This window comes from Schistocerca nitens, chromosome 4, assembly GCF_023898315.1.
Source record: "Schistocerca nitens isolate TAMUIC-IGC-003100 chromosome 4, iqSchNite1.1, whole genome shotgun sequence".
Classification (NCBI taxonomy): Eukaryota; Metazoa; Arthropoda; class Insecta; order Orthoptera; family Acrididae; genus Schistocerca; species Schistocerca nitens.
Window position 1 is genome coordinate 893,584,433 of NC_064617.1, and position 72,089 is coordinate 893,656,521.

The window sequence follows — 72,089 nt, forward strand, 5'->3', positions numbered from 1 at the left end:
TAGCGCCGTTGTCACAACAGTAAGTAACCATTAATCTAAGTCTTATCTTGTATGTTTTCAAAATTTCAGCTCTATTAGTTAATGACATTTCGAGTGCAAACTATTTTCTTTCTCGCTTTATTACGTAAATGTTTCAATTGTTTTTGCTAACGTGCTCTCAGCCCTCTGTTCCCGCGCGTGTTCGAGTAATTCTTGACATTGACTGATCGGCTGATCAATTCACATACCGAACAGAAATTTTGCCCAATTGGGCTAGCGACCGTATTTCTTTTAGCTGTAATTATTTCAGTAACTCTTATTCTGTTCCGATCCACGTGGTACTCCTTCTCGTTGGCACAGTACGTGAATGATAGCACAAACCTTTCGAAAAACCATCTCCTTGTTAACCTCCCCCTCATTTTTATTATTTATTTTATGGCCTTCATTGGACCACTAGTCAAAATTACGAAGTTCTAAACAAGTTGTTACACAGGGATACAATTTGGTTCGACAATAACTTAATATGATATTTAGGTAATATAATTATTAGAGGCTATTCTTATATGAAAGGTGTTTTGCTCTTCTGTATGCCCAATATTTCTTCATTCTTTCAGATATTTTCTTTCTTTCTTCATCTGAGACAACTCTTCCTGTACCCCTTTTATTGATTTTCATTTGTAATCTGGTTTGCGGGTCTTGCAGTATTCTGGTTTTCTCTGTCTTGTTTTTTATTTTTATTTATTTATTTATTTATTTATTTTGTGGTTTTAGGGCGCACAACGTCAACGGTCATTAGCGCCCAGACTACGTTAGGAATGCACCGCGAGTCACAAGTTTAAAACAGCAACGAAACGGAAAACACGATGAAAGACATACTAACAGGCATAGGATTAAAAAAGAAAACAGCATGATCAAATGTCCTTTGAGAGGGTTGTCAAATTGATAAAATGAAGAACGCGAGCAGCTGCTCGTGGGTCATCCGCTAAAATGGCTTCTACAGTACATGGCAGGCCAAGATCGAGACGCAGGGTGTTAAAATCCGGACACGACGTTAAAATGTGGCGGACCGTTAGCAATTGCCCACATGGGCAGAACGGCGCCGGCGCAGCCGTCAGCAGATGGCGATGGCTGAACCGGCAGTAGCCAATTCGCAACCGGGCCAAAACTACCTCCTCCCGCCGAGAAGGGCGTGAGGAGGACGTCCAAGCCACGGGAAGAGCTTTCAAGGCCCGAAGCTTGTTGTCTTTAAGTGCAGCCCAATCGGCATGCCACAGCGATACAATGAGCCGACAAATTACCCTGCTACAATCTGACGAAGGGACACAACAAGAAGCTGTCCGAGGCTGGAGGACCGCAGCCTTGGCCGCGGCATCTGCAGCTTCGTTCCCAGGGATACCGACATGGCCAGGAACCCACATAAAGCTAACCGGAGAACCGACGTCCACCAGCTGCTGAATAGAGCGTTGGTGGTGGTGGTGGTGGTGGTGGTGGTGGTGGTGGTGGTGGTTAGTGTTTAACGTCCCGTCGACAACGAGGTCATTAGAGACGGAGCGCAAGCTCGGGTTAGGGAAGGATTGGGAAGGAAATCGGCCGTGCCCTTTCAAAGGAACCATCCCGGCATTTGCCTGAAACGATTTAGGGAAATCACGGAAAACCTAAATCAGGATGGCCGGAGACGGGATTGAACCGTCGTCCTCCCGAATGCGAGTCCAGTGTGCTAACCACTGCGCCACCTCGCTCGGTAATAGAGCGTTGGATCCGGTGCACGAAAGGGTGAACCGGGTACGGATCACCGAGGCTCTGGATAGCGCTCAGGGAATCGGAGCAGATGACATATGCAGAATGTCGGTGGCGGCAGATGTAAAGGACAGCCTGGTAGAGGGCAAAGAGCTCAGCTGTGAAGACCGAACAATGGCCATGGAGCCGATATTGGAAACTTTGTGCCCCGACAATAAAAGAACACCCGACCCCGTCATTGGTCTTAGAGCCATCTGTATAAATGAAGGTCATATTAATGAACTTCGAACGAAGTTCGACAAAACGGGAGTGGTAGACTGAACCGGGGGTAACCTCCTTCGGGAGCGAGCAGGGGTCAAGGTGGACGCGAACCTGAGCCTGGAGCCAAGGTGGCGTGTGGCTCTCGCCCACTCGAAAGGTGGCAGGGAGTGAAAAATTAAGGTGTTGAAGGAGGCGACGAAAGCGAACTCCAGGGGGTAGCAGGGCGGAGACATACAACCCGTATTGACTGTCGAGAGAGTCATCAAGAAAGGAACGATAAGACGGGTGGTCGGGCATTGCCAGTAGCCGACAGGCATACCGACAAAGCAGTATATCGCGCCGGTAGGTGAGTGGCAACTCACCAGCGTCAGCATGAAGACTCTCGACGGGACTAATATAAAACGCTCCGATCGTAAGTCGTAAACCCCGATGTTGTATGGAGTTGAGGCGGCGTAAGATGGATGGCCGTGCAGAGGAGTATACGAAGCTCCCATAATCCAGCTTGGAGCGGACGATCGACCGATATAGGCGAAGTAGGATGGTTCGATCCGCTCCCCACGACATACCACTGAGAACACGGAGGACATTGAGAGAACTGGTACAACGGGTAGCCAAATAAGACATGTGGAGACCAACTAAGTTTCCTGTCAAATGTAAGACCTAAAAATTTTGTTGTCTCCACGAATGGGAGAGCAACGGGACCGAGTCGTAAGGACGGTGGGAGAAACTCTTTGTAGCGCCAGAAGTTAATACAGACCGTCTTCTCGGCAGAAAAACTGAAGCCATTGGCGACACTCCAAGAGTGAAGACGATCAAGAGAACGCTGAAGACAGCGCTCCAGGAAACACGTACGCTGCGCGCTGCAATAGATGGTGAAATCGTCGACGAAAAGGGAGCCGGATACATCAGCTGGGAGGCAATCCATTATTGGATTGATCGCTATGGCGAAGAGAGCGACGCTCAAAACTGAGCCCTGTGGCACCCCATTCTCCTGGCGAAAGGTGTCTGACAGGACAGAACCCACACGTACCCTGAACTGTCGATCCATTAAAAAGGAACGAATAAAAAGAGGGAGGCGACCGCGAAGGCCCCATGTATGCATGGTGCGGAGAATGCCCGCCCTCCAACAGGTGTCGTAAGCCTTCTCCAAATCAAAGAACACAGCCGCGGTCGGGCGCTTCCGCAAGAAGTTATTCATAATGAAGGTCGACAAGGTAACCAGATGGTCAACAGCAGACCGGCGCCTACGAAATCCACATTGTACATTGGTAAGGAGGCGTCGAGACTCTAGCAGCCAAACCAATCGAGAGTTAACCATTCGCTCCATCACTTTACAGACACAGCTGGTAAGCGAGATGGGTCGATAACTGGAAGGCAAGTGCTTGTCCTTGCCCGGCTTAGGAATCGGGACAACAATAGACTCGCGCCAGCATGCGGGAACATGTCCCTCAATCCAGATGCGGTTGTAAGTACGAAGAAGAAAACCTTTACCCGCAGGAGAAAGGTTCTTCAGCATCTGAATATGAATAGAATCAGGCCCTGGAGCGGAGTACCGTGATCGGCCAAGTGCGTTTTCGAGTTCCCGCATGGTGAATGGGGCATTATAACTTTCACGATTCGAGGAGCGGAAGTTAGGTGGCCTAGCCTCCTCTGCCTGTTTGCGGGGGAGTAAGGCAGGGTGGTAATGAGCGGAGCTCGAAACCTCTGCGAAAAAGCGGCCGAAGGCATTGGAGACAGCCTCAGGGGCCACAAGGACGTCATTCGCGACCGTCAAGCCAGAAACTGGTGAGTGGACCTTAGTGCCAGATAGCCGGCGCAGGCTACCCCAGACAACAGAAGAAGGAGTAAAACTGTTGAAGGTGCTTGTGAAAGCAGCCCAGCTGGCTTTCTTGCTTTCTTTAATAATACGACGACACTGTGCACGTAATCGTTTATAATTGATACAATTCGCCACCGTAGGGTGGCGTTGAAAGGTGCGTAAAGCACGTCGACGAGCACGTAAAGCGTCGCTACATGCTGCGGTCCACCAGGGGACCGGTACGCGACGTGGAGAAGAAGTAGGGTGAGGGATGGAATATTCAGCAGCAGTGAGAATGACTTCCGTGAGGTGTGCGACGTGACTATCGCAGCTTGGGAATGTTTGATCCTGAAAGGTCGCCCTGGAAGAGAAGAGCCCCCAGTCTGCTTTGGAGATGGTCCAACTAGACGAGCACGGAGAGGGGATATGCTGCAGGAGATGGATAACACACGGGAAGTGGTCGCTCGAATATGTATCAGAAAGTGCATACCATTCGAACCGGCGTGCAAGTTGGGGAGTACATATAGAGAGATCTAAATGGGAATAGGTGTGAGATGTGTCCGAAAGAAAAGTAGGGGCGCCAGTATTGAGGCAGACAAGATTGAGCTGGTTGAAAAGGTCTGCTAACAGGGAGCCCCTCGGGCAGGATGCTGGAGAGCCCCAAAGGGGATGGTGGGCATTGAAGTCTCCAGTTAACAAAAATGGTGCAGGTAGCTGAGCAAGAAGTAGCATCATGTCTGCCCTGGTAACGGCAGACGACGATGGAGTGTAAACGGTACAAATGGAAAATGTGAAAGTGGGGAGAGTAATGCGGATGGCAACTGCCTGCAGGCCGGTGTGCAACGTGATGGGATCGTAGTAAATATCATCCCGGACCAGCAACACAACCCCTCCATGAGCTGGGATACCTACCACAGGGGGTAGGTCAAAACGCACAGAGGTGTAGTGTGCCAAGGCAATTTGATCGCATGGGCGTAGGTTCGTTTCCTGGAGGGCTACGACGAGCGGACGGTGCAAGCGGAGCAGCAACTTCAAGTCCTCTCGGTTGGAGCGAATGCTGCGAATATTCCTGTGAATAAGTGCCATCGTAAGAAAAAAAAAAAAGGAAGATGAAAGAAGGGGTCACCTCGAAGGCCGCTGAGGGCCTGGCTTCGAGCGAGCACTGCCGCCGCTATCAGTAGGCGGACAGTCAGCGTCAATTGGGTCTATAGGTTCATCGGCCATCTTGGGAAGATGGCCGGGAGGGGAAGCTTCCTCCGCCGGTTTTTTTTTTTTTTTTTTTTTTTGTGGTTTTCGGGCGCACAACTTCAATGGTCATTAGCGCCCTGACTACTCCAAGAATGCACCGCGAGGCACAAGTTGACAACAACAACTAAAAGGGAAAACACAATAAAAGACAGACTGACAGGCATAGGATTAAAAAACATCATCAAATGTCCTTAGCGAGGTTTGTCAAATTGATAAAACAAAGAACACGAGCAGCTGCTCGTGGGTCATCCGCTAAAATGGCATCTAAAGTAGTAGGCAGGTTAAGATCGAGGTGCAGTGTTTTAAGATCGGGACAGGACATTAAAATGTGACGAACTGTCAGCAAGTGCCCACATGGGCAGAACGGCGCCGGCGCAGCCGTCAGCAGATGGCGATGGCTGAACCGGCAGCGTCCAATTCTTAACCTTGCTAAAACGACCTCCTCCCGCCGAGAAGGGCGTGAGGAGGACGTCCAAGCCACGGGAAGAGGTTTTAAGGCCCGAAGCTTGTTGTCGGTAAGTGCAGCCCAATCGGCATGCCACAGCGACACAACGCGCCGACAAATGACCGTGCTAAAATCAGACGAAGGGACACAACAAGAAGCTGTCCGAGGCTGGAGGACCGCAGCCTTGGCCGCGGCATCTGCAGCTTCGATCCCAGGGATACCGACATGGCCAGGAACCCACATAAAGCTAACCGGCGTACCGACGTCCACCAGCTGCTGAAGAGAGCGTTGGATCCGGTGTACGAAAGGGTGAACCGGGTACGGAGCACTGAGGCTCTGGATGGCGCTCAGGGAATCTGAGCAGATGACATAAGCAGAATGTCGGTGGCGGCAGATGTACAGAACAGCCTGGTAGAGGGCAAAGAGCTCAGCTGTGAAGACCGAACAATGGCCATGGAGCCGGTATTGGAAACTTTGTGCCCCGACAATAAAGGAACACCCGACCCCGTCATTGGTCTTAGAGCCATCTGTATAAATGAAAGTCATGTTGTTGAACTTCGAACGAAGTTCCAAGAAACGGGAGTGGTAGACCGAACCGGGGGTGACCTCTTTTGGGAGCGAGCTGAGGTCGAGGTGAACGCGGACCTGAGCCTGGAGCCAAGGTGGCGTGCGGCTCTCGCCCACTCGAAAGGTTGCAGGGAGTGAAAAATGAAGGTGTTGAAGGAGGTGACGAAAGCGAACTCCAGGGGGTAGCAAGGCAGAGACATACAACCCGTATTGAAGGTCAAGAGAGTCGTCAAAAAAGGAACGATAAGAAGGATGGTCGGGCATTGACAGTAGCCGACAGGCATACCGACAAAGCAGTATATCGCGCCGGTAGGTGAGTGGCAATTCGCCAGCGTCAGCATATAGACTCTCTACGGGACTGGTATAAAATGCTCCGATCGCAAGTCGTAAACCCCGATGTTGTATGGAGTTGAGGCGGCGTAAGATGGATGGCCGTGCAGAGGAGTATACGAAGCTCCCATAATCCAGCTTGGAGCGGACGATCGACCGATATAGACGAAGTAGGACGGTTCGATCCGCTCCCCACGACATACCACTGAGAACACGGAGGACATTTAAAGAACGGGTACAACGGGCGGCCAAATATGACATGTGGAGACCAGCTAAGTTTCCTGTCAAAGGTAAGGCCTAAAAATTTGATTGTCTCCACGAGTGGGAGAGCAACGGGACCGAGTCGTAAGGACGGTGGGAGAAACTCTTTGTAGCGCCAGAAGTTAATACAGACCGTCTTCTCGGCAGAAAAACTGAAGCCATTGGCGACACTCCAGGAGTAAAGACGGTCAAGAGAACGCTGAAGACAGCGCTCCAAGACACGTGGACACTGCGTGCTGCAATAGATGGTGAAATCGTCCACGAAAAGGGAGCCTGATACATCAGCTGGGAGGCAATCCATTATTGGATTGATCGCGATGGCGAAGAGAGCGACGCTCAAAACTGAGCCCTGTGGCACCCCATTCTCCTGGCGAAAGGTGTCTGACAGGACAGAACCCACACGTACCCGAAACTGTCGATCCATTAAAAAGGAACGAATAAAAAGAGGGAGGCGACCGCGAAAGCCCCACGTATGCATGGTGCGGAGAATGCCCGCCCTCCAACAGGTGTCGTAAGCCTTCTCCAAATCAAAGAACACACCCGCGGTCGGGCGCTTCCGCAAGAAGTTATTCATGATGAAGGTCGACAAGGTAACCAGATGGTCGACAGCAGAGCGGCGCCTTCGAAATCCACATTGTACATTGGTAAGTAGGCGGCGAGACTCGAGCAGCCAAACCAATCGAGAGTTAACCTATCGCTCCATCACTTTACAGACACAGCTGTTAAGCTTGATGGGTCGATAACTGGAAGGCAAGTGCTTGTCCTTCCCCGGCTTAGGAATCGGGACAACAATAGACTCGCGCCAGCATGCGGGAACATGTCCCTCAATCCAGATGCGATTGTATGTACGAAGAAGAAAACCTTTACCCGCAGGAGAAAGGTTCTTCAGCATCTGAATATGAATAGAATCAGGCCCTGGAGCGGAGTACCGTGATCGGCCAAGTGCGGTTTCGAGTTCCCGCATGGTGAATGGGGCATTATAACTTTCACAATTCGAGGAGCGGAAGTCACGTGGCCTAGCCTCCTCGGCCTGTTTGCGGGGGAGGAAGGCAGGGTGGTAATGAGCGGAGCTCGAAACCTCGGCGAAAAAGCGGCCGAAGGCATTGGAGACAGCCTCAGGGGCCACAAGGACTTCATTCGCGACCTTCAAGCCAGAAATTGGGGAGTGGACCTTAGTGCCAGATAGCCGGCGCAGGCTACCCCAGACAACAGAAGGAGGAGTAGAACTGTTGAAGGTGCTGGTGAAAGCAGCCCAGGTGGCTTTCTTGCTTTCTTTAATAATACGACGACACTGAGCACGTAATCGTTTATAACTAATACAATTCGCCACTGTAGGGTGGCGTTGAAAGGTGCGTAAAGCACGTCGACGAGCACGTATAGCGTCCCTACATGCTGCGGTCCACCAGGGGACCGGTACGCGACGTGGAGAAGAGGTAGGGTGAGGGATGGAATATTCAGCAGCAGCGAGAATGACTTCCGTGAGGTGTGCGACCTGACGATCGCAGCTTGTGAAGGTTTGATCCTGAAAGGTCGCCCTGGAAGAGAAGAGCCCCCAGTCGGCCTTGGAGATGGTCCAACGAGAGGAGCACGGAGAGGGAGTATGCTGCAGGAGATGGATAATACACGGGAAGTGGTCGCTCGAATATGTATCAGCAAGGGCATACCACTCAAACCGGCGTGCAAGTTGGGGAGTACATATAGAGAGGTCTAAATGGGAATAGGTATGAGATGTGTCCGAAAGAAAAGTAGGGGCGCCAGTATTGAGGCAGACAAGATTGAGCTGGTTGAAAAGGTCTGCTAACAAGGAGCCCCTCGGGCAGGATGCTGGAGAGCCCCAAAGAGGATGGTGGGCATTGAAGTCTCCAGTTAACAAAAATGGTGCAGGTAGCTGAGCAACAAGTTGCGTCATGTCTGCCCTGGTAACGGCAGATGACGATGGAGCGTAAACGGTACAAAAGGAAAACGTAAAAGTGGGGAGAGTAATGCGGATGGCAACTGCCTGCAGGCCGGTGTGCAACGTGATGGGATCGTAGTAAATATCATCCCGGACCAGCAACATAACCCCTCCATGAGCTGGGATACCTACCACAGGGGGTAGGTCAAAACGCACAGAGGTGTAGTGTGCCAAGGCAATTTGATCGCATGGGCGTAGCTTCGTTTCCTGGAGGGCTACGACGAGCGGACGATGCGAGCGGAGCAGCAACTTCAAGTCCTCTCGGTTGGAGCGAACGCTGCGAATATTCCAGTTAATAAGTGCCATCGGAAGAAAAGGAAGATGAGAGAAGGGGTCACCTCGAAGGCCGCTGAGGGCCTGGCTTCGAGCGAGCACTGCCGCCGCTATCAGTAGGCGGACAGTCATCGTCCATTGGTTCTATAGGTTCATCGGCCATCTTGGGAAGATGGCCGGGAGGGGGAGCTTCCTCCGCCGGTGAACGGCCAGATGTTCGGCTACCAGCGGTGCGGCCAGGCGAAAGGGATGACGGCCTGGGGCGGCAACCGCTGGGTGGCGCAGGAGAAGAAATGCGCCGTGGCGGAGAAGGAGAACTGTGCTTCCTATTAGCCTTCTTGGATGGTCGTTTGGTGGAAGTACCGGACGAAGGCTGGGAGGTCGAGGTACGTAGGAAGTCTGCACGGGACGGTTCCTTCTTGAAGGCCCGTGCATCTGACTTCTGGGTCTTCGTCTTAGCAGAAGCTGACGAAGGGGCTGGTGTCTGTGGGGTGATGGGACGAAGAGGAGACGTCGACCGCGCGATCTTAGCACTGGCCGAACGGACGACCGTGGTGCTGAAGGTCAGATCGCATGTCTGGGTTGCTACCTCCCGGGTAGTCCGAGGAGAGGCGAGGACAGTGCTGTATTTCCCCCGCTGGGAGCAGCGTGGGCTTCCTACTAGCCAATAGCTTGCGAGCAGCCGAGGTGGACACTTTCTCTTTGACTCGAATTTCCTGGATACAGCGTTCTTCCTTATAGACAGGACAGTCGCGGGAGGATGCGGCATGGTCACCCTGACAGTTCACACAACGAGGAGACGGAGGTGGACAGTCACCCTCATGGGCATCCCTGCCACAAGTGACACATTTAGCCGCATTGGAACAAGACTGTCGAGTGTGATTGAAACGCTGACACTGGTAGCAGCGCGTAGGTGTCGGGACATAGGGGCGAACAGAAATAACCTCGTAGCCCGCCTTGATGCGCGATGGCAGCTTAACACTATCGAAGGTTAAGAAAAGTGTCCGGGTCGGTACAAGGTCATTGTTGACCTTTTTCATGACCCGATGGACAGCCGTCACGCCCTGCTCAGCGAGGAAAGATTGAAGCTCCTCGTCAGTCAATCCGTCGAGAGAGCTACTATAGACTACACCACGAGACGAATTCAAAGTTCGGTGGGCCTCCACCCGGACAGGGAACGTGTACAAGAGTGTGGCCCGAAGCAGTTTTTGTGCCTGAAAGGCACTCTCAGTTTCTAGTAATAAGGTACCGTTACGCAACCTGGTACAAGATTTGACAGATCCGGCTATGGCATCTACGCCCTTCTGGATAACGAAAGGGTTGACAGAGGAAAAATCCTTTCCGTCCTCAGATCGAGAAACTACGAGGAACTGTGGGGCAGGCGGTAGTATTTTTGTCACTGTTGGCTGGTCACGTTTCCGTTTGTGGGTCGAAGTCGAAAGCGATGGAGTAGAATCCATTGCGGAGGAATCCCCCATGATTGCCAGCGTCTCCGATGGCGCGCTCCTTCCTTGTGGGGACCCTCTCAGAGGGCACTCCCGCCTTAGGTGAATGTTTACACCTCAGGTCACACCTCCCGAGAAACAGACGGAGGGACCAATCGGCATGGTCAGAAGGTATCAGCTCAGGCAATCACCCCTCCCCGGGCCTGGCCTTTACCAGGGGGTACGCGCGTGCCTTACATGTCTACCCAGGGCGGGGAATTACGCGTTACCCCATCACCGGCTACGCGTGCGAACGCGTGGGTCGGCCTGCAGGCGCGCACAGGGAGGAAGGAAGAAGAGGATAAAGGAGAGAGAGAGAGAGAGAGAGAGAGAGAGAGAGAGAGGACAGACTGTCTTAAACGCCGAGGCGGAGACAGGAGAAGAAGGCAACGAGAAGAAGGCAACGAGATTTTGCAGGGGAAAGTGTAAGGAAGACAGTGAGGTGGAGAAGAGCAAAGAAAGGAACCAACAAAAGGAAGGAAGAAACGAGAAGTGAAAAAGCAAAATGACCGCAAATAGAGGTCATGGAACCGTCCGTCTCCGGACGCAGGCGCTAACTACCCCCTTGAGGGGGAGGGACTCCTTTTAGTCGCCTCTTACGACAGGCAGGAATACCTCGGGCCTATTCTAATCCCCAGACCCGCAGGGGGGTCTTGTTTTTTAGGTCATCTACTGTAATTTGAAGTTCTTTTATATCTTCCTTAATTTCTGTGATCCATTTAATGTCGCTCTTGCTATTCCACAATTTTTGTATTATTTTTTTACTAATTCTGTTTTCTGGAGTTCTCATCAGATGTCCAAAGAATGAGGTGCGTTTCTTCCTGGTTGTGCTCATGAATGGTTCTATTTTCTTATATACTGTTTCATTTTATGCTATTCCCCAATGTCCATTTATTTTATACTGTTTATTTATACATGTCCTAATTTTTCTTCTTTCTATTTTTAGTATTCTGTCCATTTCTGCTGAATTAGTTGTTTTGAAGATATAGGGTATTTCAAAAATGACCGGTATATTTGAAACGGCAAAAAAAACTAAACGAGCAGCGATAGAAATACACCGTTTGTTGCAATATGCTTGCGACAACAGTACATTTTCAGGCAGACAAACTTTCGAAATTACAGTAGTTACAATTTTCAACAACAGATGGCGCTGCGGTCTGGGAAACTATAGTACGATATTTTCCACATATCCACCATGCGTAGCAATAATATGGCGTAGTCTCTGAATGAAATTACCCGAAACCTTTGACAACGTGTCTGGCGGAATGGCTTCACATGCAGATGAGATGTACTGCTTCAGCTGTTCAATTGTTTCTGGATTCTGGCGGTACACCTGGTCTTTCAAGTGTCCCCACAGAAAGAAGTCACAGGGGTTCATGTCTGGCGAATAGGGAGGCCAATCCACGCCGCCTCCTGTATGTTTCGGATAGCCAAAAGCAATCACACGATCATCGAAATATTCATTCAGGAAATTAAAGACGTCGGCCGTGCGATGTGGCCGGGCACCATCTTGCATAAACCACGAGGTGTTCGCAGTGTCGTCTAAGGCAGTTTGTACCGCCACAAATTCACGAAGAATGTCCAGATAGCGTGATGCAGTAATCGTTTCGGATCTGAAAAATGGGCCAATGATTCCTTTGGAAGAAATGGCGGCCCAGGCCAGTACTTTTTGAGGATGCAGGGATGATGGGACTGCAACATGGGGCTTTTCGGTTCCCCATATGCGCCAGTTCTGTTTATTGACGAAGCCGTCCAGGTAAACATAAGCTTCGTCAGTAAACCAAATGCTGCCCACATGCATATCGCCGTCATCAATCCTGTGCACTATATCGTTAGCGAATGTCTCTCGTGCAGCAATGGTAGCGGCGCTGAGGGGTTGCCGCGTTTGAATTTTGTATGGATAGAGGTGTAAACTCTGGCGCATGAGACGATACGTGGACGTTGGCGTCATTTGGACCGCAGCTGCAACACGGCGAACGGAAACCCGAGGCCGCTGTTGGATCACCTGCTGCACTAGCTGCGCGTTGCCCTCTGTGGTTGCCGTACGCGGTCGCCCTACCTTACCAGCGCGTTCATCCGTCACGTTCCCAGTCCGTGAAATTTTTCAAACAGATTCTTTATTGTATCGCTTTTCGGTCCTTTTGGTTACATTAAACCTCCGTTGAAAACTTCGTCTTGTTGCAACAACACTGTGTTCTAGGCGGTGGAATTCCAACACCAGAAAAATCCTCTGTTCTAAGGAATAAACCATGTTGTCTACAGCACACTTGCACGTTGTGAACAGCACACGCTTACAGCAGAAAGACGACGTACAGAATGGCGCACCCACAGACTGCGTTGTCTTCTATATCTTTCACATCACTTGCAGCGCCATCTGTTGTTGAAAATTGTAACTACTGTAATTTCGAAAGTTTGTCCGCCTGAAAATGTACTGTTGTCCCAAGCATATTGCAAAAAAACGGTGTATTTCTATCGCTGCTCGTTTAGTTTTTATTGCCGTTTCAAATATACCGGTCATTTTTGAAACACCCTGTAGTTTCAGCTGCATACGTTATTTCTGGTTGTGTAACTGTTTTATACTGTTTTAGTTTTGCATCTATAGATAGGCTTTTTTTGTTGTATGTAGTTTTGGTAATGTAATTTGCATAGTTCAGTTTTTATTCTATTTTGCCATGGCTTCTCATTTAGATTGTATGTTATTTCGCCTAAATATTTAAATTTATCAACAATTTTGATTTCCTGTTCTATTGTAATTTTGTTTGCAAGTGGTGGATCAGTTAGCATAATCTCCGCTTTTTCAAATGATATTCTGAGGCCTACTTTCTCTGCTAATTCTTGTAGTGATTTCACTTGTTGCCTGGCTTCTTGAACGGTGTTGGCTAGGAGAGCAAGATCATTAGCGAATCCCAAGCAGTTTATGCTAATCTTATCTTTTGCACTTCCAGTTCTTATCTTTGGATTGTCCTTGTACCATTCTCTCATTATGTATTCCAGTGCACAGTTGAAAAGTAATGGTGATAGGCAGTCACCTTGTCTTAAGTCTGTTTTTATGAGGAATGGTTCCGAAATTTCTCCTCTAAACTTCACTTTTGATTTGGTGTTGGTTAGAGTGAGTTGTATTATTTTAATTGGTTTTGGATGGAGTCCTAGATTTCTTAAAATTTTTAGTACTGAAGGTCTGTGGCGACAGTCATATGCCTTCTTAAAATCTACAAATGTTATTGCCAGAGGTTTGTTCCGTTACTTGTAGTATGCCATAATCAATTTTAAACTAATTATCTGCTCTGCACAGCTTCTCCATGGTCTGAAATCTCCCTGATATTCCCCTAACTCTTGTTCTAATTGCTCCTTGATTTTTTCATATAGGATCTTGGATAGAATTTTATATGTGCAATCTAGGAGAGAGATTCCTCTGTAGTTGTCTGGGTTGCTTTTATCTCCCTTTTTGCGTAGTGGGTGGATGATAGCTGTGGTCCAATGTTCAGGAAATTTTTCTGTTACCCACATTTTTGTTAGAGCCATGTGTAAGGAGGTCTTGACTGTGTCACTTGCTTATTTCCACATTTCAACAAAAACATGCCTTACAATTTTTTTGTTGTTTAAGAATTTCTTCTACTTCTTGGAAAGTTGGAGGGTCTAGTTTGTTAGGTTTGGTTTTTATTGGGGTATTTATGTTGATTTGTAAAGGTTCTTTAGGTTCCTCGCAATTCAGAAGTCTGTTAAATGCTTTTGCCATTATTTCTGCATTTTCCTTGTTACTGTGTGTCATTCTTCCATCTTCATCTTTCAGTATTAGTGTAGGGGCATCGTATGGTGGTTGTTTCCCAAAGATTTTGTAGTAGCTCCTGGGGTTGGTTTTATGATAATTACCTTCTATAGACTTAATATCTTTATGAAATCCTCTCTTGATTCTTCTAATATTTTGAGTGAATTCTTTTCTTTCATTTTTTACGTTGATGGCATTTTCTTCAGTTTTGTGTGTTTGAAACTTTAACCATGCTTGGTGTATCTTCATGGAATTTGTCACATTCTGATGTCCACCATGCATGTTTCCTTCGTGGGTTCAAGGGAACTAGATTCTCTGCTTCTTTCCTAAGATTAGGCACTAGTTGTTCTAGATCACCTGTTAATTTGATGGTTTGTGTTATTTGTTGGTACTTATTTTTAATTAGCTGATGTGGGTCAAACCTTTTTATTTTATTAGTTTTTCAGGTCCTCTTCAACGGTGTGAATTTGATTTTAATTTTAATTGTAACCATATAATGGTCTCAGCCTGTGTCTACTCCTCTCAGTACTTTAATATTGTGGATCTCCTTATGAATATTTTTGTCTAGCTGCCACTCGCCCTTCCTGCAGTCTGGATGTTTCCATGTTTTAAGTTTACTTGGCTTCCTCTTAAAGTATGTTGATTTGGATATAAGGTTGTGTTCCCTGCAGAATTCTGCAAGTCTTTGACCGTTTTGTTTCCAAATTTATGTGGACTCCATTTTCCAATTATATCTTTATATTTCCCTTCTTTTCCCAACTGAGCATTGAAATCTCCCAATAAGATTTTTACATTCTTTTAATTTACTCTGTTCACAGTTTGTTCTGGAAGGTCCCAAAATTTATCTACCTCTTCCTTTGCTTTGTTAGACAATTTTTTTCATTTGTTGGGGCATGAGCATTTATTATTGTATAGGTTTTATTCATTGTTTTAAAGCGTAGAGTCGCAATTCTTGGTGATACTACTTGGAAATCCGTTACTGAATCTATTATTTTTATGTTTACTAAAAACCCTGTTCCAAACTGGGGATATTGTTTCATTGCCCTCGGTCCTGGTTTCCCATTATAAATTCTGTATCCTTGTGATTCGAATGGGTCCTCTGTGGTGTTTCTCATTTCTTGGATCCCTGTTATTAAAATTTTTTGTTTATTTAGTTCATCTGTGAGCTCCTTGAGTTTTCTGGTCTGAAGTAGTGAGTTTATGTTGAGTGTTGCTATATAATTTATTTGCTAATGTTTAATCATTTTGTGTTTTAGTGTGCATTTGGATGGTAGCAAACGCTACGATTCGTTGCTGTCTTCTAGTTGACTATCCACCGAATCCGATGGCCTTTTTGAGCAGGACGGTGGAATTTTTTTCCTAAAAGACCTTTCCATTTTTGACTGTCGAAAGTTGTCAACCTTAGTTGGAGCAAGCTCCGATTTACAACTACGGTTGTTAACCGCAGATGGTGTGTTTGGTCCGCGAGAGCTATTTTATTTCACTCAAGTCCGCCAGTAAACCGGTGAGGACTTCCCTATCCGCCACGTAGGAGGCGCCACGTAGGAGTATCACCTCTCCTCCTACTATGACAGCGTTTTCAAAAATTTTATTCAAATTGTTTAGGCACATGCTTACACGGTCATATATTTCTAACATTGTCGATAGAAGGGAAGGGGGACGTTACAGGTTTGAACTAGCACGTTGCACCGTGCCAACAACCCGTTCTGAAACCGGCGCAAGCAGCGGCGTACCGCGTGCTCGTTCCTCTCGAGCAAGGCCGGGCGTGTTTACTTCTTCACATAGGCCACTACTTTCCGTCAAAAGCACACAGTGCAACCTACATGCTATCACGTGCCAAGCTAATCCACAGCTCACTGCAGTACCTTTCGCATTGACAGCCAAGGTGCAACACTCTACTGCACACCCCTGCAAAGACTCTCCCCCCTGCGCTCGCTAACTTCTCTGACAAAGATCACTAGCCGTAAATAGGAAAGATAAGCTAGCCGATCGTTGATGGCTATCATCGATCCGGCTCAGCTTGGTCTACTAATAAAATTCCGTGAACGTACATTCCTAGAAGTGCCAACAGTGCTTACATATACCTCACAAAAAGACCATGAATGTAGGATTAGAGTTGCCGGGTTCGATTCCCGGCGGGGTCAGGGATTTTCTCTGCCTCGTGATGACTGGGTGTTGTGTGATGTCCTTAGGTAAGTTAGGTTTAAGTAGTTCTAAGTTCTAGGGGACTGATGACCCCAGAAGATAAGTCCCATAGTGCTCAGAGCCATTTGAACCACTTTGAACCAGAAAAAAATGTGCCTCACGACTCTTAGGGGGGACAGCTTGTATGGTTGTATGTATGTACATGTAAATATATGAAATTTCAGATGCGCTGTTGGATATTCACGGATCTCTCGTCCATATCTTGTGAGTTACTTACAATAACCATAGCATGCACTGATCAGCAATGGGCTCAGATCCAGTCTTGTCGAATGTGTGTGAGATCAGGTGAGAGAAAGATATTAACTCATCAGTCAACATCAAGGACTCTTCCATGTCTGCACAGGTGCCTTGCAGGAATGATATAGGCTAGGGATAATCAGACCCCTATCATTGTAAAACTGATTTCTTATTTCCGTTTGTTGACCCGTAAAATTTTGTTTTCATGACCTAATTGAGTACATATTTTCGACAACATTGTATTCCAAACGTCGTTTTAATAACTTCACACTGTTCTGCAACCATTGTCATGCGTACATGAGAAGTGCTCTAAATACCTGAAAGGACACTGGGGCATTTGTGAACATGTGTAACTAATGACAATCAGTGGTCATGCTTGTGTGCTAAACACGCAATCGTTGATAGGAACGTATAACATCGTGTGTGTTAATTAAATTACCGGGAAGCTAAAATATCTGAAGGAAGAATACATGCACTCTAAAAGTGTAGCACAGGCTATAACATGGATACTGATGCACAAATTGCGATTTTAACGACATGCATTGTAGCGTAATAGTGTCCACACGTCCTGTTTGTCCTTTACTGGTTATAAACCATTTGAATCGTCAAATAGGGAGAGTTGGCTCTGTTACTCTATTTGATCAAAACGATCTGCAGACCCGTAAGTAGTGCAGAATCGACCACTCGATATCACGAGAGATGGAACCGCCAGCATTAACTGAGGCAATCAGTATTGTGTTGTTACAAGAGAAGCAGTAATAGCAGAAATGGTTGTTCGGGAGAGTTCAGTGACTTCAAACGTGGGCTAGTCGTTGGATGTCACATCAGTAACAAATGGTTCTCGAACATTTCGACACTTCTGAAACTACCCAAGTCGACTGTTGGTGGTTGTGATGAGGAAACGCGTATGAGCAATCGCGGCCGAGCGAAGATCAGGCCGAGTCCGTGTACTAACGGACAGCTACCGTCGAGCATTATGGAAGGTGAGTGTAAAAAACCGCAGTATATCAGGAGAAGGAAGCTCTGGTGAGTTCATAACTGCTACCACCAGCACATCTAGCGTAGTGACTATGCGTAGGGAATTAGAAAAATGGGGCACAATGGTAGAAAAGCTGCTCGTAAGCCCCAATTTTTGTAGTGAATGGTAAGCGACGCTTGAGGTGACGTAAAAGACCGTCGCCACTGGACAGTGCATGACTAGAAACTAGTGATTTTGAGTGATCAATGACGATGTGCTTTGTGGCACTCTGATAGAAGTGCTTGGTGGAGAACTTTACGTGCCATCACATGTAGTGCCAAATAAGGTTCAATTGGTTCAAATGGCTCAAATGGCTCCGAGTACTATGGGACTTAACTTCTGAGGTCATCAGTCGCCCAGAACTTAGAGATAATTAAACCTAACTAACCTAAAGACATCACACACAGCCATGCCCGAGGCAGGATTCGAACCTGCGACCTTAGCAGTCGCGCGGTTCCAGACTGAAGCGCCTAGAACCGCTCGGCCACTCCGGCCAGCTGCTTATGGTTCCCTTCTTGCGCTTACGAAAATGCAAAATTTGGAAGGATCTGAACACATTTTACAGTTTGTATACTGCGCAAAGTAGATCAGTTCGGAGGTGATGATTGTTGTACGACGATAATCCTGTCATAAAGCAGAATTTGTGAGATAATGACTAATGGACAACAACATTCCTGAAATTGACTGGCCTGTCCAGAATCCTGACCAGCGTCCACTGGAACAAATTTGGGTAGGTTAGAACGGCGTCTTCGATCCAGACCCCACCATCCAGTACTACCAACCTCTTTGGTTTCGGCTATTTCTATCTACGTCTACTTCTACATGGATACTCTGCAAATCACATTCAAGTGCCTGGCAATTCTCCTTCACAATTCTGTTATTCCAATCTCGTATAGCGCGCGGAAAGAATGAACACCTATATCTATTCGTACGAGCTCTGATTCCCCTTATTTTATCGTGGTGATCGTTACTCCCTATGTAGGTTGTTGTCAACAAAATATTTTCGCATTCGGAGGAGAAAGTTGGTGACTGGAATTTCGTGAGGAGATTCCGTCGCAACGGAAAACGCCTTTCTTTTAATGATGTCCAGCCCACTTCCTGTATCATTTATGTGACTCTCTCTCCCATATTTCGCGATAGTACAAAACGTGCTGCCTTTCTTTGAACTATTTCGATGTACTCCGTCAGTCCTACCTGGTAAGGATCCCACACCGTGCAGCAGTATTCTAAAAGAGGACGGACAAGCGTAGTGCACGTCGTCTCCTTAGTAGGTCTGTTATATTTCCTAAGTGTCTGCCAATAAAAGCCTTCCCCACAACATTTTTTATGTGTTCCTTCCAATTTAAGTTGTTCGTAATTGTAATACCTAGATATTTAGTTGAATTTTCGGCTTTTAGATTAGACTGATTTATCGTGTAAACGAAGGTTAACGAGTTTCTTTTAGCACTCATGTGGATGACCTCACACTTTTCGTTATTTACCGTCAACTGCCATTTTCTGCACCATTCAGATATTTTTTATAAATCGTTTTGCAGTTTGTTTTGATCTTCTGATGACTTTAGTCGATAAACGACAGCGTCATGTTTAAACAACAAAAGACGGCTGCTCAGATTGTCTTCCAAATCGTTTATGTAGATACGTAACACCAAAGGGCGTATAACACCACTACCTTGGGAAACGCCAGAAATCACGTCTGTTTTATTCGATGACTTCCGCCAATTACTACGAACTGTGACCTCTCTGACAGGGAACCACGTACGCAATTTCACAACGAGCCACCTATGTGGTACAGTGTTAAAGAAGTTGAAGAATAGGCTGCCATTCCTTCTACAGATATTCAGGCCCCTCATTGAATGCTTCCGCAACAGGATACAAACCGTCACAAAGGTGAAGAAAATGGTTGAAATGGCTCTGAGCGCTATCAGTCCCCTAGAACTTAGAACTAGTTAAACCTAAGTAACATAACGACACCACACACATCCATGCCCGAGGCAGGATTCGAACCTACGACCGTAGCAGCAGCGCGGTTCCGAATTGAAGCGCCTGGAACCGCTCGGCCACCAAGGCCGGCTAAAGGTGAAGAGTATTTGGTACTCTACAGTTTGCGATACATAAATATAGAAAATATATTGTCACAACTGAAATGTCTCAGTCGATGAAATAAGTACGTCATAATTTTTAAATTCTTCTTTTCCTTTTTTAGTTTGATGACAATCATTTAAAGAATCTGCTGACACTGACACGGAGATTATGTAGTTGATGCTTTTGTATCCGTGGCTAGACTACCAGCGCTCATTTGTGGGAGTGGGTCGCTGTTGCTGATCATTATATGCTGTACCTAACTGCGTCTCGAAGGGGAACAATATGGTCCACGAGCATTTAGAGGAACGTTGGTCGTTGGCTGGAGAACGCGTGAGCCGCGTGAGCTGCGCCTGGAAACTGCGGACCTTAGCCTGTGGGAACTGCAAGTACAGGAGGCTATTGTAGGGCAACTACGAGTACTACGAGAAGTTTAGGTTAGCACGGAGTTCAAGGTCGGCAAGAGCTAGTAACTTCGTCTGGAGATAAGGCATGGGTCGTATCGTGTTGACGGTGTTTGCTTTGGCGTAGTTGCGGTAGCGGTAACGCATGAGGAGAGGCTGGGCTTTTGCTCTTGCAGTTTACGGGAGGCAAAGAATTTACACAAGCGCCGGACAGTATATCTGGAGTGAAGTGGACACAGAGCGGCGGGCATTTTCTGCTGTACTGCACGCCCCCTGTTGTTTATACGGCAGAGTTATTTAGGTATCCACTACGTCTTATCCGCTCTGCCGGCACACACGTTCAGCGCAACACACGTTGGAGTGGCGGTCGACATGAGATGTGGGTAACAAGCGATACGCTGGCCACACGAGCCGCTGTGTGGAAGGTCGGCCGGCTGTTTCCGTCCGGGTACTACCACGAACCGTACACTCCACTGAAAATGAGACGCAGCGAGTAAACGGAGTAACAAGAAAATCACATGGAACACACAAAAGAATCGCATGTCGAATATATAACGTAGTTTAAAATAACTGTGACAATCATAACGCAACCATTTTAACCAACTCTAAAACTTTAGAAAACAGTCTTTCACAGGAGATGTAACAGCGATCTGTGTAAAATATTAAAATTCAATAGAACGATTTCGATCGCTACAGATGTTTCTTATAATTGTCAACTGGTTTCGGTCTATAATTTAGACCATCTTAATGCAGTAACCACTGCATACAGTAATAATACATATTCAGACGGGTTTTTACACCTAGAGATGGTTACATAGGTAAGAACATCTAGAAGCTACAATAACAACAAAATAAGACATTCTGGCGGCGGTGAACGGAGCGAGATCTGTAAGCACACAGAGGTCAGCTGTTGAATAGAACAGCATTACTCGAAAACGTATATTGCAAGCTCCGTCCACCACGTATGATTTACAACGCATCATGTACTCATTACGTGAGGGATGTTACATTATACGGTATAGATGGAATTTAGAACAAAAACTGGTACAAAAGTACATGCAAAAATTACAAACATACTGGCTCACAATGAATCCTATCACAATGTAAGCAAAACAACGGAAATTAATAACAGACATTATTTGTACTTACTTATGTGGGCATATATTGACGATAGCTACATTGCACCGTTGCATATGACAGAACGCTGAGGAGACTGCGGCTATCAGATGGCTTGGAAATCTGATCGTCATGTTTCACCTTTGATAAACGTTAGTAGCGAAGAAACTGACTACTGCAGTTCAGCTTCAAGTGGCCACAAAAAGAACTGAAGCTAACACTCGCAAGGGCGGCACACAACTGTCAAACCAACTGGTTATAAAACTTGGACAACCGCTAGCTTCAAAATCTCAACGTGCCACTTACTATTATATCAAATATTTCCAATAATGTAAACACTACAATTTTATCATAAATTTTGTGTGAAATAACGTACAAGTAAGGTCTTCCAGACGTTTAAAAACGAACAACAGAAAATCTGAAAGCGTCACCACGGTTACTAGCCATGATTTTTTAGCTGTTATTCTAGATGTTTTTAGCCATGCAACTATCTGTCTCAATATTCATTGTTACCGTATGACAGAGCGAAGATGGTTTAAATTATCGGACGAAACCGATCGCCAAGAACACTACTGGCCATTAAGATTGCTACACCACGAAGACGACGTGCTACAGACGCGAAATTTAACCGACAGGAAGAAGATGCTGTGATATGCAAATGATTAGCTTTTCAGAGCATTCACACAAGGCTGGCGCCGGTGGCGACACCTACAACGTGCTGACATGAGGAAAGTTTCCAACCGATTTCTCATACACAAACAGCAGTTGACCGGCGTTGCCTGGCGAAACTTTGATGTGATGCCTCGTGTAAAGAGGAGATATGCGTACCATCACGTTTCCGACTTTGATAAAGGTCGGATTGAAGTCTATCGCGATTGCGGTTTATCGTATCGCGACATTGCTGCTCGCTTTGGTCGAGATCCAATGACTGTTAGCAGAATATGGAAGCGGTGGGTTCAGGAGGGTAATACGGACCGCCGTGCTGGATCACCAAAGGCCTCGTATCACTAGCAGTCGAGATGACAGGCATCTTATCCGCATGGCTGTAACGGAACGTGCAGCCACATCTCGATCCCTGAGTCAACAGTGGGGACGTTTGCAAGACAAAAACCATCTGCACGAACAGTTCGACGACGTTTGCAGCAGCATGGACTATCAGCTCGGAGACCATGGCTACGGTTACCCTTGACGCTGCATCACAGACAGAACGGCCTGCGATGGTGTACTCAACGACGAACGTGGGTGCACGAATGGCAAAACGTCATTTTATCGGATGTATGCAGGTTCTGTTTACAGCATCATGATGGTCGCATCCGTGTTTGGTGACATCGCGATGAACGCACATTGGAACCGTGTATTCGTCTTCGCCATACTGGCGTACCGCCCGGCGTGATGGTATGGGGTGCCATTGGTTACACGTCTGTCACCCTTGTTCGCATTGACGGCACTGTGAACAGTGGACGTTACATTTCGAATGTGTTACGACCCGTGGCTCTACCCTTCATTCGATCCCTGCGAAACCCTACATTTCAGATGGATAATGTACGACCGCATGTTGCAGGTCCTGTACGGGCCTAACTGGATACAGAAAATGTTCGAATGCTGCCCTGGCCAGCACATTCTCCAGATCTCTCACCAATTGAAAGCGTCTGGTCAATGGTGGCCGAGCAACTGCCTCGTCACAATACGCCAGTCACTACTCTGGATGAACTGTGGTATCGTGTTGAAGCTGCATGGGCAGCTGTACCAGTACACGCCATCCAAGCTCTGTTTACCCCAATGCCCAGGCGTAACAAAGCAGTTATTACGGCCAAAGGTGGTTGTTCTGGGTACTGATTTCTCAGGATCTATGCACCCAAATTGCGTGAAAATGTAATCACATGCCAGTCCTAGTATAATACATCTGTCCGATGAATATTCGTTTATCATCTGCTTTCCTTCTTGGTGTAGCAATTTTAGTGGCCAGTAGTGTATTATAAACATATATTACGATCGATACTGTTTCATTGAATTGTAAGATGAGGAAATTACTCATTTTGTCAAGCACCCAAGCACTTTTAAATTAATAATAAATACGGAAATTTGAAGGAGTTTTTGGTGTTGTCCTCATTCTCAAATTCTATTTCCGGTATCCTTAGAAGAAAATAACGAAATGTTACGTATAGAGATCAGACAGTACTGTAGTAAGAATACGTGTTTAACTTTTTTTTTTTTTTTTGCACATTAGGGAGCGTACCAAATAGGAGAATTAGTATTCATTGGCAGAAAAAATGGCTCTAACAGGGATACGTACCTAGTGGAACTGAGCTTGTGTAATGGATACGGATATGTCTTTCCATATAACTTGAGCTCCATTCAAGGTTCGTCCACCATAGTAGCGGCAGAGTAGTGACTTACCTGGCTCTCTCCAAAAGATGACCGTATGTTTTCGCTGAGAGTAATATGGAGAACCCCCTGACCAGGGCAACAGTCTAACACACTGTGCCACTGTAAGTCACTTCAAGAATGGCAGCACGCGCAATCTTGTTGCTAAATGACGTCTCTGAGACCTCAAAGGCAAGGCACAACTACCGCCCTCAACACGTCAGAAACACAAAAGATGCTATCCGAATTACCGCCTATGCGAACCAGAGCTGATCGTGTTATGCATATAACTGCAGCTCACGATATCATTCCAGATGCTGGCGCATATAGTGATGAAAATGATGAGTCTGGCAACGTTTCTTCTCCTCTGAGCCTCAAGACGCTATCTCGTCCATCGTGATGCTCTACACTGAACTGGGACTGGTCTGAAAAGAGACCCTGATGGCAATCCTGTGTTTAGTATTGTCACCGAGCCCACCATTGACGTCAGGCAGAGCTGCAATGTCAACGGAAGCTAGGTGGTTAGTTAAATTTTCTATAGATCTTTCAAACGATTGCTGCAGCGAAATGATGTAGAATGAATTAGTTTACAAGTTACACAGGGTACCCCATAAATGTTGCGACAAATAACTGGGGGTTGTGGAGGCTGTCTTGAGGAAAAAAAAATCGAGGATAGGAACCCGTGTTGAGAGCCGTCATCGAAGTCATTGATGCCGGCTCCTGCCACTAGACCATTATTTTTCTCCTACAGTTTGGAACCACGCGACCACTACAGTCGCAGGTTCGAATCCTGCAGCGGGCATGGATGTGTGTGATGTCCTTAGATTAGTTAGGTTTAAGTAGTTCTACGTTCTAGGGGACTGATGACCATAGAAGTTAAGTCCCAAAGTGCTCAGAGCCATTTGAACAATTTTTCTCCTTCGCCGGAAGAAGCTGGATGTTCTAGAGGGTTCCAGGAGAAAAATGAACTACAGATGGAAACCCGTGTCCGAAATCGTCATCCACCAAGGCAACAGAGCATTGCATCATACGAGACAAGACGTTACTCTCCAGCAGCTAGCTCCATTTTCTCCACTGGCGAGTGCGGCTATCACTTGCGATCACTGAATACCAAGTAACATTGCGAGACGTTCCGTCTACGGTTCATCAGCGTACGTAGTCATGTTTCCTGCCGAAGGTGTGGCCTAGTGGCAGGCGCCAGAGCGTGTAACTTTGAGGTTCTGTAGCGTCGTTGGATGACATTCGCAGACACAGGTACCTATCCTCGATTTCTCTCTCAAGACACGTTCTACAGTCTCATGAAGTTTGTTGCGACATTTCTTGCACACCCTGTACACCTATTATTCGTTTTAATTTTAAAGAACGTATTTCCAGTCCTACACATACAAGAACGCAATTTGTTCTCTCCACATAGTACCAGCCTTTAAGGAAAGGAAGTCATTCATGAAGCAGAAGCGGTTGGAAAGAAGTAATGATTTTCGATTCCGCTTTAAACCAGCTTTACAAACTGTCACTCATTTTATGTTACTGAGTAATCGATCAGGAATTTTTGTTGCTGCATATTGAACTCCATTCTGTGCTGCTGCCAGCTTAAAAAAATAGGTACAGTTATAGATGTGACCATTATTTTCTCAAATTGTGGTGGATTGTTTATGATGAATTTCATTGGTGAATATATGTAATGTGATGGTGTAGTTAAAATACCTAACTCATTGAAGATGTACCTAGTCTACATGATGACCACAGGTGAGCTTCTCATATTCTTCTTAGAGCTAGCTTAAGTGCAATCAGTGATGAGTTACCTACTAAAATTATTCCATCCAATATTATGTAAAAGATATATGCAAAACGTCGTCCAAAATTTTACTGAAAGCTTTCTCAGAAAATAATTTTGAACAATTATTCATGAGCCCACTCGAAGCGTAAATGGTTGCCAAAGCGTACTTGACTTCTTAGCAACAAATAATCCTGGACAAATAGAGAGTATGTTGACGAACAGAATGATAAGCAACCACAAGGGAGTTGCTTGTAGGCTGAATACCACAATACCTACTACCATCAAAAAGAAACGCAGAGCATATCTATTTAAAAAAACCTGATAAAAATGCTCTTAACGCCTTTTTAAGAGACAGTCTTCACTCCTTCAGATACGATCATGTAAGTGCAGATAAGTTGTGGAATGATTTCGAAGACTTAGTATCAACAGCAATTGAGAGATATTTACCACATACATTAATAAGTGATGGTACTGATCCCCCATGGTACACAAAACAGCTCAGATGGCAGTTGCAGAAGCAGCAAGAAAAGCATGCCAAATTTAAAACTACGCATAATCCCAAAGACTGGCAAAGTTTTGCAGAAGTTCGAAAAATAGCGCGTTCTTAAAGGCGATATGATTTTAATTATTCCCACAACGATACTCTGTTTAGAAATCTTGCAGAATACCCAAAGAGATTCTGGCCATACATAAAGAACACAAGTGGCAAGCCGCAATCAATACCTTCACTGCGCGATAACAACGGTGAAGTCACTGATGACAGTGCCACTAAAGCAGAGTTATTAAACATGGTTTTCTGAAACTTCTTTACCAGAGAAGACGAAGTAAATATTCCTGAATACCAATCAAGAACAACTGCCAAGATGGAAAATATAGAAGTGGATATCATCGGTGAAACAAAGCAGCTCAAATCACTTAATGAAGGCAAGCCTCCGGCCCAGATAGGAAACCAGTCAGGTTCCTCTCAGAGTATGCTGATAAAATAGCTCCATAGTCATATTATATACAATCGCTCGCTCACAGTAATATCCGTACCTAAAGACTGGAAAATTGCTCAGCTCACACCAAAACCCAAAAAGGAAAGTAGGAGTAATCCAATGAATTACAGGCCCATATCACTAATGTCGATTTGCAGTAGGGATTTGGAACATATACTGTATTCGAACATTATGAAGCACCTCGAAGAAAACGATTTATTGACACATAGTCAGCACGGATTCAGAAAATATCGTCCTTGTGAACACTACTACCGCTTTATACTCATGAAGTAATGAGTGCTATCGATAGGGGATGTCAAATTGATTCCATATTTTTAGATTTCCAGAAGGCTTTCGACACGGTTCCTCACAAGCGTGTTATAACCAAACTGCTTGCCTGTGGAATAGCGCCTCAGTTGTGCGACTGGATGCGTGATTTCCTGTCAGAAACGTCAGAGTTCATAGTAATAGACGGAAAGTCATCGAGTAAAACATAAGTAATACCCGGCGTTCCCCAATGAAGTGTTATAGGCCCTCTATTGTTCCTGATCTATATTAACGACATAGGAGACAATCCAAGTATCCATTTTAAATTGTATGCAGATGATGCTGTCCTTTACCGTCTTGTAAAATCGACAGATGACCAAAACAAATTGCAAAATGATTTAAATAACATATATTTATGTCGTGAAAAATGGCAACTGACCCCGAATAGAGAAAAGTGTAAAGTTATTCACATGAGTACTAAAAGAAATCCGGTAAATTTCGATTACGCAGTAAGTCACAAATCTGAAAGCTGTAAATTCAACTAAGTACTTCGAGATTACAATGACAAATAACGTAAATTGGAACGATCACATAACTAATGTTGTGGGTAGAGGCAACCAAAGACTGCAATTCATTGGGAGAACGCTTACAGAAAGTGCAACAGGTCTACTAAAGAGACTGCTTACACCACGCTTGACTGCTCTATTCTGGAGTATTGCTGTGCGGTATGGGATCCGCATCAGGTGGGATTGACGGATGACATCGAGAAAGTAGAAAGAGAGGCAGCTCGTTTTGTATTATCTCGAAATAGGGGAGATAGTGCCACAGACATGATATGTGAATTGATGTGGCAATCATTAAACAAAGGCAGCATTCATTGCTACAGGATCTTCTCAAGAAATTTCATTCACCAGTTTTCTCCTCCGATTGCGGAAGCATTCTGTTGGTACCCAACTACATAGGGAGAAATGATCATCACGATACAATAAGAGAGAATTTAAGTGCTCGGGTTCCCGCGCGCCGTTCGAGAGTGGAACAGTAGAGCGACAGCTTGAAGGGGGTTCGTTGAACCTCTCTGCCAGACACATTGTGAATAGCAGATTAATCAAGTAACTATAGATGTAGAATATGTATCATGAGATTGGGTCGTTTGTTTCCAAGACAAAGAGTGAAAGGTGTATTTCATCCAGTTAAAATTTCATGAAATTGTACACTCAGTAATTTGGAGTATTGAACCCTGTTGACTGATGCCCATTCATTTTCTAAAGCAATTGGTGTGACTTAACAGAACTGAATGTAATACGTTTTCTGTATTTTAGGGAGAGTATTTACAGCGAATCACTGAACTATTCTTTGAAAAAAATCACTATCTGTCCGTTCTGTAGCTTTATCTCTAATAGGATTTATGATAAAATATGTATCATATGCGAGAAGTACCAATTCTGATGAAAGTTAAGCTGAAGGTCATTCACATGTACATGGAATAAGAATGGACCCAAAATTGAACCTTGAGGGACTCCCAGTCACTATCAGTTTCTCTCTTTCAAACACTGTCTGAATTATTCATCAACACACTGTTAGGCAAATCAGTAATAAAAAAAAAAAACGTAAGTTTTTCTAGGAGAATAATGTGATCTTCACAGTCAAATGCCTTGAACAGATCATATGAAACACCAACTGGGGATACTTGATTATTTAAGACTTGTAATATTTGGTGAGCTAATATAAAAATAGCATTATCATACAAGCTAACCTTCTTGAATCCAAACAGTGACTTACCAAGAGAACTCATTGTATTTAAATGTGGCCATACTCTTCACTACACTAGTTTTGCGAATATTTAAGGTCATATTAGTAGGGAAGCTGGACAGTAATTATTTATGTTTCCTTGTCACTTTTCTTATAACAAGGTTTAGTAATGGACCTTTCTGGAAGGATTCCCTGTGCCAGGATGCATTACATGTAACAGTAAGGAAATACTTATTAATTTAGAATAACTTTTCCGAATTCTGTTTGAAATTACATCAAACCATATGAGGTTTGTTTAGGATTTCTGTTTTTTCATAATTTTGTAATTTGAGTGAACGATGTTGGCGCCACTTAAACTTGATTAAAATTTTTAGAATGACGCTTTCAGTACATTATTTTTCTTCTTTAACCGAACTACTGAATCCTTTTTTGCGACATTTACGAAGTCATGCTTTAAAACACTTTCAGCTTGTGAATTATTAGTCACAACGTTGTGATTTATAATAACTGGATGGTGCTTCACTTGTTTCACAGTGGCCTGTATTGTTTCACTCTTACTATCTGCATTATTGAATCTTTTAGGATGTATTTGTGGACATTTTAATGACGTTCCTTAAAACGTTACAGTATAGCTTTGCAGAATGCAAATAACATCGGACCGTGACTTAATTTGACCTTTACATAAATTTCGATTTCCTTTTACATCGGATTCTATACTCGTCACTCATTAGCGGCTTACCTTGTTTTATGGACTTTCTGGATAACTTTTAGGAAATCTACTTTCAAACATTGACATAAATTTATTCCGTAATATATTCAACGCGGTTCCTGAAGAGCGACAGCAGCCTTTTCAGTAGCTGCAGGGGCAACAGTCTGGTTGATTGACTGATCTGGCCTTCTAACATCAACCGAAGTGGCTTTGCTGTGCTGGTACTGCGAATGGCCGAAAGCAAGGGGAAGCTGCAGTCTTAATTTTTCCCAAAGGCATGCAGCTTTAGAGCATGGTTAAATGATGGCGTCCCCTTGGGTAAAATATTCCAGAGATAAAATAGTCCCCCATTCGGATCTCCGGACAGGGACTACTCACAAGGACGTCCTCATCAAGAGAAAGAAAACTGGCGTTCTACGGATCAGAGCGTAGAATGTCAGATCCCTTCATAGGGCAGTCAGGTTAGAAAATTTAAAAATGGAAATGAATAGGTTAAAGTTAGATATAGTGGGAATTAATCAAGTTCGGTGGCCGGAAGAACAATACTTCTGGTCAGGTGAATAAATACAAAATCAAATAACGGTAATGCAGGAGTAGGTTTTATAATGAATAAAAAAATAGGAACGAGGATAAGCTACTATGAACAGCATAGTGAACGCATTACTGTGGCCAAGATAGACACGAATCCAAGGTTTACCACAATAATACAAATTTATGTGCCAACTATCTCCGCAGATTATGAAGAGATTGAAGATGTGTATGCTGCCATAAAAGAAATTAGTTAAGAGAGACGAAAATTTCATAGTCAGGGGCGAATGGGAGGAAATTTCGCCTGACGCTGTACCAAGAATACCAAGCTCTCCCTAGGATCTAAAAAAAGTCTGACGAAGTGTTGTCTCTACTTCAGGTCCCTTGTTTGGACTTTCAGAGCTGCGACAGATTCTTCTCAAAGTATCTTATCATCCATCTCGTGTAATTAATTATGAACACAGTTTTCATCTTTTCCTGTGTGTAACACTTTCATATGTTCATTCTACCTTTCATGCTTCTCATCTTTGTTAAGTACTGGCTTGTCATTAGAGCTCCAGCTTCTCTTTTCTCCAAGGGTTCCTTTACTTTTTGTATAATCAGTGAGTACGTCTATTATATACAGCTAAAATAATGCTGATGTTTGAGAAAATCTTTATGTATTCGTGATTCTCGTTTCGTCTGTGCAGTATGGTGCATACACATAATATTTTATTATAAGCTGTGACAGCTGAACTTAGTAGTTAGTTCCAAGGAAACAGTAGTTAGGTTCAATAAGGAAATATTCAAAGTGCCTAAAGCAGAATTGCTGGTTTTCATTTATTTCTTTCCTTTCTTTGCATTTACAGACTTAGATTTATTTAGTTTAGTTGTGATGTATAAAATAAAAAGGCAGTTGTATATGATTGATGCTCTAGAAGTGATATTTTCAAGCATTTCACGTAGTTTGTTTTTGATTTCCATTCTCGAAATGAAATATCGATGAAACTTTTTATGGGAATTCTACCTGATGCAAGGTACTTTTCATACATTTCTCTCCCAGCCATGTTTGTGTAGAACATTTTATGAACGAACATGAACCAGCGAAAGAAATAAATCGACAGTGTCATGCATAAAACGGAATTTCGACTTGTATTTGTTCAGTTTAATACATCACATTGTGAGAAGTCCGACGGGCTTCTACTGACAAGGAGAAGAAACATTCCGAACATTTCGCTAATTTCTGTCGCTGTGTGACAGATGACAGAAGAGTGGTTACCGTCTGGCGTGAGAGACATGCTGCCCGAAGTCACGTAATTAAATTCCTACGTACGATGGCGGCTCCAGTAAAGCTTTCATTGGAGCTTTCTCAGAGTCAGTGATGGATGGTTTATAAGCAATGCTGACAGCGACGTGGGCAATAAGTAAATTTACGACTAACACAGACTGGTCACGAAACTAAATGAAGTGTTGTTACCTCCACCGAGAGCTAAATCAGTCCGTGGCTGTATTATAATGAAAATTTACTGGAGCCAACAACAATAACTTCACTGTATCAGGATGGATTCTTTACGAAAATAGCCCCACACTGCACTCGGTACGATTTCATAAATGGACCAGTAGGTGTGGAAGGATCCGTTCAAGCATCCGTTAAAGCTGCACACATTTCAGGTATCAATATGTTCTTAGAGTTGCAGCTAAACATTCAAGACAACTTAATCATGGACTCCATAACTGATCGTTAAAACGTCAGATATTTTCATTCTGGAAAACTTCCTGCGTTCTCAAACACTACCAACGATAGCGTTCTTTTCTTAATAACTGTACCATACCTTAGGAAGTGTGCAGGAGGCTACTTCTGATACCACTATTCTCCTCCCCATTCACGAATAGCACAAGAGAAAATGATTGTTGGTAAAGATCCGTATGACATCTAATCCTCTTCACGTTTTCGTTCTGATCGCGTCGCGAGACGTACATGAGAGAAAGTGATAAGCTATCCGACCCTTCTTGGAACATTAGCTCTAGAAATTTCAGCTGCAGACATGTGTGTGATTCACAACGCCTATCTTATAGCGTCTGCGACTGGAGTTTACTGAGCATATCCGTAAAGCTCCCCGCCATTTGAAAGACACCGTAACGAAATTCGCAGCTGATCTTTATATTTTCTCTACCTGTTCTATTAATTCTACTTGGTACGGATGTTAGATGAAAAATGTTTAAGGAATCGTGGTACGACTGTTTTTAAGGTAATTTCGTTCGGGGATGAGTAACACTTAGTTTAGATTCGTCCACTGCCTTTCAGTCTGACATTTGCCTTTCCTACCATTTATTTGGTCATTCCACTCTATGTTGCTTCGGATTGTGACTAAGATATTTTACGGTAATTATTAATGCCACTGGTTTGTCGCCACTACTGCAACCGAACGGAGTGAATGTATTCGCCTATTGACGCACAATATGTTACGTGCATTTTCGTTCTTAGTCAACTAGTAGTCCATGCACCAATAGTCGATTCTCTGCAGGTCTTCCTGAATTTCGCTACAGTCTTCTGGCTGTCTATTCTCTGAACATCAGAATCTTACGCAGACAGTCTCAGTGACCTACTGCGCTATGCTAGCGGGAGGAATGCATCTGGTAGGGTCCCCTATGACCGGCCATTTGGCATGACTCCAAACGAAGTTCAGTCCCTCTAGGGGCTTCCTTCTTGAGCGAATGTGGGTGGCAACCACATGGGCCCTTACCCTAATCTGAGATTACTTCCACTTACTTGTGTCTGGTTTCTTCTGTTTTTCTTTTTGATTGGCCCCTTTGACAACTCCTGTATTTCTTCCCCAGAGGTATTAGTTTTCAAGACCCGAGGATGTCCTTCACCTTTCCTTCTACCTTCAAAGGTCAAAGCTTGACAAAGGATTCCGGATTTTGTTCCGGCTTCGCCGGCCGGAGTGGCCGAGCGGTTCTAGGTGCTTCAGTCCGGAACCCGTGCGACCGCTACGGTCGCAGGTTCGAATCCTCCCTCGGGCATGGATGTGTGTGATGTCCTTAGGTTAGTTGGGTTTAAGTAGTTCTAAGTTCTAGGGGACTGATGACCTCAGAAGTTAAGTCCCATAGTGCTCAGAGCCATTTTGTTCCAGCTTCCAATACCTGTTCAGAAGTAAACTGAGAAACGTCCACAATATTTAGTCAACGGGAGAAGTTGAAAGGCGAGTTTCCGGTGCCTTTAAATAAGCAGAACATTTAGGCTATGGATGATGACTCCGAAAGAAAATCGTGGCCCTCCTAGGAAAGGGATTGAGCAGATGTGGTAATGCACTCTCGGACAACTCACAATACTCCCAGTAATCTAAAGAGAGTCGGTAAAAGCATGGTCTGAAAGGTAAATAACAAAATTAGGAGAGACGACTAACGAAAATATATCAACGGATGAATCTAAATAGCAATGTGGAATGATAGAGATACTTTCCAAACAGGGATAGAACTATGAAATGCGCTAAAACACATGAATATCGATGCTGTAGCAACCACAGATACGAAAATAAAAAAGGGGTGATAAAAAACATAGCAGATTACAGTCTGTTTTGTAGGGAGAATGAACAAAACGAAAGTTAAGGTTGCTTATTCGAGGCATGCTTCCACAGGATGGTAGGTCCATAACTGTTCAGTACTGAAGGAATTGGATAATTTTTTTTCATTTTGTACGTCTCACTTGCATTTATATGAAAATGAGCTTTAGTCGTCAACGTTATAGGGCTGACATTCTCAAACCACACACCTACAAATTACAAAGTACTTGTCTTATAATAATGTGTACAAAAAGTATGTATGTCCATATTACAGGTACGCATATGGTTATAGACGTACCTTGCTATTAACCGTAATGATTCACCTAATATTGTACCAAACGGCACACCAAAGTATCAAAGTATACAATGGGCAACAAGTACCCTCACTGATTTTAGCCTATGCATCCGTTTCAACTACTGAAAACCAAACTGGCAAGTAGTACCTACAGTAGTTAACAGGACATCTTTGTAATTGTCGCCCTCCCTCATAGAGGCAAGCGTGAGTGGCTCCCTATTAGTTTTCTATGGTATTGCTGCAACCATTGTCTTTTCATTGAAAAGATTTTTAAAGGTAAGGAAACGTCAAATTTATGTTATAGAAAACGTTGAGAATTTTTTTTACAAAATAACGCGGCATCCGACGATGTCATGGTTCAGGGCGCAAATGCCGTACTCAAAGCCAAATTTATTTGTGCATTGATTACATATACATAATAAAGGTAGGTAAAAGTATTATATAAAATGCCGATAATATAATCATTACAAACGGTTAAATCACAAAAACACCTGTTACATATAATATGCGCCATTTCGAGGCTTGCAGATTTTGGTCACACACATTTGAACAAGTGCTTCAAAGTATTATGTATCTATGCACCCCAAGCGCGCTAGTAATACAACATATGGCCCATGAACCACGGACCTTGCCATTGGTGGGGAGCCTTGCGTGCCTCAGCAATACAGACAGCCGTACCGTAGGTGCAACCACAATGGAGGGGCATCTGCTGAGAGGCCAGACAAACGTGTGGTTCCTCAAAAGGGGCAGCAACCTTTTCAGTAGTTGCAGGGGCAACAGTCTGGATGATTGACTGATCTGGCCTTGTAACACTAACCAAAACAGCCTTGCTGTGCTGGTACTGCGAACGGCTCAAAGCAAGGGAAAACTACAGCCCTATTTTTTTCCCGAGGGCATACAGCTTTATTTTATGGTTAAATGATGGCGTCCTCTTGGGTAAAATATTCCGGAGGTAAAATAGTCCCCAATTCGGATCTCCGGGCGGGGACTTCTCAAGAGGACGCCGTTATCAGGAGAAAGAAAACTGGCGTTCTACGGATCGGAGCGTGGAATGTCATATCCCTTAATCGGGCAGGTAGGTTAGAAAATTTAAAAAGGGAAATTGATAGGTTAAAGCTAGATATAGCGGGAATTAGTGAAGTTCGGTGGCAGGAGGAACAAGACTTTTGGTCAGGTGATTACAGGGTTATAAATACAAAATCAAATAGGGATAATGCAAGAGTAGGTTTAATAATTAATAATAATAAAAAAAGCAGGAATGCGGGTAAGCTACTAGAGGCAGCATAGTGAACGCATTATTGTGGTCAATATAGATACGAAGCCCACGCCTACCACAATAGTACAAGTTTATATGCCAACTAGCTCTGCGGGTGACGAAGAGAGTGATGAAATGTATGATGACAGAAAAGAAATTATTGAGATAGTGGAGGGAGATGAAAATTTAATAGTCATGGGTGACTCGAATTCGACAGTAGGTAAAGGAAGAGAAGGGAACGTAGTAGGAGAATATTGAACGGGGGTAAGGAATGAAAGAGGAAGCCACCTGGTAGAATTTTGCACAGAGCATAACTTAATCACAGCTAACACTTTTTTCAAGAATCATGAAAGAAGGTTGTATACATGGAAGAACCCTGGAGATACTAAAAGGTTTCAGATAGATTATATAATGTTAATACAGGGATTTAAGAACCAGGTTTTAAATTGTAAGACATTTCCAGGGGCAGATGTGGACTGACCACAATCTATTTGGTATGAACTGTATATTAAAACTGAAGACACTGCAAAAAGATTATAATTTAAGCAGATGGGATGCGAGTTACTCACAGAACCAGAGGTTGCAGAGAGGTTCAGGAAGAGCATTAGGGAAAGATTGACAAGCGAGGGGAAACGAAATACAGTAGAAGAAGAACGGGTAGCTTTGAGACATGAAATAGGTCGAGTAGGTAAAAAGATGAGGGCTAGTAGAAATCCTTTGGTAACAGAAGAGATATTGAATTTAATTGATGAATGGGGAAATACTAAAAATGCAGTAAATGAATCAGGCAATAAGGATTACAAACGTCTCAAAAATGAGATCGACAGGAAGTCCAAAGTGGCTAAGCAGGGATGGCTAGACGACAAATTTAAGGATGTAGAGACGTATATCACAAGGGGTAATATAGATACTGCCTACAGGAAAATTAAAAAGATCTTTGCAGAAAAGAGAACCACTTGCATGAATATCAAGAGCTTTGATGGAAACCCAGTTCTAAGCAAAGAAGGGAAAGCAAAAAGGTGGAAGGAGTATATAGAAGGTATATACAAGGGTGACGTTCTTGAGGACAGTATTATGGAAATGGGAGATATAATAATGCGTGAAGAGAGTGACAGAGCACTGAAAGACTTAAGACGAAATAAGGCCCCGGGAGTAGACAACATTCCATTAGAACTACTGATAGCTTTGGGAGAGCCAGCCCTGACAAAACTCTACTATCTGATGAGCAAGATGTATGAGACAGGCGAAATACCCTCTGACTTCAAGAAGAATATAATAATTGCAATCCCAAAGAAAGCATGTGTTGACAAATGTAAAAATTACCGAACTATCAGTTTAATAAGCTTCAAAATACTAACACGAATTCTATACAGACGATTGGAAAAACTAGTAGAAGCCGACCTCGGGGAAGATCAGTTTGGATTCCGTAGAAATGTTGGGACACGGGAGGCAATACTGACCCTACGACGTACCTTAGAAAATAGATTAAGGAAAACCAAACCTACACTTCTAACATTTGTAGACAGAGAAAGGTTATGACAAATTCTGAAGGTGTCATGGGTAAAATACAGGGAGCGAAAGCTATTTACCATTTGTACAGAAATCAGACGGCAGTTATAAGAGTCGAGGGGCATTAGACAAAAGAAAAATTCGGAGTAGGTATTAAAATCCATGGAGAAGAAATAAAAACTTTTAAGTTCGTCGATGACATTGTAAATCTGTCAGACAGCAAATGGCCTGGAAGAGCAGCTGAACGGAATGGGCAGTGTCTTGAAAGGAGTATGCAGGATGAACATCAGCAAAGCACAGCGAGGATAATGGAATGTAGTCGAATTAAATCGGGTGATGGTGAGTGAATTAGATTAGAAAATGAGACGCTTAAAGTAGTAAACGCTCGTCGTATGGACAATGGTACCTGGAGGTTGCCTCGTAGTTCATACATCCTATCTGTAACCCTTTGTATTTGACGGACTGATGCACTCTTTATATCGTATCTCGGAACTCCTGCCCGTCTGCCCTATGTTGTACTTATCAAAGGTACAACATTGTAATTTGTTGACACCTGAATTTGCCAATTTATTGTATATTTTGCCATTGGCTGGTTCACATAGCATATATATTTATCTGTTCATTAACAGACGTCCTGTATACAGTTTTGCATCTCTTCGGAAATGCAGCAATTTTCTGGTGATCTCCCGACGGTAGCGTGCAGTAATATACTTTGTCTCTGTACTAAGTACACGCTTCTTTTGTTTATGCTTACGGTCAGATTGTTAACAACTTCAGCTTGTAACCGCTGCCAACAGCTATCTCCTAGAGCATCCTGATTTCGTTGCCTATCTCCGTCTCATCCAATGGTAGCTTGTATTCACGTGCCACCATTTTGTTAAAGAATGCCATCTTTTGGCGCCTAGGACAGTTAGAGCTGTTGTGGATAAACTTGTCGGTATGAGTTGGTTCAAATGGTTCAAATGGCTCTTAGCACTATGGGATTTAACAGCAGAGGTTATCAGTCCCCTAGACTTAGAATTACTTAAACCTAACTAACCTAAATACAACACACACATCCATGCCCGAGGCAGGATTCTAACCTGCGACCGTAGCAGCATCGCAGTTCCGAGGTGAAGCGCCTAAAACCGTTCGGCCACAGTGGCCGGCTAAACGTCCTCCATGTGACTTGATTAACAGTTATCTATCACTAGACAGTCGCATTGCTCATACACATTCCCATCAAACTCAAAATAATTATAGTCTAGACTGAAGTGCAGCACTTCATAAAATGGAATGGGAAAAAAGATCAAAGATCGCATATACACAATTCAAAAAATACTTACAGTCAAACCGAAACTGGGAATAGGCAACGACATCATTATAAGCGAACATGCCCCAGGATAAAGAAAAAAAGTGTGAATTTAGAATCTCCTCTGGAGAATTGCAGAAGACTCTGAATAAATGCAGTGCTACTGATCAGATAATTATGATGGTTGATTTCAGCGTCAGAATAGGAAATGTCCCGGTAACGAGTATCATGGGTAATTTTTAAGAGCCAGTACGTAATGAAAAGGGAAAAATACTAATTCCGACACTTACAATAATTTAAAAATAATAAATTCACTTTAAAAAACAGACAAATATGTATGCACAGGCCAATAGAGCTCTTAGACCATAACTTACAACTTCTTGGTAATTAAAAAGCCAGAGGGTCATGTAAGGGATACAGGAATGTACAGGGGACAAGATACACGATTAGATCATTTTTACTCATTTTCAGAATAGATCATTTTGCAAAATGAAAGTAAATTAACAAATAAATAACTAATCAACAAGATCAATGCTTGAACATGACAGCGTCAAAGATCACCAAAGCAGATTTAAAAAGACCTAGTAAGCTTGCAAACTGAAGATAGTGTGGAAGAAGAATGACTAAATCTGAGTAATGTATATAGAGTAGCAGGAGAAGCTCTCGGGAAAATGGAAGTAAATAAAAGAAGAAGCCTAAAAACTTGAACTAGAGGGTGTAATGAAAGATTTTAAATAATGGGATGCGTCTATAAACAGCTTCAAGACAAGAAGAAGTAATGCCATGAGAAGAGAAAAAGTGTTGCTAAATGTAGAAGAAGAAAAACACGTCAGGAACATTGGGATTGGTTCAATTCAAATATCAACAGTTATATTGACAGGAAACAGCTAATGTCATATTGAGACTTAAGAACTTTAAAGATGACAAATAAGAGAAGGCAATAACGAATCGCAGATATCCGAAATATCTAGTAAATGCGATAAGAAGTTTATATCAGAACACAAGGATCACTAACTCAACGGACAAACGGCTAATCAGATGCCAACTAACATAGGAGAACGACAAGGCTCCTAAATCCCCACTACTTTGTTCAACAATTACACACATGAAATAATGCATATATGGAAAACAGTATTTAATAAAGTTTTGTGGAAAACTTTATTTAAAGAAGTTATATAATACACAAAAGAAATCTTAAATAACTTACTACATTCTGGAGACAACGTCTGCCGTGAAATATCTAGGTGTAGCTTTCCAGAGCGATCTTAAGTGGAATGACCATATAAACAGATAGTGGGAAAAGAAGACACCAGCCTCAGAATCTTAAGGAAATGTAACTCATACACGAAAGAAGTGAATTGTAAGGAGCTTATTCGCCCAATTCTTGCTGCATGGCTTTGGGAGAAAGGAAGAAAGGAAGAAAGAAGGGAAAATATAGTGTGAAAGTATATGTGGAATGCTAGATGCTTTATCATCGTTACTATTATTTATTTGTCCTAAAGTTTATCAAAACCATAATCTGTGTTACTAAAGCAATCCTTCAATGAAGTGGAGGTATAGCTGAATAGGTAATTTTTAACTGCTTTTTTCTATAAGTTTATTTTAACTATTTCTTTGATTTCCTTTGGTAAATTATCGTACGGTTTTATTATATGATAGGAAATGCTTTCTTGAGTTTTATATTGATTCTTTCTTAGCAACAGTATGATGGATATAGATATTGCTCCACCTTTTCAACAGCTGTTTGTGCAGTAATTAGCAATATTTTTATGCATAGATCTGACTGATAAATGTAAATAGTCCAACTAAAATCAGTAGTGTTTCCCACAGATCTATAGACAGACTGAGTGCTATTTGTCGTTACTATTCTTACAGCTCTCGAGTAGAGGTTTGAAAATTTATCCTTTTATTTTGTGATTTTCTTCCCCTATTCTTAGCTTTAGCTTTATTTTCTGGGGAAGAAAATAATGCCACAACTAAGAATAGAGTGTACATACGAATAGTATATAATTAAATGACAATGGCTGTTATATAATGTGCTGCTGACATTCTGTCTGCAAGCATCTGTGTGTTCACACCACTTCAACTGAGAATCAATATTCATTCCTAGAAATTTTGCATTTGTTACACAGTGTATGATGGTGCCATCTACATTTAACTTAGCGGTGTCATTTTGCTTCTTTAAACATAAATTAAAGGCATTCGTTTTCTTTATGCTCAGTGTCACTTTATTGCTCACTAGCCAGTTCTGAACTTTCTTATTGTTTCATTTGCTTTCTCTCCAAGGAATTTTCTTGTTTCCTCAGTGGCTGTAATATTGATATCACCGAAAAGAACTTTTCCCCGTGTCTAACACTACTGGGAAGGTCAGTGATGTATACAACTAACAGTATTGGTCCTAAAACGCTACCCTGAGGAACTCTTATATTAATGTGGTTTGATTCTGGTAATTGTTTTACTAAAAGTTTGAAATTCTTTGTGGGTGTGTTATCTCTGCTCTTTGTACCCTATCTACTAGTTAAGATCAATACTAGTCATCAGCTATCCCAGTTTTGCCTAATCTGTCTAGCTTATGTAGCAGAATCTTGTAGTCAACAGTGTCAGAAGACAAAAAAGCTTAAATATACTGTGACGCGCTCATCTTCGTCACGAGCACTAAGTACCACTTTTTGAATTCTCCTATGGCTGATCCAGTCCTACCACTTCGAAAACCAAAGTGTGCTTCACTTAAAAGCTTCTTCTTAAAGTAATTCACAAAGTTCCCTTTCGTAAATGATTCTATTATTTTTGAGAATGTTGACAGCAGGACAATGGGTCAGTAATTTTCCATGCATTCTGCATTACCTCTGTTTAGGAGAGCTACAACTCTTGCCCGTTCTAAATTCTCAGGAAATTTTGTTAGTGTGAAGGTTGTGTTTACTATGTTTGTTAAGGAAGCTTGTAGACCCTGTGTGTATTCTTTCAATACACACCTCGCGGCTTCAGCTAAGACTACTGACTCTTTATTCTTTAGTTTTGGAGCAGTTTCATTGACTTCACACTTTGTCGTTGGTATTAACATCATTGCACTTAGTTCATAATTATTTACAGGTGTGTTTTTTGGGAACTTTTGCTGTAAATTCTCTGCAATACTTCAAAAATGCTCATTCACATCGTTTGGTAGATGTGGTAGATAATTTATTACTTTATCTATCTCCCTTAACAGTGGGATATTAAGCCTTCCCTATTCCCTTTTTTATGACATCCCACATTGTTTCGCTTTTATCCTTTACACTGTATATTATAATATCATTAAATGACTATTTTGCAGCAGTCAGCACCTTTGCATAAATATTTTTTTGTCTATGACAGAAACTTAAGAAATCTGGCTCGTTATGACTTTTTCAATGAACTGAGATACTTAAAGGTTTGGGAGGACTTCTTAATACCTGCTGCTTTCCATTTGTTTTTATCGGACATGATACTAGTGTGGCTACTTTTGGACATGCCTTTTCGAAGTCCAGTTGAAATTATGTTGAACTCTTAGAGAATTTCACACGCGAATTGGTTTCTCTATAAACTTCAATTACGCTTTAGGTTGCTAGTTCTGAAAAATCTTGCATTTTGATTACTGGTAAACGTCTGTTGTACGAGGGTTGTTTTTTAAGTAAGTGCCGTTCGCGCGTATAGTCCCGTAGTTCGCGCGGACGCCGCAACAAGCCACCGCGCCACTTGCCGGCATCCTTCCCGTTCACACTGATGCAAGTCGCAGCTCTGTAGCTGACGTGTACGCATCGCTGTGTTACTTTATAATGTTCACGATTATTGAATCGCCCGCCGCGTGTGAGATACGGTCAGTGATACGTTTTTGACCGCGAGAAGCCTATCGGCTGCAGAAATTCATCGTCAGTTAACAGAAGTTTATGGCTTGAATGCAAACAGAAGTTTATGGCTTGAATGCAATGAGTGAAGGTAAAGTGCGTCAATGGGTTAGAGAGTTTAAAAATGGCCGTCAAAACGTCCATGACTAAGAACGCTCAGGCCGGCCCTCTGTGATCACTGATGATTTGGTGGCTGCAGGCGAAACAAAGATTCGTGAGGACAGAAGATTCACAATTTCCACTCTTTCTTTGGAATTCCCACAAGTTTCAAGATCGGTTTTGTACAAAATTGTGTCTGAAAACCTAAACTTTAAGAAACTGTGTTCTCGGTGGGTACCCAGACTCCTCACAGAGGACCACAAAGGGAAGAGATTTGCCACTTCATTGGACTTTTTGATTCGTTACGAGGAAGAAGGGGATGACATGTTGAGTCAAATTGTCACTGAAGATGAAACATGGGTATCCCATATCACTCCCGAAAGCAAGCGACAATCGATGGAATGGCGACTACACAACCTCATCCGTCAAGGTCAAAGCCAAACAGACGCTGTCAGAGCGCAAGATTATGACAACTGTGTTCTGGGACCGGCGCGGTGTTTTGCTAGTGGACTTTATGCCACGAGGAACGACAATCAACTCAGATGCCTTTTGTGCAACTCTAAAGAAGCTCCGCAGAGCAATTCAAAACAAAAGGCGCGGCATACTGACAAAAGGAGTTTTGCTCCTGCACGATAACGCTAGGCTTCACACCTCTCGAAAGACTCGGGATTTGATTGATTCTTTTGGCTGGGAAGTTTTGGACCATGCACCATACAGCCCCGATCTTGCTCCTAGCGATTTTCACCTTTTCCGGTAGCTGGAACACCATCTTGGCGGGCAGCGCTTCAATGACGACGATGAAGTGAAAGCGGCAGTGAACTCTTGGCTGTCGGAGCAGGCGGCCGAATTCTTTGAAGAGGGAATTAAAAGCTTAGTTGTACGGTATGACAAGTGCTTAAATAAACAAGGCAACTATGTAGAAAAATAGGTAAAAGTGTGTAGAATCAGAAAATAAAAGTTTTACAAAAGTATTTGTATCTTTTTTAAAAAATAAAAACGGCCCTTACTTAAAAAACAACCCTCGTATTATTGCAGTTAGGGAATTTTTCCATATCGATTATACTGTTAGTATTTGGGAGACATGATATAGTCCAAGATCTTTTACAGCGACGACACAAGCGACTGTGCATTTCTAAGAGTGGAGCTCAGCTTCAAATTGTTTTTTATATGTTTGATTGTATGTTTTAATGAAAGATTGTTAAGTCTGCGAAATGTCCATGTCGCTTTTTTTAGTGGTTTCTTTTTCTTTATGACATGTACTACATGTGCCATTTGGTATGATGTAAGTGATTATTTCAAAATGTTTTTGGACTTCTGGAGATATTCTTTAGACAGTGGAATCCATTGTATGGATTTATCCTAAAAAAGGACCTGCTTTTCCTACCCGTGACGACAGGTATCTGGCCACGCTTGGCCCGAGATCCACCCCCTATGTTTTCATGAATCATCTGCACCAACCTTCCCTTCCCAGTCTATCACAAGTGTAGGTCTGTCTAGTGGAATCTCATCTATGTTTAGTCCCGACCAGCACCATGTCAAGAAGGGCAAAGTCGTCTTTTGTCAGTGCCGACTCTAACCCGACATTAATTCACCTCAGAGCTCCATTCGGATGTGCCGCATCATAACGCTTGAACAGTTCAACAAAGCGTACAACGATATCGCATGTTAGGGAAGCTATTTTATTCAGGTGGCCATCTATATCGTGTGCCTTATCCCCACCCGAACTGTTTCCCGCCCTACCCACTATCACTACATGATACTCCTCTGAAAAATCCTTACATACATACCTTAAGTCCTCTAGCAAGTTTTAACACTGCATCTGATTTGAAAATGCTGGTGGCCTGATACACTACCACTAAACTTTCCTGTAACTGAGGGCCTACATCTCGCCCCTGGCTACTACCTACCAGGAGCACTTTCTTCTTACTAAAACTCTGCACATTTTTAGGTTTCCTGATCTCGGCTGAAGTTCTGCACTTTCCTGCTGCTAGTCCTACCTGAGGCTCTTCTCCACGTAAGTCGGACCGTGGTAGATACCTGTTTCTAGAGTTGATAATAAAGCTATCAGATTGCGTTTCCTTTCCCCCTATCTTCCTACCAACCACCAGCTGCTACGTTGCTTCCTCCAACGGTGCCTGAAGGGTACAGATTTTCCTTTCCCATTCCTCTATCAAAATGATCCTATTGCATACCCTGCAAGTAAAGAAGAGAGCCTCCATCGTTTTCTCACCATTCTCTCCCCTACATCCTCCCCAGACAGAACAGTTCCTACAAAATCGGCAAAGAATTACCCTCCTCACTAACCTAGAACACTTCCCCATTTGGTACTCATCGTCAATTTCGAAAGATGATTTAACTTTAAAGAATATATAAGCTCTGTCAAGGAGGCGAGGTAGACTATTTGTGAACAACAAGGATACTTAAAGGGCCTTGTGCTATTTTTGCTGTTTTTGCACTGACTTACGAATACAATGACAGAAGATTGCACCAGTAGCTACTGTATTTTCAGAAAATTCGTGTTACCAAGATTGTTTGGTTAGGTTTGAAACGCTTTTATGTCAGGAAAATTAGGCTGGGTCAATTTATCTAGCAAGTAAATACGAAATATTATATGAAAGCGTATAGTCTGTTTTTTCGGATATGTTTGATTGAACAGACACCAAGCGGAATCCTTAGCTATGACATATATTACGGTAATTGCCGGTGGAGGCAGGTGGGGGGAGGAAGGGAAGGAAAGTGATGGAACTGATGAAGTCAGCTCCAGCGGGACTTTATATAATAGATCTCACAGCTGCCGATTCCGTGTGGTGGCTGTTCTTTCGGACAAGTAAGAGACCAGACGCCACACATTCAGATCTCTGATTCGCCTCGATGGGCAATGAATCCACAACTCTCACAAAGTAACCTCCCCATCGCACCCCCCTCAGATTTAGTTATAAGTTGGCACAGGGATAGGCCTTGAAAAACTGAACACGGATCAATCGAGAAAACAGGAAGAAGTTGTGTGGAACTATGAAAAAAATAAGCAAAATATACAAACTGAGTAGTCCTTGTGCAAGCTAGCCAACATCAAGGAGAGTTTCAGCTTACGAGCGACGTGGTCCCGTGGTTAGCGTGAGCAGCTGCGGAACGAGAGGTCCTTTGTTCTAATCTTCTCTGGAGTGAAAAGTTTAATTTTTTATTTTCAGATAATTATCAAAGTTCAGGCACTCACACATAATCAACTTCGCTCTTCAAAATTCCAGGACATGTTGAGATTTACTTGGACATACGCAGAATTTGACGGTCTACGCACGGAAACATTTGAAAACGTAAAAAACATATGTTTTGACAGAGCACAGACAAAACTGTGCGACTGTGAAACTGTTGCATTCATTTGTTGCAGTTTATGTGACAAACTCTTATGTTTTCATCACTTTTTTGGGAGTGATTATCACATCCACAAGAAAACCTAAATCGGGCAAGGTAGAAGAATCTTTTTACCCATTCGCCAAATGTGCAAGTTAGGTAGGTCGACAAAATATTCCTGTCATGTCACGCACATGCCGTCACCAGTGTCGTGAAGAATATATCAGACGTGTTTTCCTGTGGACGAATCGGTTGACCTATGACCTTGCGATCAACTGTTTTCGGTTCCTATTGGAGAGGCACGTCCTTTCGTCTATTAATCGCACGGTTTTGCGGTGCGGTCGCAAAACACAGACACTAAACTTATTACAGTCAACTGAGACGTCAATGAATGAACAGACAGATCATAACTTTGCGAAAATAAAGAAAGTAAAGAAAGTAAAATTTTCACTCGAGGGAGGACTCGAACCAAGGACCTCTCGTTCCGCAGTTGCTCACTAACCACGGGACCACGGCGCTCCTCAGCTTATCTTGGTCCTTGATGTTGCCCATCTTGCACATGGACTACTCAGTTTGTATATTTTGCTTATTTTTTCATAGTTCCACACAACTTCTTCCTGTTTTCTCGACTGATCTGTGTTTAGTTTTTCAAGTCCTATCCACTGTGTCAATTTGTAACTAAATCTGAGGGGGGGGGGGGGGGTGCGATGTGGAGGTTCCCTTGTCAGTGCGAATGCACAACACCGTTCGACCTCCTGTGGGAATCCAAAATTAGCGAGTATGGAGGACATTGACAGGGATTACGGATAGTGGCGCTAGGCGGAAGTGTGGGTCAGCTGCGAGGTGTGCCGAGATAGTCTTTGCATTTGCGATAGACACTGTGTCCGGATGGTGCAGTGGTTAATGCACCTGTTTAGTAAGCAGGCACAAATTTTCACTCGTCGCAGCTAATTTCGCATGAGGTCTCGATACAGGTTATAGCATCAATTCTTTTCCTCTTTATTTTCTCCTCACTCGAACTTCAATTTACATAGTAAAAATACGATGTGTGTCGAAAACTACGACTCAGAAGCGTTAAATTAGTGCACCTTAATGGCGAGGATAGACACTACTGAAACTAGTAGCTTGCTTGCTTCAAATAAATTTATACTGTGAACAAAAATTAAGTTTACATCACGCAAAATTTCGGCATACTTTGCTTCTGTGGGGGTTCCAGATAAGAATATTTTTAAGGAAATAATAAGAATAGACAGTACAACAAGTATACGAAAAAATTAAGTCTAACATTACTGTTAAATTTTTGTGGCGGAAATATAGTTGTGTATCTCACTAGGCGGCCATCTTCAGTCTAGCCTCTATTATTTGGCTGTATATTATAGATTAACCAGTAACTGCACCGTTTAAAGCAGCAGTGGTCGTCCAATTACGAAGGGGAGAAACGAACTATTTTGTCAATCATAGTGAAACGCCCTTTAAATCCCGCGGGGCTAACAGGTAATTAGGGCTGTGGAAAGGGCCAAGGGAGTTGCGAAAGGATTCATTTCACAATTATAATAAATTATCATTTAGTTAACAAACACACTTTTGAAAGAATTAAATTTGCTTCACGGCTTAAGGGCTCCAAAAAGCTGATTTAAAATAAGTTTAATTTTGAAAAGACATGACACAGTTAAATTTAGGAATAAGATAAATCGTATACATATGAGAGCAGCATGCGGAGCGGATGAAGGCCGCCGGATTAAATCTTCAAAATTCCAAATTTACTATGATTACTGAAAGCAGAAGGCCACAATGTTTTAAGATGCTAAAACGGCTGATGGCCTGCAAGGTGCACGGAAAGAGAAACGCAATAAGATGGCTGAAGGCCGCTAAGTTAAATTCTCAAAATTAAGGAAATATATATTGCAACAATCGGTAAAACAATACATTAAGTTTCCTTTTGAAACACCAACGGCGGAAGGCCCACAATAACTTTTAAAATCTTTCAGAAGAAATTACAACAACATTTCAAGAGGAGAAGGCAATGTTTGGACTGAAGGAAATTCTGAAAACATGTTTCCAGGGCTGAAGGCCCTCAATTAACTTTGCCCAACTGAAAATATAAAGTACAGTAAAGCCCCCAAAAAAAAACCTTTTAAAATAAATTGAAACAACATTAACACTGCCAAAGAATAATTAAGGGAACAGCACTCAGGAGCCTCCAGGGGATCGGTCTACCCTCCGAACCCAGCCAACGGACAGTCACGAACCGACCGACCAACCGCTTGCTTGCTAGGACGGAGTACACGAGAATTCAAGGCTCCCCAAAAAATTACAAGCATCACTATTCCCAAACGAACGCGTATGTAAACTGAGCTGCCAAAACTACACACCTTGTTGGGCAGCAACAACAGGTGAGGAAAAGACACTGCCTAAAAACTACGTTAGCGGCCAGGGCAGGTAACCAGAACATTGACGGCGACAAGGCAGAAAATTTCGCTGGCACTTTACTATGGATAAATTAATTTGATCAATTCCTACCTCGAACACTTGACTCGTTGTTGCTCACAGGAAAACCTCCACAACAGCGACGCCACAACAAACAACGTAATGCTCAAAACCACTTAGCCTTCACGTCCTGGGTCGGCGAGCGGCGATGTTCGTACCGATCGGACAGCTCCAGACAAACTCCGACACTGCGCAGAGGCCGCCAGAGGGCCAAGTCGACGACGCTGCACGGAGAGGTCCTCGTACCAATTAACCGACCGACCAACAATACACCAAAAGTCAGGCCCGGCCTAAGGGATGTCTGGCGGCAACGGTCGGAGAGGCGATGTCCACGCAAGGCCCACTGCTGCTGCAAGCCGGCGACCGGCTGGCCCGGGCTGCGCTCCAGACGCGTTGCAACTGACTGCCAGGGCCCAAATCACGACCCGAACTGCCGCCGTGAACTCTCCTCCTCGCACGTTCCGACTCACCCCACGACAGGTGGCAACCGGGAAGTCATAGCAGCCAACCAAAGATCCTATCAGAGGGGATAAATCGATACGCGCTACAAGCGCCGATGACGGTCAGGCAAAGCAGCAACTAAGTAGCGCCAGTAATTTAAATCAACGTGGTGAGATGGAAATACGTTAAAACAGGGTGTAAAATACCAAATGATGGGACGGCGAAGCATGCATGGCTCACATAGAAGTCTCCAAAACGATAATTATGTCTTATTGCACACGGTACAGTAGAAAGAATTATGAAAACATAGCCCCAAAGATGCTACCGACAGATGAAGAAGAGAAATAAAGATGATGGTCGACGAATATCGTCTTTACCATGATGCTCCTTTGAGATTGGGTGACAGTTTAACACAGTCGGAATCTGTAGCAGTAGCTGACATCACTGTCAGTGGGTGAGAAATTGCTCCTAGGCTCGTGTTCCTTAATGACAATATTTTTAATAGTAGCTTGACAGCCGAATGCCTAGAATATAGTTCCCTGAATTCTGAATCTAAGCAGTTTTCATGGTAGAACTTTAAAAACACCCATGGCAGCACCTCAGTGAGCCTACAAATGATTCCATGTCGTGGGAACCCGTGATCTCGTTTGTGGTGAGAAATAATAAAACCCTCCCAGATCAGAACTTTTCATTAGCTACGGCTCCCTGCCGCCGTTGGATAAGCAGCTGCAGCAGCAAGTCGTATACTCCTAGCTCACTCATTTGTTACATAGTTTAATTTTTAATTTCTTTGCGTGTTTTTGGTACTTGCATTGTTTAATTCATAAATTTCGGGCGTATTATAGTATTTGAGAGTTGTAGCACCGCGTTTTAGTACCTGAATAGTGTAAAATCGCGTAGTCTCCTTCCGCTGTCTAGCAGTGTGTCAGCAGTGCGCAAGTAGCAGCATTACTGCATTTACTAGGCAATCTTGTATTTTAATAACCGTTTAAATTTTGTCGATTTGTTTGCGCTCTCTGTAGATTAGTTCAGACGTTCTTTGCAAAACAGTTTTTAGCATGGATAGGGACTGCAACTGCTGTGTTCGGATGCAGGCTGAGTTGGCATCCCTTCGCTCCCAGCTTCAGGCAGTGTTGGCTTCGGTCACACAGCTTGAGGCTGTTGCCAATGGGCATCACTGTGGGGGTCCGGATGAGGGATTGTCGGGGACGGCCAGCTCGTCCCACGCATCCCCCGATCGGACTATGACTGTGGTTTCCCGGGATACTGCCCGCATTGAGGCTGATCCCTCACCTGTGGTAGAGTGGGAGGTCGTCTCAAGGTGTGGCAGTGGGCGAAAGACATTCCGGAGGGCTGAACGGAAGGCCTCTCCAGTTTGTCTGACGAACCTGTTTCAGGCTCTGTCTCAGGCTGATACTGATCTTCGGCCTGACATGGTTGCTTGTCCTGTTCCAGAGGTTGCCCCTCAGTCTGCAAGATCAGGGCGGTCGCAGAGGCTGGGCTTACTGGTAGTTGGGAGCTCCAACGTCAGGCGCGTAATGGGGCCCCTTAGGGAAATGGCAGCAAGAGAGGGGAAGAAAACCAATGTGCACTCCGTGTGCATACCGGGGGGAGTCATTCCAGATGTGGAAAGGGTCCTTCCGGATGCCATGAAGGGTACAGGGTGCACCCATCTGCAGGTGGTCGCTCATGTCGGCACCAATGATGTGTGTCGCTATGGATCGGAGGAAATCCTCTCTGGCTTCCGGCGGCTATCTGATTTGGTGAAGACTGCCAGTCTCGCTAGCGGGATGAAAGCAGAGCTCACCATCTGCAGCATCGTCGACAGAGCCGAGTGGAGGGTCTGAATCAGAGGCTGAGACGGTTCTGCGACCATGTGGGCTGCAGATTCATCGACTTGCGCCATAGGGTGGTGGGGTTTCGGGTTCCGCTGGATAGTTCAGGAGTCCACTACACACAGCAGGCGGCTACACGGGTAGCAGGGGTTGTGGCGCGTGGGCTGGGCGGTTTTTTAGGTTAGATGGCCTTGGGCAAGTACAGAAAGGGCAACAGCCTCAACGGGTGCGGGGCAAAGTCAGGACATGTGGGGACCAAGCAGCAATCGGTATTGTAATTGTCAACTGTCGAAGCTGCGTTGGTAAAGTACCGGAACTTCAAGCGCTGATAGAAAGCACCGAAGCTGAAATCGTTATAGGTACAGAAAGCTGGCTCAAGCCAGAGATAAATTCTGCCGAAATTTTTACAAAGGTACAGACGGTGTTTAGGAAGGATAGATTGCATGCAACCGGTGGTGGAGTGTTCGTCGCTGTTAGTAGTAGTTTATCCTGTAGTGAAGTAGAAGTGGACAGTTCCTGTGAATTATTATGGGTGGAAGCTACACTCAACAACCGAGCTAGGTTAATAATTGGCTCCTTTTACCGACCTCCCGACTCAGCAGCGTTAGTGGCAGAACAACTGAGAGAAAATTTGGAATACATTTCACATAAATTTTCTCAGCATGTTATAGTCTTAGGTGGAGATTTCAATTTACCAGATATAGACTGGGACACTCAGATGTTTAGGACGGGTGGTAGGGACAGAGCATCGAGTGACATTATACTGAGTGCACTATCCGAAAATTACCTCGAGCAATTAAACAGAGAACTGACTCGTGGAGATAACATCTTGGACCTACTGATAACAAACAGACCCGAACTTTTCGACTCTGTAAGTGCAGAACAGGGAATCAGTGATCATAAGGCCGTTGCAGCATCCCTGAATATGGAAGTTAATAGGAATATAAAAAAAGGGAGGAAGGTTTATCTGTTTAGCAAGAGTAATAGAAGGCAGATTTCAGACTACCTAACAGATCAAAACGAAAATTTCTGTTCCGACACTGACAATGTTGAGTGTTTATGGAAAAAGTTCAAGGCAATCGTAAAATGCGTTTTAGACAGGTACGTGCCGAGTAAAACTGTGAGGGACGGGAAAAACCCACCGTGGTACAACAACGAAGTTAGGAAACTACTGCGAAAGCAAAGAGAGCTTCACTCCAAGTTTAAACGCAGCCAAGCCAAAACCTCTCAGACAAACAGAAGCTAAGCGATGTCAAAGTTAGCGTAAGGAGGGCTATGCGAGAAGCGTTCAGTGAATTCGAAAGTAAAATTCTATGTACCGACTTGACAAAAAATCCTAGGAAGTTCTGGTCTTACGTTAAATCAGTAAGTGGCTCGAAACAGCATATCCAGACACTCCGGGATGATGATGGCATTGAAACAGAGGATGACACGCGTAAAGCTGAAATACTAAACACCTTTTTCCAAAGCTGTTTCACAGAGGAAGACCGCACTGCAGTTCCTTCTCTAAATCCTCGCACAAACGAAAAAATGGCAGACATCGAAATAAGTGTCCAAGGAATAGAAAAGCAACTGGAATCACTCAGAGGAAAGTCCACTGGACCTGACGGGATACCAATTCGATTCTACACAGAGTACGCGAAAGAACTTGCCCCCCTTCTAACAGCCGTGTACCGCAAGTCTCTAGAGGAACGGAGGGTTCCAAATGATTGGAAAAGAGCACAGGTAGTCCCAGTCTTCAAGAAGGGTCGTCGAGCAGATGCGCAAAACTATAGAGCTATATCCCTGACGTCGATCTGTTGTAGAATTTTAGATGTTTTTTGCTCGAGTATCATGTCGTTTTTGGAAACCCAGAATCTACTATGTAGGAATCAACATGGATTCCGGAAACAGCGATCGTGTGAGACCCAACTCGCGTTATTTGTTCATGAGACCCAGAAAATATTAGATACAGGCTCCCAGGTAGATGCTATTTTTCTTGACTTCCGGAAGGCGTTCGATACAGTTCCGCACTGTCGCCTGATAAACAAAGTAAGAGCCTACGGAATATCAGACCAGCTGTGTGGCTGGATTGAAGAGTTTTTAGCAAACAGAACACAGCATGTTGTTCTCAATGGAGAGAAGTCTACAGACGTTAAAGTAACCCCTGGCGTGCCACAGGGGAGTGTTATGGGACCATTGCTTTTCACAATATATATAAATGACTAGTAGATAGTGTCGGAAGTTCCATGCGGCTTTTCGCGAATGATGCTGTAGTATACAGAGAAGTTGCAGCATTAGAAAATTGTAGCGAAATGCAGGAAGATCTGCAGCGGATAGGCACTTGGTGCAGGGAGTGGCAACTGTCCCTTAACATAGACAAATGTAATGTATTGCGAATACATAGAAAGAAGGATCCTTTATTGTATGATTATATGATAGCGGAACAAACACTGGTAGCAGTTACTTCTGTAAAATATCTGGGAGTATGCGTGCGGAACGATTTAACGTGGAATGATGATATAAAATTAATTGTTGGTAAGGCGGGTACCAGGTTGAGATTCATTGGGAGAGTGCTTAGAAAATGTAGTCCATGAACAAAGGAGGTGGCTTACAAAACACTCGTTCGACCTATACTTGAGTATTGCTCATCAGTGTGGGATCCGTACCAGATCGGGTTGACGGAGGAGATAGAGAAGATCCAAAGAAGAGCGGCGCGTTTCATCACAGGGTTATTTGGTAGCCGTGATAGCGTTACGGAGATGTTTAATAAACTCAAGTGGCAGACTCTGCAAGAGAGGCGCTCTGCATCGCGGTGTAGCTTGCTCGCCAGGTTTCGAGAGGGTGCGTTTCTGGATGAGGTATCGAATATATTGCTTCCCCCTACTTATACCTCCCGAGGAGATCACGAATGTAAAATTAGAGAGATTAGAGCGCGCACGGAGGCTTTCAGACAGTCGTTCTTCCCGCGAACCATACGCGACTGGAACAGGAAAGGGAGGTAATGACAGTGGCACGTAAAGTGCCCTCCGCCACACACCGTTGGGTGGTTTGCGGAGTATAAATGTAGATGTAGATGTAAACACAAACACCGTCTGGATAACAACTTTTTATTTACCGACGGTAAAGAAAAAGTGGTGAGCCATACGGCGTTTGTTTGTTCATCATAACGACTTCATTGCAGTTGTAACTCACTACACGTATCCCACTGTGATGCTGTCTTACAGTGTAACATTCCGTGATAACTAAACTATGCGCAAACAGGTCTCGGTAGACCCTGACGGTACCACCGTATCGTCCTCAGCCTATAGCCGTCACTGGATGCGGATATTGAGGGGCCGTATAGTAACTACACTCCCTTAAAAAAAAGATAGAGCATGTGGAACACCTAGTCGGATATCAATGTAATTTCGTGCACGTACACAGTATCAGAGGCTACGTAAATGATGCAATTTTCTTTGGCAGATGTAACTGTCATTCGGGTGCATTAGTGTTGTTCGTGTTTAGTGGTGTTACCAACCCTGGCAGGGTATATAAGGAGTGTGAATTGCGTCAGGTGTTGAGTGATCACTGGTAAAGACAAGGAGATGCCGCTTACCCATATGAGACAGCGCCATCAGCGCGTGATATAGATTGAACGGGACCCCACTGTCGGCCTCCTTTCGGTCCAGTAATGCAGTAATCAGACTTTTGGGGCATTCTAATGTGACTGTGACAGTAGCCCGATGTTGTACTGCCTGGGAACGTCACGGCAGGCACATTCGTTGTCAAGGTTCTAGTTGACCACGTCTGACCACTGCAAGGGAGGATCGCTATATTGTGCACCAAGCACACTAGCCCCTTCACTTGCGTGCCTCCCATCCGAGAGCAAGTAACAGACTCAACGCAACATTTATTGTCACCCAGGACCATTGGTCTGAGATTAGCAGAAGTCGGACTCTGAAAACACACCGTTTACACCACAACACAAACGACTGCGGTTGGAATGTGTTCAGGAATGAGCGCGCGCTATCCTGGATGACCATGGTCGGCAAGAACGGTGGCGACCTGGGGAGAGGTCCCAGCATTCTCCGTTTTTGGGAGGCGCGTCGGTGTTACTCCTGGCATCGTGGAGTGGGGAGCCATCGCGTATCACTTGAAGTCACAATTGGTAGTGACTGAGGGAACTCTGCCAGCACGGAAGTAGGTCACATATGACTCGCATCCTCATATGTAATCCCTCACATGACTAAATTTTGGGGCCTTTTCAACAGGTCAGTGCTCTTCAACACATGGAGCGTGTCTGTATGCACTGTCTGCATAGCGATGACGTGCTACCGTGGCCAACAACACCCCCACGTCTGCCCCCGACAGTGCAAGCCAGGTACCAGCTCGAATGTCAACTTCGCTCCAGTGGTATTATCCAGCATATTGAGCAGCAGTTACAGCAGTTGTGCGCTGGCTTGCTACAGGAGAGGCAAGGAGAGGAGAAATCTGGAAATGACTTGTTGTTCATCATACCTTCCGTGGCAGAAGTCATGAGTTTGCTTAGCATACATAAAGGAATCGACGAAGTGGCAGAACTCAAAACGTAGCACGTTTATACTGCATGTCGCCAAACCTGACAATACCAACCAACTGACTTCTATATTCTCATTTCTCAATGTCTCATTCTTAATTTCTCCTCGCCTTTGCGGCACCATTCCGTACCGAATCAATGCAGACATCCAGGCAAGAGGAGGTCAACGTCGTACTCATAAGATGGCTCATATTGCCAATTTCTTTGTAATGTTGAGTCGACTTTGTAATCATTAACGTACATTCGAAACCCATAAAGTTTTATTTCGCTTCCTCATCACCTTCTGAGTGCTTCACATTTTTTGTCAGGCAGTGTTTATTTTGTTAAGATCCCGCTTAGCTGTATTTAATAACTGTTGATATAAGACACTCCCTCTCTTTACCGTACCGTTTCCTCTATTAACTTAGTAGGACTGTAGTTTTTCTAAGCCTAGAAGAGGGACTTGAGAGCGACGTCGACGTGCTGACGAGTTAACATTGTGCCTCTTCTTGCTTCCACTGACGTATCATCAGCCTTGTAGGTACCGAGTCTCAGGTGAGAACAGTAAACGGGCAAGGAAGTCTCGCGGTCAGACTTGAGCGACGGTAAATGTACTAGTCAGTTAGTTGGTGTTCCCAGGTTCGAGACTACATTTGGAATTAGGTCTTGGAATTCACTTCATAGACTCCTTTATACACTGAAGAACCAAAGAAACTGGTACACCTGCCTAATATCGTTTAGGGCCCCAGCGAGCACTCAGAAGTGCCGCAACACGACGTGTCATGGACTCGACTGATGTCTCGAGTGGTGCTTGAGGGAACTGACACCATGAATCCTGCAGGGCTGTCCATAAATCCATAAGAGTACAAGGGGGTGGTGATCTCTTCCGAAAAGCATGTCTGGGGAGGTTGGTGGCCAGCAGAGGAGTTTAAACTCAGAAGAGTGTTCCTAGAGCGACTCTGTAGCAACTATGGACACAAGAGGTGTCGCATTGTCCTGCTAGAATTGCCCAAGTCCGTCGGAATGCACAATGGACATGACTGTATGCAGGTGATCAGACAGGATGCTTACGTTCGTGTCACCTGTCAGACTCGTATCTAGACGCATCAGGGTCCCATACCACTTCAACTGCTTACGCCCAACGCCACGCCACTCCCACTACAGAGCCTCCACCAACCTGAACCGTCCTCTGCTGACATGCAGGGTCCATGGATTCATGAGGATGTCTCCATACCCGTACTCGTGAATCCGTTCGATTCAATTTGAAACGTGATCCGTCTGACCAGGCAACATATTTCCTGTCATCAATAGTCCAATGTCGGTGTCAACAGACCAAGGCGAGGCGTAAAGCTTTGTGTCATGCAGTCTTCAAGGGTACAAAAGCGGGCCTTCGGCTCCGAAAGCCCGTATCGATGATGTTTCTTTGAATGGTTCGCACGCTGACATTTGTTGATGGCCCAGCATTTGAAATCTGTAGCAATTTGAAGAAAGGGTTGAGCTTCTGTCACGTTGAACGATTCTTTTCAGTCGTCCTTGTTCCTGTTCTCGCGCAATCTGTTTTCGACAGCAGCGATGTCGGAGATTTGATGTTTTACTGGATTTCTGATATTCAGAGCATACTCGAGATATGGCCGTACGGGAAAATTCCCAGTTCATCCCTCCTCGGAGATGCTGTGCGCCATCGCTCGTGCGCCGACAATAACGCAACATTCAAACTCACTTAAATCTTGATAACCTGCCATTGCAGCAGCAGTAACTGATGTAACAACTGCGCCAGACACTTGGTATCATATAGGCGGTAACGACTGCAGTGGCATATTCTGCCTGTTTACATATCTCTGTATTTGAATACGATTGCCTGTACCAGTTCTTTACCTCTTCAGTGTAATGCTACATCAACTCATGACCTCAGCCAGTAGAGGTACTGCGAACAGCATGTCCTTTCCAATTCAACACTATACTCAATAACAAAAAATCATTTCGGAAGTCCCCTGATAATGATACGCCATTTTTAATTGGCGAAATACGCTTTCGATCATACAGATTGTTCCGAAACTAATCGTTCAAATTAATACAGGAGGCAGATAACATCAAAACAAATATATTTCGTTCGGCAACATTTGGTCTCTGAGGTCAACCTGTAATTGTAGGGAACATTTTGTTAGAGGTGTTGACGTAAGCTTTTGTGCCGGAGTCACTGACTGGGAATTTTTACTGACCTTCAAACAGCCACAAATTGGATACATGTAAATCGTCGAGGTATTCGACCTCGTGCTCATCAACAGCGATGCGGCGTAATATGTGGGTTGGCATTCTCGGTGATGGGTTGACTGGTTCATCCATTCTTCCAACGGACGGAGAGACCGCATCTTCGTGGAACATGTGTTGACAGAACTGCTGGATGATGTACCTCTGAATGTTAGAGAAACGATGTACTCCCAGCATGATTTCATCATTACTATGAAGAATCATGTGATCGGTTCGTCGAGGTGACCCTGTGGCCTGGACACCCGTGTCGCCTCACCCCACGTGCCCTCTGGGGGCATTTGAAGCAGCTGGTTCATGAAACTGCTGTGGAAACAGAAGAAGACCTCGTCACTAGAATTTCTGTCGCTGCCGGTGCTGTTGGGGACGTGCCTGGAATCTTCGAACGGATAAGACAATCAACGGTCGGACGATGTACTGGGTGCATACAGATCAGTGGTCGCGCATTCGAGGAGGTTCTGTGAATGCCAATGCTATAAATAGCGTGCTAAACTACAATTTGTGTAAATCGTCCCTAACATCAGAAACTGCCGTCAGTTACCACAGATACTGTAGCTAATTGTATTTGTTTTAATATTCTCAGCCTCCTGAACTAATTTGAAAAAATAGCTTCGGAACACCCCGTATAGCACATACATTTTTAAACCAAATGACTTATTTACCGTGCATGATATAGATCAGCAATCCTCGAAGAATAACCACGAGCATTTCAAGCAATCTTTTGCCGTGATTATGCCGAAGAGATTAGTATTAAGTATTGTAGCGGAAATACACAGTGAATATTTAATTGCCTTGGAGGTGAATCCTCGAGAAAGAAAGGACGATCATTTAACGTCCTATCAACGATGAGATTATTAAAAATGAAGAACAAGCTATTATTGGAAATGTGTGTGAGAGGTAGTCTGCATTCGGCATTTAGCGTTAATGGAGCTACCAAAATCAATGGAAGTTTAAATATGAACGAATGGACTGTGAACTGAACAGCTACCTTCCTGAGTAGTCGATCGATGACATATTTGAGTTACTTTCTGCAATTTTATGCCGAGTACAGGACAACTGTACCGTCTTCTTCTGATGAAATAGTGTGCTACATTCGAATAACTCTGATAATAATTTAAAACATTGAATAAACGCAGTGGGTTGTTGTTGTTGTTGTTGTGGTCTTCAGTCCTGAGACTGGTTTGATGCAGCTGTCCATGCTATTCTATCCTGTGCAAGCTTCTTCATCTCCCAGTACCTACTGCAACCTGCATCCTTCTGAATCTGCTTGGTGTATTCATCTCTTTGTCTCCCTCTACGATTTGTACCCACCACGCTACCCTCCAATACTAAATTGGTGATCCCTTGATGCCTCAGAACATGTCCTACCAACCGATCCCTTTTTCCAGTCAAGTTGTGCCACAAACTTCTCTTCTCCCCAATTCTATTCAGTACCTCCTCATTAGTTATGTGATCCACCCATCTAATCTTCAGCATTCTTCTGTAGCTCCACATTTCGAAAGCTATTATTCTGTTCTTGTTTAAACTATTTATCGTCCATCTTTCACTTCCATACATGGCTACAGTCCATACAAATACTTTCAGAAACGGCTTCCTGACACATCTATACTCGATGTTCGGAAGGAACATTAATTTTTAACGTCGCATCTTAAGTCAATACAAAAACTTTGCTTGAAAATTAGTGCTAGCTAACTTCGTCAGACTGAACTGGACGATAAAGCGAATGGTTTGTAAAACGTGTCGATTATGTCCACGTACTGCAAAACAGTTCTGCGTAAATTTCAGTCTGATTAACATGCCCGGACCGTATAATAAGTTCAGATATTCATTTCTTACTGCCGCATAAACGACGTCAGCGCACTAACTACGTTGGGAGCTTCAACTAACAATAGTAAGCAACAGATGTGTATTCAACGAGTCTGCCGTTAGACGGATGTTTTAAGGCAGGGCCGGCTACTGCTTCTCAGACTTCCCCCGTTTAGTTTGCGCGGGCCGCGGATAGGCCGAAGCCCGGCCTGCCTCGCCTTCGGTCGGTCCTCTTCGGAAGAACTCTGAACAGGGCGACGTTCCATTCGGTATTACGGAGTGAAATTTTTTCGGTCGGTGCAACTCTCTTCAGTGCGGCAGAATCGTAGTGTCATCGCTGTTTACCCTTCACCGTGGAGACCGTTCGTAAGTCCAGTGCAGCGCGGGGCAGCCGTGCGGTCTAGGGCGCCTTCCTACGGTTCGCGCGGCTGCCCCCGTCGGAGGTTCGAGTCCTCCGTCGGACATGGGTATGTCTTTAGCGTAAGTTAGATTAAGTACTCTTTAAGTTTACGGACCGATGATCTCAGCAGTTCGGTGCCACAGGCTCTTAGCAGAAACTTCCAAATTTCCATAGGTCCAGTGGCTGTGTGCATAAAAAGATGCAGTCTACCGATTTATCGTCACAAACCTTTAAAAATGAATGGGATTGACACAAAGGAGGGATGAGAGTTCTAAGTATATATTATACAGTCACATAAGCGACGGGTACCACAGCTTTGCTACGAAACGACATTACAGCCTCATGCAAAAAGAATTTGAAGATTTAGTTGGAAGGGATTAGCAGACAAATTGCAATGATCGACAGACATGATTCATTGTTCTCTACATCGAGAAGCACTTTGTGCTAAATTGGCAGGCGTAGAGCAGGTGAGGAAGTTGATGATACGAACAGTAACATTAGTGCTACAAACAGTAAAATTTCTCACATTGCACTCATTATTCAGCTGTCAGTTCAAACAGTTTTCGATGGAACGGAACTAAGAGTATGCAGACTTTATACATTACTGAAAAGTACCTTGCTTAAGTGTAGGCGCATATCTGGAACGATTTTACGGTTGTAAACTCGCTATTGTTGAATTAATGACGGAAAAAGCAGTGCAGGAACGAAAATTAGAACACCTGGAACGGATTGTAGAACTCTCGTTTCAAATGGACACCGCCGGCCGAAGTGGCCGTGCGGTTAAAGGCGCTGCAGTCTGGAACCGCAAGACCGCTACGGTCGCAGGTTCGAATCCTGCCTCGGGCATGGATGTTTGTGATGTCCTTAGGTTAGTTAGGTTTAACTAGTTCTAAGTTCTAGGGGACTAATGACCTCAGCAGTTGAGTCCCATAGTGCTCAGAGCCATTTTGAACCAAATGGACACCGCAAGGACAGAAAAAGCTTATTTCTGTTTGATGGGAATGCATTTAAGAAGAAAATTGCCCTGAAGACAGGACACATCCTGATACACAGTCAGGTTCCCTAACCTCACTGACATTAAAGAAATCGTGAGGTCTGAAGAATTCATGATGCCCTAGAAAGAATTACAAGGATTGTTTCCTAACCGTTTTGATGACAATATAGTCTTACGTCTAAGCACCCCTGTTCATATGCAGATGTAATTGAACTGCGATGTAACTCCCATTTCGAAGAAAAATCTGTTAAACGTCAAAACTGTCCAGGGCGTTTACAATACTTTCCTGAAGTGGAGTTTCCACTTCTCCATGTGTGTGAAAGACTTTTTAGGATTATGAAAGTAAGGTAGTCACTTTTACATTTCAACCTGAGTGTGAAAATCTGTGCAACTGTCAGTGTCTGTCCATATGCCGACAGCTTGTACGAGAAAAAAATTTTACGTCTTCTCTATATGAAAAATTAAATAATACCCATTTTGTTCAATCTATGCAGTTGAGGTACGTGAAATATAAAACCAAATAGTAGAAAGTGTGGCTTCTATGCCATTTAGATGCGTCGAGTTAGCAGTTTCATGCTCCTCACGTTCAGACGGCGTCGCGTTGGTGGAAATGTGCCAGCCAGGCACTCGTGTCAGAGCACGGTTCACGAGCCGAACTCTTGGCTACCACTGTGTTAAGCATCATACCTGTGATCGTCGTGTGTCGACATTGTTGTGTCACAGATCAAAGTGGAGTAACGAACTGAACGTCCCTAAGTCAACTACTCAAGACGTTCTCCGAAATGGTTTGAAGAAGGGAATAGCGAGTGCACACGTTGACTCCTGAACTAAAAACCACCGACGCGTGGATGTACGCAGCGGCTTGATTGAAAAAGTGTACAATTCTTTTGTGGAGAAAACCCTCACAGTTGACGAGACTTGGTGTTATCAGTACGGACCTACCAGAAAACGACAAAGTGCAGAATGGATTCCGCCATGACCGAAGAAGATGTGATTGTGATGCGTGAGTTGAACAACGTCTCCAAAAAGGAATCTTCTGACAGTTTCACATAGTTGTATAAACGTTCTGCAAATTGTATTAAGTGGTGAGAGACTATTTAGAACACCCGAAGTATTAAAACTTATATTTTTTATTGTTCCAATCTCGAAACTTTGGTTCTGTAGAAAAGACTACCGTATTAATTTTATCTGAATAAGGCTCTCACCAAAGGTGACGACGCAGCCCTGGTTGCTAGAGTAAAAAGCACGAATATAGTAATTCATATTTATTCAAGTTTGTGGATACACTAACGTCAAGATTAAGCAAATCGAAATATACTTTGCTCTTAAGCACCTCTTACTTGGTGGGTGAAAAATTACATACAGAACAATGTGAGTCAATTACAGGCAGAAGTAGAAGCTCATGGCAGTCCACATCGATAATCTTGTGGCAAACTAATACTGGAAAATAATATTCATGTTCATGTGAAAACAGTAGCAGTAAATATACGGAAGGTGTATGTTAAGTAGCATGACAATGAACAACGTACTTAAATTATTCTATCATATAAACGCATTTTTATCCGCTTTGAGAGGTAACAGTAAATGTTTTATATGAAAACTGTCAGTACTATTAGTTTTTACTGATTTTTATTTCATTTTCAGTGATGCAGGGTGGTTCTTTTTTACAATTTCATTTGTACTGACGCAACGGTAGCGATGATATAGAAAAGGCTACTGTATTGATTTTATTTGTATGTACTGGAATTGTGTTACAATAGTTTTCTGTACATGTGCACTATATGTCACTGAATTGGTAGATAAGTAAATTACGATTCACCTAGTGGAGGTGGTTTCTGTCGGAACTGTTACATGATAAAGATTTCTTTTATCAGCAGTTCTTGGTGACACACAAATATGACTTCCTATAAAAATTTGCGTGCTATGCAGCACCTTGTCCACAAAATACCTTGCATGACAATTCCTACGAAGACATGAAACGTGAATAATGACATAAGAGTGTATTTTCCCAAAGCGAACGAGTCTGTAACATATTACAGAAGTTGGAAAGGAAATGGTCCGGCCAATTACTCGGCGAAGTACTGTGACGGTAATGTAATAATCGCTTTAAAATATCGATAAACGTGGTAGTAGCTAACCGATCTCTCTCCCCTGACATAAAGTGGCTGCTTTTATGGCGCAACTTTTTCCTGGTGTGGGGTGCAGAGGGGGCCGGAGGAGGGGTGGGGGACGTAATTTGATTGAAATTGCGAGGCCCAGCGAAATGCAGATACGGATCAGAGATTAATTTAACTTGCCACGAAGTTCTTTTCAACTGAGCGATCCGACATCTCCTAACTCTGATGCAGGTTTCTGCACACACAAAGCTTGTGAGAGGCCATTGCTCCTGCTCTGAATCAAAGATTTAAAATTAATTGCATATATTTTACTGTCTTACTGTCTTTCAATCCTGCGCACAAATATCAGGAAATTGAAAAATGATCCAACTTGTGTAAGTATCAAGTGTTATGAGCTATGATTAAGGGATAATAATACTTACAGCGTGTCTAAGCAATATCTCCCTCTTCTTCACTGGCATCGATGAGGCGCATAACTGATGTGGCACATCTGTTGGGGGCCCCACGTTCGGATTACGGCTTAGGAATACATAATTGTCAGCAATAGTGGAAGGACGCTGATGGAGTACCGTTCCTGACAGTAAGATTAAACCAAAGTTTGGGTTCAATCAGTCAGTCGAAAGAGGAAGATAATCGCACCAGTCGTCTTGCTGCTTTTGATGGGAGAGGAGTACGTGCCGCAAAGGACAAAGTCATAAAAAAGTGCCGATCCCCTTATGTAAGAAGCTAAAAGAACGGACCCCCATAATTACCCATCAATATCTTAATAACGGTTTACTGCAGAATTACTGAAACGCATTTCAATATAATAGATTTTGTTGAGACAGAAATCTTGTGCCCACAAATCAGCACGGCTTTATAAAGCATCGCTAGTCCAAAATTCAGCTTGCCCTTTTCTCATATGATGCTCCACAAATCGTACATGGAGGGCAACAGACAGGTACAATATTCCTAGATTTCCGGAAAACCTCAGTCTAGGCTGTTGACGACGGTCCCAGCATCATATTGAGTTTCCAGATAAATGAGTGGCTCGAAGCTATTTTACGTAATAGAAGCTAGTCCACTGTCCTCAGCATCCAGTATTCAACAGAGACAAGGGTATCGTCAGAAGTGCCCCAGTGAGAAATGACAGGATTGTTCTTATTTTCTCTCTCTCTCTCTCTCTATCATATATATATATATATATATATATATATATATATATATATATATATATATATATATATATATATATCACGTTAAATGTAAGTTGTGCGGATGAGTAGGAAAAAAATCCTGTAACGTAGAATACGGCATTGGTAATGTACTACATGACAATGTCACATGGATTGTATATCTAGGAGTAACGTTGAGAAGAGATAGTAAGTGGAATCAGCACGTTAGTTTCCTAGTCTGGAAGATGAATGCTCGAATTCGTTTCATCGAGAGAATTTTGGGAAAGTGTAGCTAATCAATGAAGGAGACAGCGTCTACAACGCTAGTGTGACCGATTCTTGAGTTCTGGTCGAGTGTTTGGGATCCCCACCAAGTCAGATTAAAGGAAGACATTGAAGCAATTCAGATGCATGCTGCTAGTTTTGTTCCCAGTAGGTTCGATCAGCACCCTAGTATTACGGAAATGTTTCGTGTAATCAAATGGGAATCTTCGAAGGAAAGACGACGCTCTTTAGCGAGGCACTGTTGCGGAAATTTAGATAACAGGCAGTTGGCACCGACTGCAGATTCATTCAGCTGCATCCAACGTGAATTTCACGTAAGGATCAGGAAGATAAGGGAAATTAGGGCTGGTACGGAGGCTTATAGTCGTTTCTCCCTCTCTACATTTGCGAGTGGAACACAGGAAAGGAAATACAGCTCTTGATCTTTGACGTCACGCACACGATAAGGATACCCGTTCAGGAGTTTCGGGGAGTGGGAAAAAGCAACCATGTCTCGTTATGTAACGATAAATGTTCGGCACGTTATGTTTCATGGACTGGACGGAAATATGAAAACAGCAAAAACACATAACATTACCATGCTTGAAACGTGTATGAAACCCGTTGGCATTCCAAATAGTTTGCAATCGTCTGGGAAAGGATAAACACAGGACCTGTATGGTTTTCAAAGGAATCTTATACCACTGTTCCTGCAAAATAGTGGCACGTTCAGGTAACAATGATGGAAGTGGGCAGCAATCACTCTCTCTTCCCTCCAAAATAGACCAAAAAGACTCAATAATAGTGACTTCTGGTAGCTGTGGTGGCCAGTGGAGATACGAAAACTCTCTTTCTCGTGGTCACAAAACGAGCCGTGGACGACGCTAGCTGTGTGAATAGAGGGCCAGCTGCTTTGTAACGCAGCATTACCACTGGTGATCAAACATTGTACCATCCGATGGACCTGAGCAGATATAATGGTCATCACTCAAATCTATACTCGATGTTAACAAATTTCTCATCTTCAGAAACGCTTTCCTTGCCACTGCCAGTCTACATTTTATATAATCTCTACTTCGACCATCATCAGTTATTTTGCTCCCCAAATAGCTAAACACCTTTACTACTCTAAGTGTAATTTCCTAATCCAATTCCCTCAGCATCACCCGACTTAATTCGACTACATTCCATCCTCGTTTTTCTTTTGTTGATGTTCATCTTATATCCTCCTTTCAAGACACTTTCGATTCCGTTCAACTGCTCTTGCAAGTCCTTTGCTGTCTCTGACAGAATTAGAATGTCATCGGCGAACCTCAATTTTTTTTTCTTCTCCATGGATTTTAATTCCTACTCCGAATTTTTTTTGTTTCCTTTACTCCTTGCTCCATATACAGATTGAATAACATCGGGGAAAGGGTACAACCCTGTCTCACTCCCTTCCCAACCGATACTTCCCTTTCATGCCCCTCGGCTGTTATAACTACATCTGGTTTCTGTACAAATTGTAAATAGCCTTTCGCTCCCTGTATTTTACCCCTGCCACCTTTTGAATTTGAAAGAGTGTATTCCAGTCAACATTGTCAAAAGCTTTCTCTAAGTCTACATATGCTAGAAACGTAGGTTTGCCTTCCCTTAATCTATTTTCTAACATAAGTCGTAGGGTCAGTATTGCCTCACGTGTTGCAACATTTCTATGGAATCCAAACTGATCTTCCCCAAGGTCGGCTTCTACCAGTTTTTCCAATCGTCTGTATGGAATTCGTGTTAGTATTTGACAGCCGCGGCTTATTAAACTGATAGTTCGGTAATTTTTGCTTTTGTCAACCCTGCTTTCTTTAGGATTGGAATTATTATATTCTTTTTTAAAGTCTGAGGGTATTTCGCCTGTCTTATACATCTTGCTCATCAGATGGTAGAGTTTTGTCAGGATTGGCTCTCCCAAGGCCGTCACTAGTTCTAATGGAATGTTGTCTACTCCTGGGGCCTTGTTTCGACTCAGATCTTTCAGTGCTCTGTCAAACTCTTCCGTAGAATAGTTAGATTCCATTTTCGAGCTTCTGTCGGTTCGAGTTCTTCAACATTTATATGAGCTTTCCCATTATTGAGACAAACGACTTGCAATTTATGCTTGCTTTCCCTTGTAGCGTGTGGTGTCCTAAAACGGATGCAGGCAGAACTTTCCAAAACATGATACGCCCAGAATATTCATAACAAAATGTCCCTACTGTTAGTTATGCTTCCGTTTTTAGGAACAGTTACTGATAATTTATTTGCCCTTTGTCAACTTCACTTTCTCAGTAAAATGTAATTTCGACAAATAGCGCTTTCAGACTGAAAATGACTGTGCACACAATTCTAGAACATTTGTCACACTTACGCACGTATTAGCCTTGTACCAACCAAATCTGCAGAATATGTGGCCTTTAACTGAAAAAGTTTCATGATGATATCTCCATTGGCAAAAGATTCCTGAATAGTCTCCCATTCAGATCTCCGGAAAGTGACTGCCAAGGGGGAGGTGACAACGAGAAAAGATTGAATAATAAACGAAAGGATAACGTTCTACGAGTCGGGGCGTGGAATGTCAAAAGCTTGAATGTGGTAGGGAAACCAGAATATCTGAAAAGGGGAATGCAAACGCTCAATTTAGATACAGCAGAGATCAGTGAAGTGACATGGAAAGAAGACAAGGATTTCTGGTCAGATGAATATAGAATAATATCAACAACAGCAGAAATGGCATAACGGGAATAGGTTTCGTTATTAATAGGAAGGTAGGGCAGAGAGAGTGCTACCGTGAACATTTCAGTGATAGCGTAGTTCTTATCAGAATCGACTGCTAACCAACACCTACAATGACAATTCAGGTATACATGCCGACGTCACAAGCTGAAGATGAGGAAATAGGGAAAGTATATGAGGATACTGAAAAGATTATACAGAACGTAAAGCGAGATGAAAATCTAATAGTTATGGCGGAATGCAGTTGTAAGGGAAGGAGTAGAAGGAAAGGTTACCGTAGAATATGGACTCGGGACAAGGAGTGAAAGAGGAGAAGGACTTATTGAGTTCTCGAACCAATTTCAGCTAGTAACCGGGTACTCCGTTCAAGAATCACAAGAAGAGGAGGTACAATTGGAAAATGCCCGGAGATACATGAATATTTTAGTTATGTTTTATCATGGTCAGAGATTCAGATGCTGGATTGTAAGGCGTACCGAAGACCAGATATATTCTCAGACCTCAATGAAATATGGAAGGTAGGCTGAGATTTAAGAGATTAGTCTAGAAGAATCAATACGCAATGATGTGGGATACAGAAGTGCTAAGGAATGACGAGATGGGCTTAAAGTTCTCTAGGGCTATAGATACAGCAATAATGAATAGCTCTGTAGGCAGTGCAGTTGAAGAGGAATGGACATCTCTAGAAAGGACCATCACAGACGTTGGAGAGAAAAACATAGGTACAAAGAAGGCAACTGCGAAGAAACTATGGGTAACAGAAGAAATACTTCAGTTGATCGATGAAAGGAGGAAGCTCAGGAGTAGAGAAATGCAAGTCACTAAGGAATGAAGTAAATATGAAGTTTAATGATGCTAATACGAAACAGCCGCAAGAAAAAGTGAAGAAATCGAAAAAGAAATTGTCAGAAGGACAGACTCATCATACATGAAAGTCAAAACAACCTTCGGTAACATTAAAAGCAGGAGTCTTAACATTAGGAGTTCAACGGGAACTCCACTGTTAGATGCAGACGAGAGTGCAATAGGTGGAAAGAATACATCGAAAGCCCGTATGAGAGGGAAGATTTGTCTGATGTGGTAAAATAAGAAACAGGAGTCCATTTAGAAGACATGGGGGATCCATTATTAGAATCAGACTTTAAAAAAGCTTTGAATGACTTAAGATAAAATAAGGCAGAAGGGATAGATAACATTCCATCGGAATTTCTAAAAGCATTGGGGGAAGTGGCAACAAAACGACTATTCACGCTGGTAGGTAGAATGTATGAGTGTGAGGACATATATAACTTTCGATAAAAATATCAGCTTAACAGCTCATGCATCGAAGTTACTGTCATGGATAATATACAGAAGAATGGAAAAGAAAACTGAGGATATGCTAGATGACGATCAGATTGGCTTTAGAAAAGATAAAGCCACGAGAGAGGCAATTCTGACGTTACGGTTGATAACGGAAGCAAGACTAAAGAAAAATCAAGACACGTTCATAGGATATGTCGACCCGAAAAAAAGTTCGACAGTATAAAATCGTGCAACATGTTCGAATTCTGATACAAATAGGTGTAAGCTATACGGAGAGACGGGTAATACACAATAAGTACAAGGGCCAAGAGGGAGTAATAAGAGTGGACGACCAAGAACGAAGTGCTCGGATTAAAAGAGATGTAAGACAGGGATATGGTCTTTAGCCTCTACTGTTCAATCCGTACATCGAAGAAGCAATTATGGAAATAAAAGTAAGGTTCAGTAGTGAATTTAAAATTCAAAATGAAACAATATCAGTGATACGATTCCAAAAAAAATGTTCAAATGTATGTGAAATCTTATGGGACTTAACTGCTAAGGTCATCAGTCCGTAATCTTACACAGTACTTAACCTTAATTATCCTAAGGACAAACACACCCATGCCCGAGGGAGGACTCGAACCTCCGCCGCGACCAGCCGCACAGTCCATGACTGCAGCACTTTAGACCGCTCTGATACGATTCGCTGATGACTTTGGTACCATGAGTGAAAGTGAAGAAGAATTACATGATCTGCTGAATGGAATGAACGATTTAATGTGTTCAAAGAACTTACGGAAATTCAACCAGGTAATATTTACAGCGACCGCTGATATTTCAGCTGGAGTGCACCCCGCTTTTTCAAAGAACAAACTGCAACGGACAGGCACTGTAAAGGAAAATTTAGAACCGCGGTTCTAGGAGTAATTAAAGAAAGATAACATACACACACTGAACGCTTGTGCCTCCAAAGATGACCAAAGTCAGAGGTATCGATAGTGAAAGACAACGAACTAGCAAGTGAGGTAACATTGACTCTGTCCCTATGTGTTTTAACAAGGAAGGAAGCAGTATTCCAAGCAGGATTTAAAAAGACCTCCATCCCTGTTTACAAGGTTGCTCGCTAATTTAATCTCAACAGCCTCCTTGATAACACTGTCCCAATACCTGGACATGCATGCCAATATCTCGGTATTGTTATATAACATAGGATGACCAAACAATGTTCGGCAATAGCAAATCTACTTGGCTGCTGTAATCACGTGTGCCGTTTATGCTCAGTACTCTTCCTCCACGGTCCTGATAGTCTAACCAATGTATGCCATGCCACAGCTACAAGGAATGCGATACACACCCGCCTTAAGCAAACTAAGATCATTCTTAACATAACGCAAAAGCGCTCTAATTTTAGATGGTGGTCGGAACACACATTTCACATCGTATTTCCGTAAAATAAGACCGATCTTGTTGGAAGTGCTTGCTACGTAAGGCAAAAAGGCAGTAGACTTAGGTGTCGACTAAGTATTATCATCAATCACCCGTTGCATAGTTGGTCGATAGCGCAACACACGTTCAGCCTGTCTCTCACTATAACCATTTTGACGAAATGTAGCTTCAAGATGGGCCAGCTCTGCTGGCAAAGTTTCTGTCTCAGAAATGACGTTTGGCCTGTGTACAAAGGTATGAAGTACTCCTTCTCGCTGCGCCGGGTGGTGACAACTATCAACCTGTACAAGTCAGTGTGAGTATGTTTCCGGTAAACCGCATGTCCCAATGATCCATCAACTTTCCTCCTAACCAAAACATGAAGAACAGGAGGGCAACCATCCTCTTACACCTCCATCGTAAAGCTAACGGGTGGATCGAGTTCAGATCTAAAAGAAGGCATTAAAATTCTCCCTACCATAGGCCAAACAACAAAAGTATCATCAACATATCTGTCCGCCCCCTGTAGCTGAGTGGTCAGCGCGACAGAATGTCAATCCTACGGGCCCGGATTCGATTCCCGGCTGGGTCGGAGATTTTCTCCGCTCAGGGACTTGATGCTGTGTTATTATTATTTCATCCCCATCGACGCGCAAGTAGCCGAAGTGGCGTCAAATCGAAAGACTTGCACCCGGCAAACGGTCTACCCAACGGGAGGCCCTAGTCACATGACATTTACATGAACATATTTGAAGAAACAGGTGGATTTCAAATGTGCCGGCTCCACTACACGTTCCTCGAAGACGTCCATAAACATATTTGCAATCACAGGAGACAACGGACTACCCATCGCAACTCCATCTGTCTGTCTGTTGAAACGAAAAGCCTCCTAACAAAGACCGAGTAGGCCAATTGCAGAAGAGGCAGAAAGCTTTGTTTGTGACCAAACCTGTGGTTCACGAAAGAGAAAAGAAACTGAGGTGACTGATTCTGATTCCGACATGTCTTTGAAGAGTGGCGGCACTTTGGATAATGTCGATCTCTTTGGAGAACCCATACTAGACCGTATAGTAATGACAGACATGCTGATGGAGATTTTGGCTAAATTTCGAGGAGGAAAGAGGAATTCATACAGCTGCAGATACGTCTGCACCATACAAAAATTACTGCAAAATGACCTAGAAGTTATGTCTCTAGGACCTCTGCACACAGACAACATACTTTTCCACTTAAATGAAAACGACGTTACTCCTGTTAGTAACGGCGCCAATTTTGCTACTGCGGCTGGAAATATGGTTTCTGCAGTCCTGTTGAGGTTCATAAAAAAACATAAGGTAGTGATTCTCTTTTGCTTCCCTATTATTTTTGTATTAATGTCAATATTTTACAATGGTTAACTGTTTCTAACAATTTATGACTGACTGTATAGTGTTACAGAAAGGAAAAACAAGTAAAAAACTTTCTCTACTTCACCCCGACGTTCGTTTTATGTTATAAATATGCAAGAAATGCCCCAACAGAAAAATCCCAGTCACACAGCTGCATCGTTTTGTGTGGTCGCTATCTCACTCTTACAACATTCTGTCTTCAGAATATAACAATATCAGATGTGTACCATATTCTGAGCTAGCCATCTTATATTTAAGTATTTCAGTCCAAAAATTAACACATTGTTTTTATATTTTGTATTCTACATTTGTAACTTTAAAAAATTAAATACAATTTCAGTTCAAAATAGTTTGTACTCTGCAATATTTACAATTTTTTCTTACAATTACTCTTTATATTTCCAAATTATAGACTAATTTTGTGATTTTGTATCATATTTAGGTTACCTTTCCCTAAGTGAACAGTATCCCCTGTATCCCCATAAGTGCCTCATATTCTTGATCAATATTCTAGGATTCCTCATTAACATACACCTTCGTCGATTAGCTGCGTTCTCCCAGTATTCTACCCTATCGAAGTTCGCCATCTCCATTATCTACTGCTCACTGATTTTGAAACCACAAGTTGTTTTGGCGTTTTGTGAAATGCATCTAAATATTTGTGAACATTTAAAACATATTACCTGTTCTTTCATTGTTTTGTAATCTAATCAAGATTTGATGGGATGTTTCTGCAGCTTCTTTCAACGAGTACATTAGAGATAACTTTATGTTTTGCAAAAACTTTAATGTTGGTATTGATATTGTCATCTAGGTCATTAATGTAGAACATGATCGGCAAGGGTCACATCACAGATCCCTGGCGCACTGCCAAAGTTACTTCCATATCCCTCGTTGACTTTCCATCTACGATAAGATGTTATGTCCACATTACCCAGACATTTACAGTCCGGTCACAAATGTCGTTTCATCTAAAAATGCAGTAAATTACGCAGGTGAAACAGAAAACAGACATCTAAGAAATGAGACTGATAGAAAGCGCAAAATGGCTGAACAGGAATGGCCTTACGATAAATACAAGGCTGCTGAAAAGTGCATAATTAAGGAAAATTCAGATGTCGCTCATATGAAAACTGAATGGACATTTGGGAAAAAACAAACACCTGTCTGATTATCAAGACATTACTTGGTAACCCAGTAATAACCAAAGAAGAGAAATATCAGTATATACATTGAGGATGACGAACTGCAACTATGTTTTAAACTGGACGTTTATTTGGGTATAAACTGACAACAGCAGCGTTTCTGGATTTTTTATATAATGTATTGCACATGAACTATTAACTAGTTTTCGAACCACTGCAGACTCACCATCAGATGGAAATATCACGGGAACTTTGTATTCTGGGCCATATGCAGGTACCAGGATCTGTGGGCGTGGTGCCGCGCAGGATTTGCCGAGCGGTCTGGGGCGCTGCAGTCATGGACTGTGCGGCTGGTCCCGCCGGAGATTCGAGTCCTCCCTCGGGCATGGGTGTGTGTGTGTGTGTGTGTGTGTGTGTGTGTGTGTGTGTGTGTGTGTGTGTGTGTGTGTGTGTGTTTGTCCTTAGGATAATTTAGGTTAAGTAGTGTGTAAGCTAAGGGCTGATGACCTTAGCAGTTAAGTCCCATAAGATTTCACACACATTTTAACATTTTTTTGTGGGCGTGGTGCTGGACGAAATGAGGGAAATTTAGTGATGGGTAACGACAAGTGCATGAAACGAACGGGCTGTTATGTTGTGAGTATTTACAGTGCATACTTAATTATATCCAAGGCAGTCCTGATTGTCAAGGATATCACAAGATGCACAGAAGTAAGCAAAACGTAACAACCCTTTCGGTTTCAAAAACCTTCCTTTACCGATAGTAAAATTTCCGTCCTCAAGGGCGCCATGACAAGTTCCGGGTGGGAGGGCAGAACTGCCTACCACGCGGGGCAAACTCTAAACAGCATGAGGGTGGGAATGCCACGGTCCTCTCGTCGCGGATGAATCAGATGCTCTGTGCGATCTAAGATGCTAGATCTCGGCCACCTTAACTTCGTAGTCCTGTCGTTAGATGTTTTTACAGTTAATGAAAGCATATCGTACCCAATCTTGTGAAAATCACTTGCTTAAACGTACATGGAAAATAAATGCATAAATCCGAGAATCGGTATCTAATTAGCAATACCGTTTCAAGAACTTCATAAAAC